This window comes from Vigna angularis, chromosome 7, assembly GCF_016808095.1.
Source record: "Vigna angularis cultivar LongXiaoDou No.4 chromosome 7, ASM1680809v1, whole genome shotgun sequence".
NCBI lineage: Eukaryota > Viridiplantae > Streptophyta > Magnoliopsida > Fabales > Fabaceae > Vigna > Vigna angularis.
The window spans coordinates 19024704-19096792 of NC_068976.1; the positions used below are offsets into that span (position 1 = coordinate 19024704).

General features: G+C 32.4%; 6 protein-coding genes across 8 annotated transcripts; 3 read left to right on the forward strand and 3 right to left on the reverse strand.

Moving 5' to 3' along the window:
• Positions 1-15697: 15697 nt before the first annotated feature.
• On the forward strand, positions 15698-16945 carry LOC108337692 (uncharacterized protein At1g08160). Its single transcript, XM_017574266.2, has one exon. The coding sequence runs from the start codon at positions 15795-15797 to the stop codon at positions 16488-16490; it is 696 nt and encodes a 231-aa protein (XP_017429755.1). The 5' UTR covers positions 15698-15794; the 3' UTR covers positions 16491-16945.
• Positions 16946-17359: 414 nt separating this feature from the next.
• LOC108336384 (fructose-bisphosphate aldolase, cytoplasmic isozyme 1) lies at positions 17360-19231 on the reverse strand. Its single transcript, XM_017572818.2, has 3 exons — positions 19074-19231; positions 18149-18831; positions 17360-17939 (listed from the first exon to the last, which is right to left on the reverse strand). The coding sequence occupies exons 1-3, from the start codon at positions 19099-19101 to the stop codon at positions 17577-17579; spliced, it is 1074 nt and encodes a 357-aa protein (XP_017428307.1). The 5' UTR covers positions 19102-19231; the 3' UTR covers positions 17360-17576.
• Positions 19232-20777: 1546 nt separating this feature from the next.
• LOC108336278 (uridine kinase-like protein 4) lies at positions 20778-28700 on the reverse strand. Its single transcript, XM_017572668.2, has 15 exons — positions 28511-28700; positions 27641-27795; positions 26693-26784; positions 24940-25009; positions 24241-24359; positions 23810-23906; positions 23335-23414; positions 22832-23026; positions 22638-22721; positions 22483-22543; positions 21938-21998; positions 21709-21802; positions 21562-21634; positions 21300-21382; positions 20778-21203 (listed from the first exon to the last, which is right to left on the reverse strand). The coding sequence occupies exons 1-15, from the start codon at positions 28672-28674 to the stop codon at positions 21030-21032; spliced, it is 1602 nt and encodes a 533-aa protein (XP_017428157.2). The 5' UTR covers positions 28675-28700; the 3' UTR covers positions 20778-21029.
• A 7507-nt stretch (positions 28701-36207) lies between these two features.
• Positions 36208-45090, forward strand: LOC108336210 (kinesin-like protein KIN-14F). Of its 2 annotated transcripts, none has more exons than XM_017572561.2 (17): positions 36208-36427; positions 36620-36832; positions 38941-39257; positions 39923-40252; positions 40392-40460; positions 40566-40790; positions 40875-40956; positions 41067-41162; positions 41241-41420; positions 41725-41831; positions 42273-42451; positions 42627-42791; positions 42875-43128; positions 43395-43558; positions 43632-43826; positions 43940-44652; positions 44759-45090. In XM_017572561.2, the coding sequence occupies exons 2-17, from the start codon at positions 36664-36666 to the stop codon at positions 44910-44912; spliced, it is 3399 nt and encodes a 1132-aa protein (XP_017428050.1). In that variant the 5' UTR covers positions 36208-36427; positions 36620-36663; the 3' UTR covers positions 44913-45090. The 2 variants fall into 2 exon arrangements, with proteins under 2 accessions (XP_017428050.1, XP_017428051.1); XM_017572562.2 differs by having other exon boundaries at positions 36660-36832.
• A 2766-nt stretch (positions 45091-47856) lies between these two features.
• LOC108336438 (uncharacterized) lies at positions 47857-52191 on the forward strand. 2 transcript variants are annotated; one of them, XM_017572890.2, is made up of 6 exons: positions 47857-47969; positions 48066-48334; positions 48561-48696; positions 49330-49422; positions 50316-50403; positions 51282-52191. In XM_017572890.2, exons 1-6 carry the CDS (start codon positions 47896-47898, stop codon positions 51567-51569), a joined length of 948 nt encoding a protein of 315 aa, XP_017428379.1. In that variant the 5' UTR covers positions 47857-47895; the 3' UTR covers positions 51570-52191. The 2 variants fall into 2 exon arrangements, with proteins under 2 accessions (XP_017428379.1, XP_052736942.1); XM_052880982.1 differs by having other exon boundaries at positions 50533-51298.
• Positions 52192-54294: 2103 nt separating this feature from the next.
• LOC108336374 (LRR receptor-like serine/threonine-protein kinase RGI3) lies at positions 54295-57988 on the reverse strand. The gene is made up of 2 exons (XM_017572803.2): positions 55055-57988; positions 54295-54955 (listed from the first exon to the last, which is right to left on the reverse strand). Exons 1-2 carry the CDS (start codon positions 57852-57854, stop codon positions 54495-54497), a joined length of 3261 nt encoding a protein of 1086 aa, XP_017428292.1. The 5' UTR covers positions 57855-57988; the 3' UTR covers positions 54295-54494.
• Between the last annotated feature and the right edge of the window lie 14101 nt (positions 57989-72089).

Consider the following 72089-nt stretch of genomic DNA (forward strand, 5'->3'; position numbering starts at 1 on the left):
TCCACCACCACACTCACTCCATTATCATAAATCTTCAACCTCCACACCTAATTGCTGCTGCCTCCATTGCTCATCATTCCTAACCACTCTCGGGCCATCTCAATCCAAGCACTCTCCAAATTCAAAAGTCTCAAAATCTAGCTAATCATCTTCTCTGCATATCAAGTAGGTTGTTCACTCTTTACTATGGCCATAATTTTCACAATGCCTGATCTTGGTTGTTTAGCATTTAGAAGCTTTGATTTTGACCTAGGGTAGTTTAATTTCAGTTCAATTAGAGTGTTATATGTGATAGCTGCTGGTTAGGACTCAACTTCTTGCTTTCATAGACAGATTCGAACACACACACACAATCACAGTGGCTGGAATGCAGAATCTGGGTTTGCCCCAATTCTGCATGTCGCGCCAGGCGCCTGCTGGCTGATGCGACGCCGGGCGCGACTCCCTCTGCCCAAGTTTGGAACTTTGTTGTGGTGTGTTCTGCAGCTTTTGTATGTTGTTTAAATGTTGTTTTTGATGAATTTTTGACTGAGCTGTGATTATATCTGAGTTTGACCTATATTAAAGTAGCAAAAGTGTGTTGATTCATGGAGTTTTGCTTGTGCCTTGGCTATTGATGATTTGTTTTCACTAAGTTATGCATCATTACATCATCTAAACTTAATCTCATACACTCAAACTGAGCCAGCAGCTGAGAGGCCAAAAAGCTAGAATCTGCATAAAATGCTGTCACGCCCGGCGCCTACTGACTTGTGCGGCGCCCGGCGTGACCACCCCTGACAGCAACCAGAATTTTTGTTGTTTTGCTGCTTTGGCTTCATTTCTTCACTGATCAGGGCTTTTCTTTGATATGTTTTGACTGTGTGGTTTGTGTGCATACCATTGAAAGCATTTGGTACATCATGATGTAAGCTAATGATGAATTTACTCATGAATCTAAACACATTTATCCTCTTGAACTCTACCTTATTTTGCAGCTATGGCTTCTTCATCTGGGTTTAAGCGAACCAAGACTACTGCTGGTCTTAGGGAAAACAAGAGGAAGGAGAAGATATATTCTGCTATCTTCTTAACCCCAGAACATAAGAAGCACTTCTCCAATGTTCAGAGCAGAAAACTCTTAATGGAGAGAAAAATAACCCTCCTCCCTCAAGATGTGCCAGAATTCTCCAATGAGATTTTGGAGAGGCAATGGAGCTCCTTATGCACGTACCCAGAGCCCGCCAATATTGCAGTTGTCCAGGAGTTTTATGCCAATGCTAAATCCTTCTCTCCGGACTCAGAACCTTTCTGGAGCTATGTGCATGGTCAGCGGATATCATTTAGTGCTGACGCTATTAATGAGTTCCTAAACACAGAGTGGGAAGATGATGATGAGCTATGCGGGTACGCCGAGCTGATGGCGACTGAGTTAGATCATGAAGAGATTGAACAGACCCTATGTATTGCAGGAGGATCATTTCAACGAAATAGGCAGCAGCAACCTCTTCATATCAAGAGAGTACACCTGCATTCTCTCAGCCGCCTATGGATGCCTCTGGTGCATTCCAACATTTCACCGTGCACGCATGTCTCTGACGTCACAGTTAACAGAGCGGTCCTCCTTTATGCCATTCTCACTGGACGCTCTGTGAACTTGGGGAAGCTAATCGCAAATGAGATACGCAACTGTGCGAATTCCACAAAAGCTCCCCTTGGACATCCCTCTCTTATCACCCATCTCTGCAAACAAGAAGGAGTGGACATCACTATTCCACCATTCGAGCATCCTAGGAGACCTATTGATATGGGGTATTATACCCAATTTTTTCTGGATGCAGATGATGGAGCTGCCAGTCCACCACCGAGATCGCCGAGGAGACATGCCAGACAGCGACCTATTCCCCGACGTCCTCCGCCACCACCATCACCTCCAGCTGATCCTTCACAGATGACAGACTTGAGCCTTGCATTGATTAATGCAAAGTTGGAGGCGGTAAATCGGATTGGCCAGGCGCATGCAGAGATGATGAGGCATGTTTATGCAGCATCCCATCCAGGTTTCATGACATCGGATCAATACAACGCCTTCGTTGCTTGGCCTGGGGACCAGTCCTTTCCTGCTGGGGAGGTAGACCTCAGGCTGGCACTGCTGCTATGGATGAGGATGACGATGACGACGAGGAGGAGGATGATGACGATGACGAGGTAGACGAGGACGAGGACTCAGACTGACTGATGGCCATCACAGCAAGAGTCGATTTTTCTTTATTTTTTCTTTTGTTTTCAGTCGTTATTTTACTTTTAGGTACTTTAAATTATTGAACATAAACATCTTTTATGCATTTGGTTTGATAGTATGAGTTGATGTGTGAAAATCTGGTTGTTATGCTTTCTGTATGTGATTGAACGCGTGGAAATAGCTTATTTGATTGAGCATTGATTGTTGATGTGTTCACTGAGTTATGCTAATGCTTGGGGAGTCGATTGCAGTCAAAATTCATGACATTGTGTTTAACAGAGTATGGAATCTTAATTAACAGGGTGAGATTTAGTGCCTCATAATTTTTTGTTGTGTGATTGCTATCATGCTAGATCACAATTGACTTTGCCTGAGTTTCTAAGATTTGAACTATCTACTTGCTTGTTGAATTTGATCAAGGCATTCTTTTCTCACCTTACATATACATTAGCCATTCAACCACAAATGTAAAAAGATCTTTCCTCTTTGTACCTTAAGCTTATTGAAAATTCCCTGAAATTTTCTACCTTGAGCTGAATAGAACATGCATCTGCATTACAGGAGAATAGTCCAAGTTTGGGGGGAAAATATGGTGTATTGAGAAAAAGACAAAGATGGAAAAGTAAGAAAAAGAGAATAAGAAAAGAGCTTAATGAAAAACAGTTGGGTATAAGTTTGAAATTGGTAATAGTACATGAGGAGCAAAAAGAGAAGTTTATATGCATGAAGTGAATTACTTAATCTCTCAGCTCAAGATCCTTTGAATTCCAGAAAAACCATGATTCTTTCTTAGCCCAATCACAATACAAGCCAAACAAAGTCCTTGTGTTATCAACTTGCTTGTGATGTGTTTGATTTGATTGAAACGAAAGGCAAAGTTAAATTGTGTGATATTATGACTGCAGAGTGAGCTTTTTACACCCTTATACACCAGTGCATTAGAGTGAAACACTTTCCAGGTGAGGATTGATTCCATACATCAAGTGAAACACTCTGTCATGTTTGTTGATCTCTTTTGCACCCTTTGCATTGTGACCATAATTGTTGATAGGTGAACACCTCTGTTGTGCTTGATTGATGACAGCTGTATATATCCATTATGTTCTTTCTATTAGATGCTAACGCAGGATTTTCACTTCTTGAACTTAAAGGATATCTCAAATTTGAAACCAATGCATTTGAATGATTGTATTCTAGAATAGTTTACCATTTGCTTGAGGACAAGCAAGGTTCTAAGTTTGGGGAAGTTGATAATGGCCAATTTTACTTCAATATCCAGCATCAAATTGATGGAAATTGTCAACTCTTCCTTTACTTTTAGTCTTGTTTAACTCAATTTCTGTTGTTTGTAAGTGATTACATTGTAAGTTGTAAATAGCCCATTTGATGGCTAATCTCCATTCAAAGAAGCTGGAGAAGCTACTCACAAAAAGAACAATGCCAAAACCCAAGAAAAGAGAGAAGAGGAGCTGAAAAGATGAAGATCCAAGGCTGCTGCAGAGAGTCACGCCGGGCGCCTGGTGACCGAGGCGGCGCCGGGCGTGACGAGCCTGACCGAGAGCGCGCCTGGCGCCTGTCTGTCGGGCCGCCGGGCGCCACTTTTGCTGATGTGGCAGAAACAGCTTATTTAGTTCTGGAACGCGAAGGGGTTTGCATCTTTGGCAGCCCAGACGCGATTTCTACACCTTGGAGCAGCTGGAGGCGATCTTGGAGCTGTGGAAACACTTCTCCTTCCACCTTGGGTCTTCTCCCTTCTTCCATTTCATCAATTTGTAAGATCAAGTTCTCCATGACAATGGAGAGCTAGTTTCATTATTGTTGGGGATTGATGTAATCACGGATCTTTTGTGCTAATTACAGTTGAATTGATTGATTATATGTCTATTCCATTGATTTCTAGTGTTTAATTCCTTCTCTTAAAGCTTGTGATGTTGTGTTCCACCATTGCATGATTCTAGGGTTTGCTTGATATTGGGAAATGTTGTGTAAATCTGAAATTGGATTAAATACCTAAGGGAAATTGTATCTAGGGATAGAACTTGGACCTTTGGTTGTCTTAAATCTCAACTCTTAAAGCGGATGAACTTGTTAAAGTTTCTAAGGAATTAGAGTTTAAGAAGTAAGTCTAGGCTCTTTCTACCAAGGGATTGGGTTGGAGTAATTTAGTTTATTGACATTGGATAATTAATGGAAAGAAAGTGAATTGTATGCGCAAAAGTGAAGTAGATGAGATCATACCCCCAATAATACCATTTCATACCATTTCTAATCACTCGTATTTCTAGCGTTTAAGTTATCAAAGATCAACTTTTATCATTCTTGCATTATCTTTACTTTAATCGTATTAAAACCACAAAAATATGGAATCATTCTTTAGTCTAAATTAGTTAGAGATTATACGATTGTTTAGGACACGAGTCTCTTGGGAAACGATACCCGGTCTTACCGGTTTTATTACTTGAACGATTCGGTACGCTTGCCGAACCAACAACAAAGGGGTAAGCAGATCAAGTTCACTTTGAACTTGCGTCCTGCAATTTGGATCGGGCATCCGACATAGACTGAACTGGTCGTAACTGGTCCCGATGCTGGTGTAGAAACTACTAATTCACACCCTAGATCAAGCATCGGTAATCCGAGTCTTTCTAAACATGCTAGGGATATAAAGGAGTGTGTGGCTTCAGAGTCAAACAAAACATATACGCATTCTCCTAACAACATACAGGAGTGTAAGATTAATGTACCTGGCTTAGTAGCCTCTTCTGCAGACATTGCGAATACTCTTCCTGTTGCCCGGGGCTTTACTTCAGCAGAATCTTGTTGTTGTGGTTCTCCCACCTTCTTTTTCTTTGGACAAACATTAGCAAAGTGTCCCGGATCATTGCAGATGAAACATCTCTTCCCTTCAACTTTTTCCCCAATAAGTTTAGGGCAGTCACGTCTGAAATGTGCCCCTCCACACTCAAAACACTTCACCGTTCCCCGATATGATAATTGTGGTTTTTCATAAGGTTTTTTGTTGAACTTCATTGAAGATTCTCCCTTTGCAAGTCTGGAAACTCTACTTGGATCAAACTCCAACAATTCTATCATTCTGGCTTTCTCTACCAATGCTGGAAACTCTTGTATTTCCAATGGCATAAGTACCTTCTTCAGTTCATGCCTTAGTCCTCCCTCGAATTTTCGACATCTCCATTCCTCTGTGATATTCTGAGTATAAAACCTCGAGAGATAATTAAATTTTACTACGTACTCTTGTACTGATAACCTCCTTTGTTGTAAGGTCAGAAACTCCGCCTCCCTTGCAAATTTTGCACTGTTTGGAAAATATTTTTCCAAGAACCTTATCTTAAAGTTCTCCCAATTCACAGCCTCACCACGAACTGTCATCAACTGTTGCATACTTTCCCACCAATATTCAGCTTCACCCACCAAAAGAAATGATGCATAAGTTAATTTTTGTTCTTCTGAGCAAGTTATTACCCGAAAAATCTTCTCATTCTGCCTTAGCCAAGAGTCAGCCTCATCAGGAGTAGCCTCCCCATTAAATTTAGTTGGATCATGCCTTAAGAAGTCATTCAAGCTAGAATGATTTTGAGGTACTTGATCAACTTGTTGTTGCTGCATCTTTGTCGAGTTTAAATGATTTCTTCAAAAAGATAACAATACAATTTAGCATATGATAATCAATTTCCTCCAATAGTCATTTTCATCATAACAATTAATAGTTTTACTAAGAATAATAATTTCACTCCCCATAGTCCCAAAATACTTTCGAAAACCATTGCTCTGATACCATAATGTAACACCCAAATATTTTAAAGGGTATTACTGATAGTAGAGACTAAATTAATTTGATATCTCATATAAACAATCAAACTTTATTTCAATTACTCCAAAGTACAATACCAAACTTACAAACTTTAAACAATATAGTCTTCATCATTGAAATTTCAACTTATAAGTTTTACACAACATAATCTTCCCAATACAAATTTATTCTTTTTACAAAAATCCCTGAAAGTTTTTCCCAGCATCTCTCTCATCTCTAAGCTTTTTCAACCGCATCTGCAACATTATCTAATCACATATAACATGAGTTATATGATCATAGAACAAACAAATAAGGGTAAGCCAACCATATCATATCAATCATTAAAATTGTAATAAGAATAGTTCAAACATGTATTTCTTCAATTACTAAAATATCATTACACCGATGTCATTAATTCATCATTATCAAAATCAACTTCCTCAATTTCATAAACCTTACAATTTTACCATGCTTACTCACGAAGCCTTATGGTCAGACCGCTCTCTGCCTGCTTCCTTAAGCCTCACCTGTATACTATGTATTACTCTCTGAAGCCTTATGGTCAGACCTCTCTCTGCCTGCTTCTATAAAACTTATGAACCACATATTTATGTCAAAGCCTTATGGTCAGACCACTTGCTGCCTGCTTTCATAAACCTCAGGTGTTACTTTGCTCATATCAAGCTCCCATGGTATAAACCGAACATACTACTTCCCGTAGGAAACATCATTTCATAAACAATGATTTCTTATATCTACTCCAACATTTCATCAAATCAACATTTCATACCCTCTTATCCACTCCAACATTTCATCAAATCAACAATTCATAACATCTTCTCCGCATAACTCAATCATGTTCATTCTCTAATCATAATTTGACAATAACCTATTTTGGTGTCAATAAATTAAACATATTGTCAGATATCATACTTCATATTATAAACTCATTTTGACCATACCGAGTATAACTCAACATATTTTCACCAAACAAAGATCATGAATCAACCAAAATATATCAACATATCTTAGGAACTACATATTAAAGTCTGGGCTCAATGTAATGATAAATAAAATATATATGAAATTTTTACCATGATAATATTATGCATCTACAATCAACTTGTTTTATTTTATTTTCATCCTAGTAGAGATTTTTCTTTACCCCAATTGGTCACCGGAGAGGACCCAGATGTTTGAACGCATCAAACTCACCTTCGACGCCAGCACATATGACTAGTCACAACTGACTGGACCAGGCCAGGGCTGCTCTATGATCAGGGATGTGCCAACTCAGGTTTTTAAGGTTCCTCTATCCTACCAACAAAGGGAGGCCTTCAATAATTAACAATTTATTTATTTAATTTATCTGCCTTGTTTTCTTATGCTCTAAATCTTAAAATGCCTAATTTTACTTCCTCTCACAACAACCTCAAACACTGTATATATATTTAATACCCATATACAAGCTATTACAGAATCCTTATTCCAAACCTTCCAATAAGATTAATTTCAGCCAACAAACTCATTCAATAAATTCATCACAATAAACATCCATAATAGAATTCATACAAGATAATTATAAACAATTAACAATAATAAAACATTACTATAAATGGTCATAGAAGAATACAATATTTGACAATCATAAAAATAATCTTAATATAAAAATTCATGGGGAAACAAGAAGTTGAATCTGGCAAAGCCGGTTAGACAACTTCTAATCCATCCATCAATACAATATAATTAAATAACAAGAACAATACATGTCTGGGGAAATAAGAAGTTGAATCTGGCAGAGCCGGTTAGACAACTTCTAATCCTTCCAAAAATGCAATAAAATAAATAAGCAAAGAAATAAATAGTTTGGGGAAACAAGAAGTTGAATCTGGCAGAGCCGGTTAGACAACTTCTAATCCTTCCAAAAATGTAATAAAATAAATACGGAAGGAAATAAAAAGTTTGGGTAATCAAGAAATTGAATCTGGCAGAGCCGGTTAGACAATTTCTAATCCTTCCAAAAAACAATAAAAATAAATAAGGAAAACAATAAAATGTTTGGGGAAACAAGAAATTGAATCTGGCAGAGCCGGTTAGACAATTTCTAATCCTTCCAAAATACAAAAATAAACCACTAATAACATACAATTGGCATAACATAATCAACATCATATTTTACAACTATCACACTTGGATATTAACACAAAACATACTCTTATTTAAAATTCAAAATCATACAGAAACAAAATACTCCATATTCAAGATTTAAAATCAGACAAAAGAAAAATTATAGCATATTCAAGACTCAAGATAATACAAAAGGAAATACTCAAAGTTAGCTTCCCTTACCTCTATTTCAGACTTAGTTTCCCATTCTCAAACCGTTCTCCGGAAACTTTCAGAATTTCCCCTCTTTAACTATAATTTCCTCCAACTCTCTTCTCTCACAATTTCTCTAGAATTTTGGTGCAAATTTTCAGCCTCCCCCCCTTGGCTATTTATAGCCAAAAAAATTTACTATTCATTTTTTACTATTCATTTTTACTATTCACTTTTACTATTCATTTTAACTATTCAAAAATTATTTTTTATTCATCATTCTTATCTCTGAATGATTAATTCTACGTGGAGTGTTCTCTTCCACAATTTATTTTAATATTTTTTTTAACTATTCACTATTTACTATTTACTATTTACTATTCACTTTTCTTAAAAAAATTCCTAAATAAGTTATCAAAAATTTACTATAACTTTATATCCAAAAATTTACATTTTTCTATCCATTAAAATTATTATTACTAATAAAATATTAAAATTTACAATTATAAATATATTTTTTTTTATCTTACATTTTAACTTACAAATATTTTCAAGGATCTTACAGTGCTCTTCTTCCTCTTTTTCACGTTTCACTTCTTCCTCTCATTCTTTAATTGTGGTCTCAGAGTGTGATGGACTTTCATTAGCTGGTGTGTTTAGTGAGAGATTGCAAGTGGTGGTAGAAGCAATTGATCAATCGTGCCAAGATCGGTGTGTGGTGGTGGTGTGGTGGTGCTTGAAAGATCCGTCGTGAAGTTGCGTAATAAATCTGTTTTTCCTTAAACGGATGTTGATATCCGTTCGCTTAAAGTTACATGTTTATTTTTCAGTTTATTTTTATTAGTTTATTTTTTATATTAATTTTGGAGATATTTTAATAATGTAATTTATATGTTTTGATGTATTATTTTTGAATATGTTTTTTATGTATTTTAATAATGTATTTTTGAAGATCTTTATTGTTATTAGTTTATATTTATATTTTTTTTGTATTTTACGGTTATATATAATTAGTTTTTTTTTAATGTTTTTGTATAATATATATTTTTTATATTTGGCTTTTGTATTCTTTAACAATTTTATAATTATATAAAAAGTTATTTATTAGTTTAATTATATGAAATATATAATTTTATTATATTAATATTTTTGTAATTAAAACAAATGGATGTGGTGGAGTTTAGAGGGTGAGAATCTGAAAAGAGAGAGAAGGAAAGTTGGGAGGTGGGCTGAGTGGAAAGTAAAAATGGGTAGAAAAATAAGGTTTGAGTTTAAAGTAAATAAATAAGGTTAAAAGTAAAAAATATTATTTTTGTAATTAAATTTTTTTTGTAGATGATTGGGGTGGTGGAAGGAGAAGTGGTGGTGGTGGTGGAAGTAACAACACCCATTATATTATTATAATGTAGTGTAAAGTGAAAAAGTGAGTAATTTTAAGAGAAAAAATGTGAGTGTCAAATAGTATTTTTCTAAATATATATTGATACAATCAGAGTTGTTTTTCATTTTAAAGATAATGTGTTTATTTATGATATAATATATATATATATATATATATATATATATATATTGGAACTGTTAATTAAATTACAAACACGTCAATTAATTAATTCACGCACGATCGATAATAAAATTGTCTATGTATAAAACCTTAAAAAATTAATTCTAGATGTGCATTTTAAAATAATTTTATTACCATAATTTTTAAATTCTTTTACCTGTGAATTTGTACATATACATTTGAATTATTTAAAATTTAAATCTTAAGAAATTTTACTAATTATTTATCCATGACTTAATCTCTTGGGGATTTTTGTAAAGTGAAAATCTAATCTCGTATGACTTGTTACAAGTAGAAAAATAAGAGACACGAGTAGAACTTTCCATAACGTGGTTTGAAAAATACACGAAAAATTGAGTTTGTTAAATTAGTTTTATGATAATTCCATTTACGTAGGTTTCAAACAATTTGTTCCGTTCATATCAGTAATGGGAAGTCATCCCACGACACCTTACTCTAACCCTCACTTTTGAAAGTCTTTCAAAGAATTTGATACGACTAAAATAAGTTTCTGCAACGAAAACGTTTATATTTTTTTTATTGAAAGCTCTCACGTCGACTAGAACAAGAAACAAGACTAATTTATAATTTATAATATATATAAATGAGGTATAAATCTTATTTTACAAACAGACCAATTTTATAAAATTAAATTAAATTTAAAATTCACTTCTAATATTAATTATAGAAGAAAAGATCGACGAGTTATCAATCACAACAATATCTAATAAAATAAATTCGTTTTTTTTTAATTCTATTAGCTATTGACACAAAACATGGACAGTGATAGGTTATTTTAAAAATTATATAATATCTTACGAAAATCAGTTGTCATACAAAGAAAATCCACACTTCATGATTTTTATTTTTTTTAAGGAATTAACATTGTTACGTAACAAAAAAAATTAATTCATGATTATATGTACACAATTTAAAAGTGCAAGCTTAAATTCATAAAATAAAGTCAGCTTATAAAAGCTTGTTTAATTGAATTTTCTGTTAACAAAATTAACATAATTTACGTTTGATGTGAAAAATGCCTGAAACTTTTCGATGAATTTAACCTTTGCCAAAATAAAGTCCATACATTTAATTTAATTAAGGTGGCTATTAAGATGCTTCAGTGCCATTTTTTTTAAATGAATTTTTGAATTTGTTTTTAAATGAGTTTTTTTATATTATCTATGCCATTATTAAATGGATTTTCTTTTTTGTTGCATATTTTTAATTTTATGCTTTAAGGATTTAATTAACTTATAAGTTATTCGAAGTTTATTTTTAATTCAATTTTTATTAATTTTCTTTTATATATTAAGTACTAAAAATTTTACATTCTTTAATTAAGTTTGTAATCTTTTTATTAATTGGGTGACATGAGTGTTATTTTATTATCATCTCCAAATATTAAAAATGTTAAGATTTTATAGTTAATATAAAATAATATTAAAAATTAAATATATTTTTAGTCTCCATTTTAATTAACAAAGTAATAATAATTTATTAAATAACCTAATATATATATATATATATATATATATATATATATATATATATATATATATATATATATATATAATTTTCATCTTTTCTTTATGTTTTGGTTTGTTCTATATTTACAAAATCTATACATAACTCAAATATATTTTTTCTCTTATCACAATTTGATTATATTTTTTTGAATGGTTATGTTTAAATTATGTATTATCAATTTCAATGAATAAAATAAATTTTAGTTTTCACATTTGATTATTTTTACTCCTTTTTATTCTTTTTGATCCTTATATATTTGTGTTTATTTGAAAAAAAATGTTTTGTTAAAACAACTTTGTATTTCTCAAATGTTCAATCATTTTGATATATATGAAAAGTTTTTTCGTATTTCTAAGGTATTTTTTATTTTATCATGTTCTTAACTATACATTTTTTTTCTTTATGTATTCAATAGTTTATGAAATTGTTTAATTATTTTTATTTTTTAATATTTTTCTATTTTGTTTATTTTTATTATTTAAAATATTTTTTTGATAAATCTTTATATAATCACTTATATTTTCTAATTCATTCTCATAAGTATAATTCTAACACATCTTTCATATACTATAGTATAATAATTCCATGCAAATGTTATTAATCTTGTTTACACCATTGAAATTTAAAAAATGAAAAAAATTATATCTAAATTTGAATTATTATTAAGTTTAATATTTTGTCTTTATGTAATTTGTTTAATATAATCTTTATCCGTGTATTGAAAAGAGATTATTAAAAAGACATTTAAAATATATTTAAACTTAAATATTTGTTTCTTTTTATTATTTTTTAAAAGTACTTTTTAATTTTATAAACTTTATTTTATTAATGTTTTGCAAAATGTATTGATGTTTTGGTTGTGATGAAATTTTACTTATATATAATTTTTTTTATCTAATTATTATTTGATATTCTGATATAAATTTATACTATTATGATTTTTTTTCTAAATATTTAATACTTAAAATAAAAGAACATGATTTTTAAACATTGAATATTTAATATGAATATGTTTTTTTCATATAATTTTACTTATAAAAAAATATTTTAACTTCGTTTTTGGGCTTAATTTCTCATTACCTTCATTACCTTCATTCTGAAATGATTCAGATTGAGGAAAGAAAACCTATTCTAACTTCGTTTTTGGGCTTAATTTCTGGTGTTGAGTCTTGCTATTTTATATAAGTTTTACTCTTTGTGTTTATTAGTTGACTTATGGTAAACGGAAATTATGTGAGACCAAGACAAAGTATGCATGAACAATATAAGAAGGACTATTTCTATGTGTACAAGTCTTAATTGAGGATTAATCAATGTTTTTGTAATTAGTTTTTGGTCAATTCGTGCCTTTTTTTCTTAGAGAGTGTGGTCCATGATGTAATGTTATAACATGGATAATATACTCAGAATACCATCCTTAATGGATTGTATCTTATTAAGGACATTTTTATTTTTGTTCTTGTTTTCATTGTTTTCAACCAATAGAATATTTTGTCCTTCTTTTCTGCTTTTCTGGTCTTGATTTATGTTGCTAATTCTTTGTCATACGAGCGCAAGGGCTGCGTGAATGGCTAATTTCTTTATTTTTTTTAAAGAACATATATTCCTTTAAAGTTAAGAAAACACTTAAAACATCTATATAACAATGGGTCGGATACATAGAGTTTGTCCATTATTCCACCTGTAAAAAAATAAAAATTCATCATTTATCTGTTAATTATCAGTCAAATATTGATCTAAAAATTATTTACAGATGTTTTAAAATTTATAAATATTCGTAGATATTTATAAATATTTTTAAAAAATATTTTATACATTTTTAAAATAAAATATAAATTAAATTAAATACAAATTAAAATTAAAATTTAGTTTTAATTAAATTTAAGTTAATAAAATATATATTAAATTTTATTTTCTGCGATTAATGAATATCCATTGAATATCAATTATTCGCCATCAATTTTATCGGTTAATATCCGGAAACATTTTTACTATTCTTAGATACTAAGACATGGATATTTAACACTTTAGTTTTAACCCATATAAAGTTTATAACATTTTGATTCCAACCAACTAAAATAAAATTAGGATTTTCTTCGTTCATCCCATCAAATTTCTTCCTAGACCTTAGCCTAGACTTTTGGGAATTTTTGATCCCTGTCCTCAGAATATTTTTCCAAAATTAAGCTTACAATGTGGGGTTTTACTTCCACTATCCCCATGATTTCTAACTGCACCTCTAATTTTTAAAATGGCATTTACTTTGGTAAAAGTAACTTCCAGAGATTGCCCGTTCCATAAATCTCGAGGAACAAGTTTTCTGGAATATCTAGATCAAGAATTTTGAAACAAAATTTCGGAAAACCCTTTTTGAACAAAAATTTCAGAATAAATTTTCCCAATATATAGTATCTTGTAGAACGAGTATTCGAAAATGAATTTTTTGAAACAAACTTTCTAAATGCATGAAATGCGTAGTAGAATACACTTTTAACTCTAGGCATGGTTCCTGAAATTAATTTGGAGAGAGTAATTGAATGAATTTGAGTGGATTTGGAAGTAAGTGAATATGAATTTGGAAGTAAATTTTTTTAATTTATCACGTCAATTAAATTCTAAACTAATTTTTACAAACTTTATTTCCAAATACACTCTCACTTAGTTTTAAATTCAATCAAATAAAAAATAATAAAATTTACCTTCAAATTCTCTCAAATTCATTCAATTACTCTTTCCTAAATTCATTTTAGTGAATAAAATGAAAAATATAGGTGTAACTATGATGACACAATGGTGGCAATAATGGCTAGAGCAATAGCAATGGTGGCGTGGTACAGTAATGAGGAATATTTTAGTTTTTTTATTTTTAATTTGGGATATAGTTAATAATAATGCAGGTGCAAAAAGAAAAAGCCTAATATTTCTTTTCAAGTTTCTTTTCACAGCCTAATAATTTGATTGTACCGTTTGTTAACTTGTTATTCCAAATTCCCATTATTTAAGGTTAAACCATTTTCAGAAGTTTCATTCTAAAATTTAAATCAATTAATAAATTATTTTCAAAAGTTTGATTTATAATATATCCAATTCTCTTCTGAAAAAAAAATTGTAAAATATATTCTATCAATAATACATAAATAATTTTCAAAATGGGTAATGATATTCTCACACTCCACTAAATTTATATAGCCAAACATATATTATTTTTCTTTCTTTTTTACAACTAAAAAATATGATCTTTTCTAACATTCTTATAACCCTTCAAAACATGTCATGGGTTCTTTGGGTTTCAAAATATAATTTTCTTTGGGAAGTAAAAATCTAGAGAAATTCTTATGTAAATTATTAAATGAGCATACCATTATACACTTAACATAATTACTCGCAGCTTCTTTTATCCATTTTCTCTCAAAATAAAAGAAAAAAAATGTGTTTTTTTTGTACACATGAACAAAACCAAATCAGTTCCACCCTGCAGAAAAAGAAAAAATGAGCAGTTGTTGCAGGTAACTCAAACCATTTGTGATTGAGACTATGCAGAAAACTCAGCAATGCTGGAACACTATCCAACATGATTGATTGAGATTGAATGATTGGATTCAATGAAACATGAACCGTTTTTGGCTGCCTTTACTTTCCACCAGCCTTGCTTTCTTAGTGCCTAAATATCCAACGCAGCATAAGTACTAAGTCTGATATCAAGGGACAAAACCATACTATAACTGCTGTACACGCATAATGCAAGCCTTAATCGTATCAAAATCATAGTTTATAACTTATCTAACGAGAGTTCTATATTGTATCATTGGTTATCAAAAGGTTGGTTGTTTTTTGAGTTTATCGTATTAGGAACTATCGAATTATTATTAAATTATCTATTAATGTCAGATAAATATATGAAAGATAAATATATAAATGTATACAAATTTTATCTTCAAAGCTGGTTTCGTAGGTTTAAAATTGATTTCTTAATATTTAATCAAACTTACACAATGTTTGACCAAGTCTAAGCCATGCAAAGGTTGAAGCCTTAGAGAATAAGCAATCTACAAAGTTTGGTCTCTGTTGAAGTCACTCTTTAGGACCTTCTCAAACTTTGCAGCATACCAAAAAGCATGAAAACTAAAGATTAAAACACCAATGTGGTCCAACTTTAGTTCAACTATGTCACCTTTTTCCAATACCAAAAAAACACAGTGACCCCACTGCACCATAGCTCAACTTCAAAAGCTTCTTTTCCTCTTCACTTCCATTGATCCATCACCCCATTTACAATAAATAAACATATCACTTCCATCTCTCCCTCATTCACTTCCATTGGCCTATTTTAGCACTCCACCAATTCAAACATGCTACCGTCTGTTGATGAACTTGGCACACCAAAACAACCAAGGAATCAACAATCTCTGCGATCAGAATCATCAAATTCCCTTGCCAGCACAAGAGCAATTCTTGGACAACCTCGACTTCAAAGGACAAAACCTATCATATGGTGTGCTGCAATACTGTGCTTAATATTCAGCCTCGTACTCATCTTCTTTGGAATTGCAATACTGATCCTCTACCTAGCCATGAAGCCAAGAAATCCCACTTTTGACATTCCCAATGCAAGCCTCAATGTAGTGTACTTTGACTCACCACAGTACCTCAACGGTGAGTTCACTCTCCTTGCAAACTTCTCCAATCCTAACAGAAGAATCGGGGTGAGGTTTGAGTCCTTGAACATCGAGCTTTTCTACTCGGACAGGTTGGTATCATCACAGAGAGTAAAGCCTTTCACTCAGAGGCCAAGGGAAAACAGTTTGCAATCAGTGAACTTGATATCCAGCTTAGTGTTTTTGCCTCAAGATGTTGGTGTAAAGCTTCAAAGGCAAGTGGAAAATAACAGGATCAATTACAATGCAAGAGGAACTTTTAAAGTGAGGTTCAATATTGGCCTTATCCATTTATCTTACTGGCTGCATACCATATGCCAGATAGAGATGACTAGTCCTCCAACTGGTATTCTTCTGGCCAGACAGTGCATAACAAACAGATCAAGATGAGGCAACATGGTAGAATTCTTTTGTTCTTGTTCATGTTCATTACTTTCTGGTTTCTACTTTATTAGGAGGTATAGCTAATGGTAAATATACCAGTGTGAAAAACAGTGATATGATTTTTGTGAGCCATGAAGAAAGAGAAGATCAGATGATAGCATTTGATTTTATAATTGATATTTTATTGTTTTCATTTGTAGATAGAGACTTGGGTGGAGGGTGTTGAATCCCTTCCACACCAGAAATATTTAGAGCATGAATTTAAAATTTATCTTCATCTACTGATATCACTTTAGTAGTTTTCTTTTCCAGAAAGGACTATTGAGTTAAACTCGAACGCTTGAATTAGCTTTTTGGTTTTGTTTTCTTTTGCTTCCTTAATTGTGTCGTGTCAGCTGCACTAATTGGAATGCCTTTTGATTGTGTAAGATACTTAAAGCACACATGTTAAAAGCAGAAAAGAACTTGTCAGAGGTTGATCATTGACGTGGTATCAACTAAGATTTCAAAATAATTTATTGTGGTGCGCTTTATATACCAAAATCATGTCTTAATGCAGAATATTCGTAGCAGACATTTACCATAGTTTAAGCACATCCCAAAATAATGTCTTTAAGGCCTTTACAGCACATACCAGAAAATCCTTTTATGCAGGATATTAGACACAAAACGGAATATCCTTGAATTATCAGTGACTACACAAAAAGATTACTATTATTTCTGGTTAATACCACTGCAGATTTTGAGCTATCAAAAACTAAATTAAGTAATCATTAATATTGATTTAAAATAGGTGCTGCAGACAGTAACTTGGAGATACCATGGTAACTGATAAATTTAGTTCCTATAAAGTAAACTTAGATTTGTAAAATATGTAACCCAAAAAATAAACGTGTTAATCAGAAGCAAATGCTTAGACTGTATCACATATACCAGAATGCCCCCACCCCAGATCAGTTCCCAAGTTCATTTACAGTGTGTTTGTTTCTCCATTCTCACGTTTTCCTATGTACCTCAACGTGACAGAATCAAAAACCATGGATTGACATTTAAACAGACTTCAAACAGAGAAACAGACACACTCTTAGAAGCCTAATACTTGTAGTTCTTCTCATACAAACTCTCAGAAGCCAACCCAGCTTGGCTTCCACCAGCAAACTTCCCCAGAGTTGCCTCAGAATTGGCCTTGCATCTTGCAAGGAATGCTCCTTGAGCTTTGGCAACATTCTCTTCCTTTCCACCCCATGTCTTGAGTGTGCTTTGCTGCAGTGCTCTCCCAAATGAGAATGAGAGAGTCCATGGCTTCAACACCTCCAACTTGTTCATTGCATTGAGGTTGAGGGTGGCTTCTTCTTCACTCTGTCCACCAGACAGGAACACAATCCCTGGCACCGCAGCTGGGACAGTCCTCCGGAGTGCTTGAACTGTGTACTCAGCAATCACCTCAGCTGCTACCTGCATGCACACAGATGAAATTCTTTTCCAAGTAACTAATTTCTTTTGGAGCAAAAGAGTGATAGGAAAAGAACACGCTCCAATACAATCAGATAGCTTAGTGAAATATTACTATACAATAGCAGTTTTACTTGGTTACATTACAACTACCGAACTAGTCTTCAGCAAGCAAGTTATGTCAGGAGATTCAAATTGAAGATGTTAATTACCTTTGGGCTATCAGAGCCTGGAGTGACCATGTTGGGCTTGAGAAGAGTTCCTTCAAGAAGGACATGGTGATCATTGAGAGCCTTGTAAACAGATGCAAGCACGGTCTCAGTGACAGCAGCACATTTGGCTATGTCATGAGGTCCATCAGTGAGAATCTCAGGCTCAACAATGGGCACAAGGCCATTCTCCTGGCAGATGATGGCATAGCGTGCCAAGCCCTGTGCATTTTGCTGGATGGAAAGCTCAGAGGGCTCAGTGGGGCCAATTTTGAGAACTGCACGCCACTTTGCAAAGCGTGCACCGGCCTTGTAGTACTTCTGGCACCGAGCTCCGAGAGAGTCAAAGCCCTGTGTGGTGGTTTCACCGTTTGTGCCAGCCAACTCAACAACACCCGTGTCCACTTTGATGCCTGGGATGACATTGTTCTCTTCAAGAACCTCTACAAAAGGCTTCCCATCACTGGTTTTCTGGTAAAGCGTTTCCTCAAAGAGGATGACACCAGAGAGGTATTGGAGGGCATTCGGTGAGGTGAAGAGAAGCTGTCTAAGAGCTTGGCGGTTAGCCTCAATGTTCTCAACGTTAATGCTGGCTAAACGCTTTCCAATGGTGCCGGTGCTCTCATCTGCAGCCAAGATACCCTTCCCAGGTGTGGCTATGTACTTGGCATTCTTTATAAGCTCATCTAGAATTTATATATAGAGACACCCCCATGTGAAAACAATGTCCAAGATTTAATTTTTAAGATAGAAAATATTGCATGAAGTTGGTGAAACTCCTTAGACATGAAATCTTCATAATTTGTAACATGTTAATTAATCCATGCAGTTCTTTAGTTGTTAGAAACATGCTTTTGGTTAAGTGTGTGTAGTGTGGATAAGATGTAGAGAGATAGAGGAGAGAAGATATGAAGATTTATACATATACCTGCATACTTTCCAACAAAGGCAGACATGGTTAATTAAGCTTTGAAAATGGCGGGAAAGAGATAACAGATGACAGGGAAGAAGAAAGCTATATAGATAAAAGCGTGGAGGGAATATACCGAGTGGTATCTAGAGAAGGCATGCAAGAGAACCACGTGTCCCATGATTAGCCTAACGAAGGTTATCACTCTTGGATAAAGAAACGAGTGATCCTTCATTTGCACAAGTGGCAATGGATATTTTCAGGAAAACTCTCTCATCCCTAATCCTCTTCCACTTCCCTCTCTCATATCACATCATATCAATCCATACGTACATATATATTACATACAAACAGGGTTGCATGTATTGGTGGGGGGGTGGCTTTCGCCTATCCCCAAACAAATTCTATATATATATATATATATATATATATATATATATATATATATATATATATATATATATATATATATATATATATATACTGAAGGAAAATATATATTATAACTTTTGATAATGATTTTCTATTTTTTATTATCATTTTTATTTCTTTTCTTATCACATGATCATTGCATCTATTTTTTTTATTTTTCGTACTATTATTTCTTTCCACTCAAATAGTTGCATTTTAAAAAAAGTATATGACTGACATCTTTCTTAATTTTTAAGGTATTTCCTATTTTTTTTCCTGATTTTTTAGTGAAAAAAATAGAAGAATATCATTTTATCATCCGATGGTGTAAATTGTTATGTGTGCTAAAGCTGTTGGTTTTCATCATAATTAATTTAAAGTCGCGTCTAGGATATCATTTTTAATTGGATAATTATAAAATATTACAATAATAGTTTATACATAATCAGTGTTGTTATTCTCGACATCAAAAACTAAATTGTTGTTTAGGGAAATATGAGGATTAAATTAGAATTTGAAATAAAGTGATAAAAATAATAAGAATTTCCTATCACTAGATTTCTTGTTCAATTTTTAAAAAATTATTCTCTTTTTATTTCGCTTTAGTTATAGTGTTATACTATTTATTTTTATTTAATTTATGTAGATGTAATTTTTATGATGTATGATTAATTCTTTTATGTACATAATGTTAACATTTTTTAATTTTTTATAATTAAGCCCTAAAATCTAACAATCAAATAACTTTTACACCCTGTTTGTTTTTAAAGGCGGAAAAGCTCGGATAAAAGACGGTAAAATAATTGCGAAGAGAGTTTGAAAAGAATTTACAAAAGCCTTATAAAGTTTCTCTACCAACAAAAATTATATTTCCAACTTGTATATGACACGATGGAAGAAATGTCCAGAATTAAGGTCAAATCCCGACACCTGCTATATTTTATTTCAATATCATCTCACATTTCTCCTTGGAATTACAAGGTTTTCAGTTCAACTCCCACTACTAACACTAAAATTTATAAGACTGATTTGAATGTATTAAAAAAAAATCAAAACCTAAAAACGATATTAATATCTGAAAAAAATATTATTTCTTCACCACTTTAATATATTTAAGTTCTTTTAATAGGTAGATTTCTTTGCAGAACAATGTTTCGGCCACATTCTAGATTTTTAATTTGTTTTATCACTGTCCTCAAGCTACATCTTCACATGCAAGTTACACTCTCCATATACTCCAACTAGGGAATTCAAGATACTTTATAACTGGACCAGAATTAAACTAAGAGCTTATATATTCATTTATGCATATAAAGTACAAATATCTGAATTCCATAAAAATGAATTTTGGCAAGCCACTATCCGACAAAGAATAAATTCAAAGAAAATTCAGGAAAAACAGAAAATGGTAAAAAAATGCATGTGAATATTCTAAGTGTCTGATTTTAAAAACTAAAGGATTGCGATCAAAATTGATTTAGAACTACAACTCAGCAAAATCTTGGTTCAGAAAATTTTAGCTCTTTAATATTATACCGAAACCAACAGAGTGGCGGAGTATAACTACTGTGAAGGGAGCAGCACCTGGTGGTCATCATCTGTTCCAAAATACCGATCCCCAAACTCTCCCATGCCAGGTATGACACGGAAATCTTCATTCAAACCAATTTCAATATCCGATGTCACGATCTTTATTTTTGGGAAGCTTTTGCAGACCACATGAATACCTTGAGGTGCCTGACAATAAAAGAGAGCATATATGTAAATCATTATCTACAAAATTATGGCAAGATATAGTGATATATCGAGGAACCACAAACATTAATAACTTACTGATATCAGATTGAGAAATATAATGTTGGACTCTGGTACACCCTTCTTTAAAAGTAGAGAAATTGCTTGAACAGCCGAATTACCTAAAGATGAAATGTTATTCAAAATGAAAAATGAATAACATCCTTATTATGCTAACAGTTGTTACGTGACTTAATAAGTCGCAGCTGACCGCTGACTGTTCATATGCTTATTTACACAATGTAAAATATTCAAACTAGGACTAAAAACCACCAGAAAAAAAAACGATGAGTATGCAAACCTGTGCCTAAGATAGGATCCAACAGCAATACATGTCTATCTGAGATATCCTTTGGCAACTTCTCATATATTAGCTGCTCAATAATCAAAGGATAAGTTAGTGACCCTGGAATGAAAAGACGCATAACCAAGCACACAGATGACGAACCTGTTGACCATTGTCACCCTCTCTGTGAATAAGAATTTTCCCAATTTTGATGCCTTTGCAGCATGCTCGTAAAGCATTTTCCATACTCTCGCCACTGAGATTGGATTGTATATTAAATTTAAGGACAGTTTCTTTTCTAAGCAATTATTTCTTATTTATCTAAAATTACATAATCATCGTAGGAACACATCAAACCAAGGAATAGGAAAGAACATATTTTTGTCAATACCTCCGGATGATGGAGACACCACACAACCTCTTACAGAAATCCACGCCACTGTAAACCGATCCTGCATTAAAAGACAGTATTAATTGTAACCATAAAAAAATAAGACATGAAACAAACTAGTTCTACTTTTTGAATGTTCTAAGGAGAATGTCAACTAAGAAGCAGCCACGAAAGTTTATCATTTTTAGTATGGAAATTAACATCATGAGCAGAACATGTCTCTCAACCGTACAATAACACGATACCCCCTTCGGTTCCCATTCTATGAAGCATCTATTAGACTCGGAATTCAGACTGTAGAAATGATATATAGCACTTCCAAGAGGTCCAACATAAGTTAGACATTTCTAAAACAAGGCTAGAAACATGTAGTCTATGTTCCTCCTCACTTTTGTGACAATGATACGGCAAGATTTTAGAAACCAGATATACAAAACAAGCACATCACCAACCGCACTTCCAAGTACAATGAGACGAGAATAATGCATCGTCAGAGGTCCATATAATACAAGCCAAGAAAATTATGATTGAAAAGAACAGCTTACCAGTTGGAGTGATTACTTGCTTTTCCGTAAATGGAAGATGCCCTAGGCCATGTTCTACAACCTTTTCAAGTGGGCAAAATTTCACCATTAATGCATAAAGAAAATGTCATGTCACCACTAAAATTAAGAGCAGCAAGTGAACCCCATTTACATACCAAACGAATCAAACGGTCAGAATAAAATACAAAGTCATGTTTCGTTGTTTGAGAATCACGAATCAGGGTATGCATACCCCGTATCTGCATCGAAGCAATTATCCTGATAATTCAGCCTCCAGTAGCAAAATCAAAATTTGGATCTCCAGCCAAATAGGGATGATTGAAAAAATTCAACAAAAGAAAAGGGATACCTGAAAAGTAGACTGAATAACATATAAGCTAGGGTATATTTTACACAAGTCATGCTGCCCAAGCTTCATGCGGATATGCTGTACAATCAAATCAATAGCTACATGATTATCTCCTCCACGGGGTATAATGATATCGGCATACTTCTTGGTGGGAAGAATAAAGTCATCAAAAGCCGGCTTCACAAATTTAGAATACTGTATCAAGTATACAAGAATCAGTAACTAACAATATATATTAAATTAAAAAGGGAATATAATAGCCTGCTTTATTAACAAAACCAAAAAAAAAGATCATTAAAGATTGAATTTCACAAAAACTGAGTAATTACAAGTTTTCTAATCAATGAAATTGCGTAACAGTCTCTCAGCACCATGAACTAAAATAGCATATCCAGGTCTTGAAATGCAGTGAATGTAAGAAATACTAAGGCAAAGCTTAAAAAAAAGAAGATAATCAAAGTATGAAAATGGAAGTGCAAATGGTGTGGCTGGAGAGTAAGTACCTGATCGAGCACAGCTCCAATATCACGAGCATTGTCAGCAGTATCCCGTTTAATTCTTCTCGCCAAGCGAATATCAGCATCTGCACTGAACATTTCATAATGTTAAATGACAGAATAACTTCGTAGTGCAACAAAGACATAAAATATAAAAGTATGCATGTTTGTAAAATAGCGCCAGAAGGAAGACAAAGGAAATCGTTGATAAAAATAGAAACCAGTATAAAAAGGGTGTGGGAGGCGAAGATAGTGTCGATTAGCACGTGAGAAGAACATGAACAATTTTAGATAATGTGCAGAATATTCACTCTCCTATATCACAAAGTGAATTAGGAAGGGTGAAATTTAAGCCCACCGAACCAAAAGGAATGAATATGATAACAGAATCTACATGAAGTATGAAATATCAAAGCCACGGGAAACAAAATAATAGAATAGAGTACGCTATAAACATAATGGAAATAAAATAATAAAGGACCTGTGTCGACAAATATCTTCATATTCATCAATGCCCGCACTCGTGGATCATGGAAAACAAGGATACCTTCCAAAATAATAACATCCGCCAGGTTTACCTGCAAAACAATTAAACCAACATAAAATGGAAGTGTGAAAAAAAATGTCTTCGATATAAATTTCAGTCTGCTGAAAATAATAAAACTGCAGAAGAAGCATATATACTGCATGATTTGGCAATCATTAGTAACCAAACTATTCAAATTCAAATAAGAACATCGCTGTCATTTCATCCTAATATATTTTTGCTTGATCTATGCAAATAAAATAACTATTCTTTAGCATGATACAAAAACTAAAAGTAGTGAACTATATCAGTCTTAGCCTGTTTTGTTAAGCATTTCAAGATCGTGGACTAAAAGTTATAAATAAAAAGAGGAAAATATGATATACCCGTCTCGCTGGAAAAACACCAGTTTTGTAACCCTTAAAATCATACTTCGGAATATCTACTGCCTGGCCACGCTTCAACTTGTCCATGACACGTAGCAAATGCTCAGTATCAAAAGCTTCTGATGATACCAACAACATGAATTAGAAATAAAGTAGCTATATCAAGTCCAAGGACCATCGTTCACATATATAAAAAATATAAACGTTTTTAAATTCGCTATCTTATCAGTTATTAGATGTATTATATTTACCATTACGAACTGGACTCAGCTACTAATTATGCTTTCTGGGTTCTCAAGTCTTGTATTATATGAACTTTTGTTCAACCTTTACAAAGCTCATGATGCATATAACACATTTAGTAACACTGCGACATGAATTTGCAGTGGCTTCACCAAGCATGCTCTTCTATAGGCTAAATTCGAGAATATTCTAGCTCTGAAACTTCGTGAAAACTTTATGTTCAAATCACTTAATTTTGAGGTAAATTATGATGTAAATCTTTCAAATGTTAATTTCCTGAAGCATTTTGAGAGTAAGAAAGCTGCAGTTGGTACTCACGAATGTAATGGATTTGTTCTGGTAGAAATTTAACTATCTATAGGGAACTATAAGACCAGACCCTTTATTATAATGTCTTAATGTAAAGAGCAAGTCACTAATTAATAAGGAGAGAGTAACCTTTTAAATTGAACTTACCAGGATGGTCAAAGTTGTAATCTTGTACTCTTATAAGTTGCTCCTCAGTCAAATTATGGTAAAATGAATCCTGTTGTAAAATGTAATTCATTTATTCCACTCAGCGTATTACAATAAGTGCAATAAAACGCATCAATCCTAATTCTTAAACATGAAACCTCAAAAACGTTAAAGACCAAAATACAAAAGGAAAAGTAAAATATGTGAATAAATAAATAACTTAAAAGGTGAAGATCATCATTCAAGCAACTCACTTGAGTTGCCATAATAAATATTTTATACTTCATTTAAATTCAAATATCAGAAAAAGTTGACATAGGAAACTTAAATACAAACAAATCTAAATATATATTCCTATTTAATATTCGTAAAACATCATTCTTTATATGGCTATTCTATTTTCATTGAATTGCTTTTATTTATTATATCAAATTCCAATGGTTTATTTATATATATATATATATATATATATATATATATATATATATATATATATATATATATATATATATATATATTTTGAATTGAGAGTAATAAATTAAATGATATTAACTGACTTTCTTAATTAGTATGAAATTAATTGTGTTTATTCATTTTTCTCACTGTAAGCAATTTTTTTCCAATCCGCCAAGTCGACAAATTTTCCTAAAATGACCCCAAAATTTGACCGTTCTTTTATATTATATTATTGATATTCACTTTAATTTATAATAATTTTATGTCATTAGTTAGAATAAAAAATAAATATATAATTTTTTACTTACACAAATTTTTATTTCAAAATTTAAAATGGAAGAGGAAAGACCGAAAAAAATTATATATATATATATATATTAGTTTCTATTAATTACTTTTTATAATCATGAAAAAAATAATGTGAACTATAATAATTCTAACAATAAAATGAATTTTAAATTAATCACAACTTTAAAAAAACGTGAAGTATATTATGAAAATATAAATTATTTTAAATGATTAATAAACATAAATTAATTTTAAATAAAAATAAATTACCTTTTATTATAAATATATACTAATACTTAATATTATGAAATTAATTAGACCCCATTAAAAAGTAGAAAGCACTATTGCTTTATATACCAAATAAGCTTTGTTTCTAACCCATGAAAATTGCCTTGCAAATTAGACATTAATAATGACAGAAGAACACCTACATTGGAGATGCCGTGATTGTAAAAAATGTTAGAAAACATATCCGAAGAACTTTTCAATGTAAGACTTCTGTTAGTAACAAAATCATTGATATTGTTAAGGAAATTGAGGGAGAAAAGCATACATGTTCATGATAAAAGAGGTGATGAGAACAACACAATATTGGTGCCCAACAGAATGTCAACATTGAATTGAAAATAGTACAGAACAAAGATGATAAAAACAATCAGTTCAAAATATTTTGGGATATCACTGGGACAATATGACCGAACAAAATACTGAGGAATTCAAATATAGGAGGATACAGGGTGCTAACAAGTTATAAGGCTTGAAGCATAAACTGAAAACCACTGGCTGTTTTCCGTAAATATGTTTGAGTCACATACTTAAATACTTATAAATTATCAATCTAATCATCACTAAGTATGTATAAAAAAATTCACTCCATTTTTTCCCTATCTTTTATTGTGTCTTTTCTATCTCTATCATTTATCACATCCATTTCTATTTTCTTCTTATTTATTCCTTCTGTTCGAATTCAAAATGCAATGGACTCTTCGTATTTATAGAATATAAATACCTGATTAACAAGTACAACTCGTTGGTCATGAAGCTGCTGAATAATCAAATCACAAACTGATGTCTTACCGGATGCTGCTCCACCAGCAACACCTGTCACATGCACAATCGAAAAAGTAAATAGAAAAGGAATTAGAATCATAGATGCCTAATAAAAATTGCTAAGATGTGAAAACGAGACATCCATAGCTGTCGAGATCTTATTTTCAAAGCTCCTGCTTCTGACATTGAAACAAAGAAAATTTCAATATTAACTAAGCGAATTTGCCGGAAGCTCTAATTTATATGGTTAGGGGTTACGTGTGTGAGGTAGACCCAGTTTCAAAACTGTAGACTTACAAAGTAACAGGAATAATCAGGAGATGGTGTAAGAACCTAGAGTATGTTCATTTTGGATAAATTTTTCCCCAAATAATTACTAGAGAGGAAAAATAAATAAGACTAAAATTAGTTTATGCATAAATCAAAAGTAAAATTTTTAGAAATTGACATAAAGTGTCAAGTATGATGACTCTGATTTCTTTTTCTCACAACCAATATGAATTGAGTTGGTGGTAGTTTATCTTTCACAATCAGATAAACTTCTGTTTCAAGAAAGGCCGTTGCTCTAACCTAAAACAAAATTGTAATGAAGTATGATGTCTTCAAAGGTAATATTGTTCTTCTTCTTAAAGCTAAAGGCTTTGGAATCATTTGCTAATGCAGGAGGAAAAGAAAGACTGGTGATATTCCTCTGTCTTAACAGAACACCACAATTCACATCTGGGGTCTAGAGCCTCAGTTTATAGTAACCAAAATCCTTAGTATAACTACACTATTGTACATTAGATGAGGTCCAGAAAAAAAGACAAAGTTTAATGTAAGAAGTACCCACGTTGATTTCCATGACACAAATAGACAAATATATGATGTTATGACTGCATAGGTAGCTTGTCATGGAAAAACATACCTATCACAAAAGGTTGTTTGTTCATGTCAGTTGCAGAAGTAGTCGGTTGCTCTGTGTTTCTTTGCTCTATGCCATCCATGTAAACTCCAGAAAAGTGAACCTCAGATGAAGACTCCATTAAATCCACAACTGACTTAGTTCCCATAGGCAAAGACCTGGAAAAATAAAATGTAAAACAAACACTCAATAAAAGACAGAAAAATATGAGTAGTAATAATCATAATATCAATAATAGTTTTTACAGCTTTCAAACGTATGTGGCTGATTGAATCAATCAAGGCAACCATTTCACCATAACAGCAATGCTTAAGATAGATTCACCCTTGGGGATGAAGTTCATTCAAACCTTCTAAAGGATGATTTCAGTACACCATACAAGACCTTAACAATTGCCACTTCCTAAAGCGTTATACGTATAAATAATCAGAAAAGCGTTATTATATTTTCCTGAACTGAACTAAAGGACAAAAGAAGTATTTAGAAATTTCGTTCTGTCCATGGCATGATCTATCAAATAAATAATAACGATTCAGGCCATCATCAACATCAGACACTTCCATCCGATCCGATGGACAAAAAAAACATGATTCCATCACCATGCGGTGCACGTAACAACCAGTCCAACCAAAGAGAGAGACAGAGAGGTTTCAAGGCTTATACATTTGCGTGCAACAAAACAAAAAAGAAAACAGATAAATTAAACGCGGTTCAGTTAGAAGGAAGGTAATCGCTGCCATTGTAGTACGAAGACAGAGAACGCAGCCATGAATGAACGAATGCAGTTTTTTTCTGAGTTAAGAAATCCAGATCCAGACAAAAGGAGAAACAAAATGCGGAGAGGATCGAAATAGTGAAACAGTGAAAACGTACCTTTGAAGTGAAAGAATTGTAGGAAGACGAAAGAGGAACGGAGCGAAAGAAAGAAAAACGAAAGAAAGGGGAAATAAATATATAGCAGCATACGGTGGAGCTGCCTTTTCACCTTTTTTTATCGTGCTGTTGGTATTATATATAGTGACGTCGATTGAAGCCATAAACAGAAAGAGATAAAGAAATCTTGATTTCCGGCTCCACTTCAAATTAAATTGAAAATAACATCAAAATATATGTAATTAATTCCAAAAAGAAAAAATATTTATTCCATTAAATGTTTTCATAATTGCTATTGAAAATATATTAAATATTAAAATTGATTGCATTTTTGTCTTCCCTTGGTAATGGTGTAAATTTGTTTTGTCAAATTTTAAGGCATTCTCTAATTAATAAATTCTTAATATCCTATTAATGTGTGTTTAGGTTTTGATGATTGTGATGATGTAAGGTAGTGATAACATATTAATTATTAGATTAATATATTTTTGAAAAATGTGTTACGCAGAAGAATTGAGATGAGACAGAAGAGTGTGGTTGGTTAGTGGGTCTGTGTTATGTAGAGTTAAAAGTGGAGAAAAGTCTCTAATATGAGGACCCCACAACACAAGTATTAGGTGTTGTGCTGTCACCGAAATTTTTAGCATCCAATTTCATTTGGCACTGAATCTCATGGGTCTACCAACCTTCCTTCTTTCTACAACTTTCATTCACTGTTTTTATTTTACAATTATTTTCTAATATCAAATTTGGTTTTTATTAATATAAGTATATTTTCTTAGAAAATAATACTTTAAAAAGAAACCGATGAATCAAGATCAGATATTTTTTTAGAATGTACACGTTTATTTTCAGGTTAAATATATGTTTCGTTTTTAAAATGTTATAATAGATTTGTTTTGTTTTTTATATGATAAACGAAAATTTACATCACTATGTCATATGCTAAAAATTATATTTTACATATGGTAGGATTAAAAACTAGTCTGAAATTAATAAATGTTTTTATAAAATAACTTTTAATTATTTTTGTTGAAAATCTCACATCGATTATAAATAAGATCAATTTATAATATATAAATGGATGCAAATCTTACCTTACAAGCATGTATGATTGAATTAAAGTTCATTTCTTAACATGGTATCATAGCCAAGTTAGAGTCTATCTTAGTAAGATTTGTATGGACATATTATTTCACTCATATCGGACCATTAAGGCCAATAGAAGGACAAGATTATAAATAAAAAAGATTCAGTTCAGTTTTATTTTATAAAAATCACCACTTTTAAAAAAAATCTCAAGTCTTATTCGACTTTTTTTCTAGAATTTTAATTCCTCTCTTTATCTTTTAGGCTTTGTTCACTTAAATGGAGTTGGGGGAGAGTGATTGAGGGAATTTGAAGGTAAATTTTTTTGTTGTTTATTTGAGTGAATTTGGAGGTAAATGAGAGTGGATTTGAAAGTAATTTTTTTAATTTGTCATGGCAATCAAATCCTACACTAATTCTCATAAACTTTACTTCCAAATTCACTCTCACTTACCTCCAAATTCACTCAAATAAACAACAACAAAAATTTACCTTCAAATCCCCTCAATCACTCTTCTCCAAATTTATTCAAGTGAACAAAGTCTTAGAGTATAATATCATAAAAATGATATTGATAGAGAATTCTACTCATTTATCTTATCAAAGTTAATAAGAGAATAAGTTCGCTTTTGTCTATTTTTGAGGTTTTGAGTTACATGTGATCTTTAGTTTAATATATATATATATATATATATATATAACTCAAAATAAATCTTATTTTTTTTATGATCATAATAATATATTTATATTTATAATTGAAGTTTTGTTTGTATAGTTAGATTATATTGTGGGAAATAAAACGTTAAGGAGTAATTTTGAGCCAAAGAGTGATTTTTTTAAATATAAGAGAAGCTTATTATTTTTATTTTGTTCAAGTCCAAATTTGTGTATGTGAACTGAATAAATTTTTAATTGGCTTGTGATATAAGATGCAATAAGTTAATGGGTGTTTCTCTCTCCACCACCCGAAGTGCTCATGCACCTTTTCACTATTTTCTTTTATTCTAAAAATGCTCTACATCTTCCCACTATTTTCTTTTATTCCAAAAATACCCTACACTTCCCCACTATATTCAAGATCTTTCTCTTTCTCTCTCCATATTAATGGAGCATTCACATGGCTCAGATTTAAACTTGTGATATATTGCAAAATTTTATTTACACTTTCCCTTAAATAAGTTTGATTCAATCTTATTTTCACTGTTCAATATATATATTTTTTTCAAATTACTTAATAAATGGTAAAATTTTGTTCTAAATTTTTAGAAAAATGTTTATATATATGTGTTTTTTTTTACATTTAATATCTATAATTTTTAACATTATATTATGTTTTAACTTACCGACATGTTTGACTCAAATAACTTGAATAAAGTATTTAATTTATTAGATAAATAATATAAAAATATTATTAAATACTAATATAAAAGAAAAGTTATTTATTAAAGATTTGGAATTTATTTAGTTTTTTCGTCATTATAAAGTTAGTATATAATAATAATAATAATAATATATTATTTACTATTAATATTATTATGTTTATTAGTTTGTATTTGCATCTAACTTTTAAGTTTATAAAATGAGAGTGGTAGAAGCACTAATATTGAAGTTTCCTCTGAATATTATATTTTGGAATATATCATAAGTTTAAATCACAACATTAATATAGAGAGAGAAAGAAAAATATTGTTGAGAATACTAGAAAGGTATAGGGTATTTTTGGAATAAAAAAATAGTGAAAAGGTGTAAAATATTTTTAAAATAAAAAAAAGTAGTGGAAAGGTGCAGGAAGTGGTGGAGGGAGCAATACCCTGACTTAATTGATTAATAACTTATGTCCGTGTTTTGAATTTTGATGAAACGTTGGGCGCTGGCTTATTGGCACAGGAAGCCAATAAGCTGACATTAAGAGGTGGTTCTTGAACCCGAGTGTTAGACACGGGTATTTGGAGAATATTTTTTTTTTTCAAAAGTAATAATTTAAAAAAAATGTAAGCATATATTACATTTATTGCTATTTTCGTTATTATTATTATATTTGATTTTTCTACGAAAAATAAAATCCTAGCAACCAATTATTCTTATAAAAAACACATCAACATATAATAAACCACATTTACATCTCAGGCTAATTCTTCTACTTTGTACATTAATAATTAAATAAGTTTTATTCCAATTATAAAAGTGCATTATCATTTTTAAATGTATTAATTGTTATTTTTTATTGTCTTCATTTATTGTGGAGTTTATTAGTGGGATTTTTACTTTTTCTACAAATCTTAATGTATTTAATTTTTTTTATCAAAATATAAATAATTGTGTTGATTAGAAAAAATGTCTTTATGACTAAGAATAATGTCGTTAAACATAAAAGGAAAAAAAATGAAGAATGAATGTGTTCTTCTATGAAACTGAGTTGTTCTACAAGATCTTATATGTCCCTACTTCACTATTTGGTATGTTCTTATTTCATTGTCCGAGATGAATATATTTCATCCTTGAGTGAATCAGAAGGGATGGGATGCCTGCAAACACTCTAACACTCAAGTCAGTTAATATGATATAGGTAACTCGGTTATTAGAATACGATTGGAGATGAATCTTAACCTAGAGGTAAGTCACCTTTATATGTCTTATTATTTGGGTTTTTACCTCATTGGGCTAGTTGTATCTATATTAGGAATGTAACCTATTTTAGGGAGGTTTAGATTCAACAATAATGTCATATGGTAATGTTAGATTGAAGTATTACACCTTAGAGAAACTGAGATGAGATATTGACGGTCCAAGTTTGACATGATCTCAATTCGCATATGACTATTATAATTGTGAATTGGATGATCTCGGTCCTACGCAGTACCCTAGTGTTTACACGGTTTCAGATGAAAGGAAGAATACCCATTGATACATATCAACAACAAAAAACGTGGATATAGTGGATATATAATTACTAACAAATATTTATTGATAGATGTATAGTATGACGTCCAGTCAATCTAAGAATCAGGCGATCATCTAGCCCACAGTCCCATGTGAGTTGGTCGGGAAATCGAATAGTCGAACTAAAAAGCAGACTTAATGTTAAGGATAGTTGTATTAATCCTTAGCTAGACCATTGTAATTAGGTCGATAATAATCAGAAGCTCCTCCCAAAATCTATAAATACAAATTTGTGATATTTATGTAGTGAGTTACATTGATTACACATTGATTGTTAGCATTATCGGATGTTCACTGACTTTAACATTATAGTATCTTTTGCTGGTTCGATCGAACGACAACTAGTATGAAGTGAAAGAATAACTTTATATCGAGCTTAGAGTTTGAAGACTGTTTGAATTAGTAGATTTGATCTCGACCCTTTAAACAGAAATAATAGATTTTTTTTGTCGATAAAATAAAAAATTATTAGTAGATTTTTAACTATGGGTCATTACTGACTGATTTTCTAATCTATCACTAAAATTTATAGACAAATATTTTATTAATTTTAATGATTGATAAACCATTTGTAATTATGATTCACTATGAAATTTAAAACATTATAGCTAAATTTATTTATTTTAAAAATCTCTTCATATAAAAATATCATAACAAAATACGTTTGATTTATCAACCTAAGTTTTATTTTAATATTAGCAAACAAATATTTTATAAAAGAGACGTTCCTAAAACTTATAAAAGATGAGAATATCAATATAATATCACATTATTCTTATATTCAACTATTTATATATTCTGCCGTAAAAGATAATTCATAGTAGATCTTTTCTATGAAATTGTTTCTCTATTTTATTTTATTTAATATTATTTTATTTTTAGTCATAAATGATAAGTACAAAATATTTACAAAAATTATAAATAATTTATTAAGAACAAGACAATAAAAATGAGAAGAAAAAAACTACAAAAAACTGTAAGTGGTTCAGTATTCAAATGTTTATGTATTGTATGTCTACTTATACAATACATAGCCATTAGACATTTGTACATTTATAGGTTAACTAGCGGTTAGAATAACTCGATTTATCACTTCCAATTTTAATGTAACACACCACAAAAGAGTCGTCGGTGTACGGATGATGGAGTGATATACTATTGACAAGGAAATGGTTGCAAAACACACATATTCCAGCTTTATGTCTGCATGAGTTTGAGAGACATGGAGGTAGATGTCTCTGAACCAACTATTTTTAGACTTTCACCGGAAATGCTCTAACTTCATCCACGGTCATGGAGGAAGCTTCCCAGCTTTAGACACTGATTTTGCAGAAGTTTTAAACATGAAATTTGCAGAAGTTTCAGCCATGACAACTTCGATAGTTTGAGATAAAGACATTGCAGTAGTAAAACTTTTCAAAAAAAATATTTTATAGAAGAGACGTTACTAAAACTTATAAAAAGATAAGAATATTGATATAATGACTTAAATGCTTACTTCGTCCCTATGTTAAGATGTGAATTTTTGTTCCTATGTTAAGATGTGAATTTTTGTTTAGTATCCGATTTTAAAAATAAAGATATTGGATCCTCACATTATAAAAAATATATCAATAAAGTCCTATTTGTTAAGTTATGAAATTCACCTCTCTTGACGAAGAATATAATTATAATTATGACACTATTCTTACGTAAAGGTATAAAGTTAATTTAAGAAGGTAATTTAAAGAAACATGAAGTAGATTAAATTATTATTTTTTATTTTATAAAATAAGATGGACTTCAAGTTGAGATAAAAGACAAAGAGGTAGAATATTTAAATTGAGCAGTCAACGTTCCGAAAGAGGTTTGAATTTTGGAAGATTTTGGCTCTGATGTTAGTATTTCAAAATCTAACGCATGGCTTGATAGTTTTATCATATGCCTTTATTCCACTGTCAAACATGGGTCCCACCTACCATCTCACTTTTACTACTTTTAGACACTAATTTTGGTGACATTTATATATAAAAATTTTATTCATTTTTTCTTTAATTGGAATCTAGAGAATCTATTTTTATAATGGTTTATATGTTGTATTTCTTCAAACATTTTAAAAATGAGTAATATTCTTTTAAAAATAATATTACGATAAAAAAATTACTCATTTTTAATGTTTGAAAAAAATATATTGATTGATTTTAATTATATTAATATGAAATTACTAAAAATATATTGATACATAAAAATTTAAAATATATCGATTGATTTTAATGATATTATTTGAAAGTTAAAGAGAACTTGAAAGAAGAAAAAGAATTTAAGATATTCTTACCTTATAAACTTTATCATTCATTATGTTATCCATTTTATAACAATAATACAACGATATTAAATATTATTTTAATATATTTTTATTATAATATTCTAATTATTCTGTAACTTTAACTACATAATTTTAAATATTGATTAAAATCAAATTTTATGAACAATTTTAAAATTTAATTATATATTCATAAAAAAAACTTTCTTAAATATTCATATTGTTTATAATGTTTAATATTATATATTATAGTATACATAGCTCACTTTTATATATAAGAGGATAATGATATTTTAACAATATTTTTTTGACAATATTTTAATTAATATCATTCATGTGTCATTTTATTATTAGTTTAAAATTACTGCACAATCAATAATAATAATAATCATAAATATCAAAATGGACCAATCACAAAATGACATGTAAATGATATTAAAATGTTGTCAAAAAAATGTTGTCAAAGTATCACTATCCTGTATAAAATCCTTATTTTCAACAATTAGTATTTGCAAAATATATCTTAAAAACATACGTAAAACTACTTTTTATAAGTTTACCAAAAGTAATTTTTAGTAATAAACGTCGATTGTTTTTAAATGTTTATAGTGATACTATCTATTAAAAAAATGTTTTAAATAAATTTATAAAATATCGTTTTTTGGAATCCCAGAATTTTGTAAAAGTTAAATAAATACACTAAAAACCGTTAAAACTGTTTCTTTTAATGATCAATGTTTGGTTTCTGTATAGTTATCAAATTATAAATCAACGTTTACAATGCTTGTATTATTTTTATAATAATAACGGTAAATTCATATGAGAATGGTTATTAATCTTCAAAAGATTCACATCACCATAAGTGTAATTCTTTATGCAAAGTTAGAGTAATTAATGTACACATGCAAACCTTAAATAATCTGTATACTCTTATGTATAACAAACTTATTATTCTTTGTAAAACTAAATCATATTAATAATATTTTTTTTATTGATTTTACAGTCAATGAAATTTAAATAGGGTTCATAAACAAAATAGGTTAATCGCATAATTTGAGATTCTCAAAATATAATTATTTATTATTTAATCTACCATAACAATGTCAATATATGTCCACATATTATAAACACGTTAATAAAAACATAAAACACCTAAAATTCATAAAAATATATTTAAAATTGTATTAATTTAAAACGAAAGTTTTTATAGGCAGAAACAATGTTGGTACGACGTCATTCAGGGCGAAACGTACCGTTCAGTGGGTCCCATTGAGACCACAGTTGCCACGTCAGATAGGACTCGAGGCGCCGTTAAGACGCCGTGAACCCCGAAGGACACGGGAGTGACGGATACACCAACGTTCAAAATTCAAGGTGGTTTGGATTTTGATTTTAAAGTTCTCTCAACTCACTTCAAACTCTCCCTCACATTGAAGCCAAACATTTAATACAAACCCTCTTTCGATTTTTGAACGCTCATTTTTCATTCATAAAAAATCCACGAGAACTCTGCTTCTTCTTGAACGCGCTTTTTCTGAGTCAGATCCGATATCATTTCATATTCAGAACAAAGCTTCAGTTCTCAGGTGGTTAGCTATTTTTTGTATGTATGATATAGCTTTTTTCGATTCCAACATTTGATTTTCTTTTTCATAGAAATGACGAATCGCAAAAACTAATTGTAACACGAGATTGTTTTTCATTTTTGACGAATGTGGGACTTGAATTTTAATTTTTAACCGATGATACCTTTTGGTGGTTGGATACTACTATATTAGGAACTGCATTGAAGCATTTCTGGAATTGTTGGTGTTGCAGAAACATGCCACAGGAAAGTTTACTGAGCTCGATTTTCGCATCTCCTCATAAGAGAGGATTGAATTTGAAAGGTTCGGCTTCAGTTTGTAACAACAATGAGGCTTCATACCCTGTGATGGCGGAGGAGAGCATCAACGATCATGAATTGGCTCAGAGGAAAGCAGGGGAAGCAGGTATCAACTTTTAACTTGTATTACTATGGTTATGACATTGCACCTTTGCACTGTTCTCTTGTTACACTCGCTCTGAGGTTTTAATTCTCACCAAAAATGTTTCATCAGATAATTAACGTGAATAAATACAGGTGAAAAGCATTTTCGAGAACTTAAGAAAATGTTGTTTTAAAGGTTGTTGTTAACCAAATCTGGGAAATGGGAACTCTGGTTTAAAGCTGATTGAAACTAGAAACAGTGCAGTGATACTATCTCTCTGTTTTGAAGTTCTTAACCGTACTTCTGAAAAAAAAAATTCATAGAACGATGGATAACTGAAACTACTCATTATTTAGAAAATACTATTCTTTTCTCTGGAGTTATGATTTCCCTCACCATAATAAATATGGCATAATTTCCTGTCAAAATTGAATAATGACACATGCTTGTTGCTTGAGTTCAGGCACATTTATTGGAAAAGTTTCATTATTTGAACTTAAATAATTATCTCTCATCCTTACTTTTCTTTTACTATGATTCATATGCATGCATTTAAAAAAAATGTACACCCGAAAATGAAAAAAAAAAACAAAAACAAAGTTTTGTTGTCTCAGAATAATGTTTCTTTCCAGTCACAGAAAAAGTTTTGCTTTTCTTAACCCCATTTCCTTGGGTTTTCCTAACATGTTTGATTTTATTTCTTACATTTTCGTTTCCATTCTATCGATTCTTAACACCCTGTGTAAGAAACCAAAAAATAATAATTAGAATTAGATTAGAGAAATTAAACAAAGTGAGGCTGGAAAAGAGAAAAAAAGGGACAGAGGACACATGAAAAGATGGTGGAGCACAAAATTATGAATCGCATTATGAATTGCCTGGGGATGGTGTTGCCATGAAATGGGATCATTCCCCCAACTCACTAGCATTCGCTGGTGGCGTGGGCCTTTAACATTGTTATTCAAATTTTTCTGATCTCAACCATGTTCTTCTAAAGATGTCTCAACTAGTATAGTACTATAATTCAAGGAACATAGCACTACTTATTAAGTAAATTTATGTTTTTCAAATAAGTAGTCTTAAGTTAAAGTTGACACTTTACAGTCTATTGTTCTTTGACTAAAACCAGTAATAAGGTTTCATTTCAAACGGAAACACCATGATTTTGTTGCCATTTAATGCAATAAATCAGTAATAATCATGGCTACACTGCTTTAACTTTAACCTCCAGTGCTTGTAATTGAAGTAAACATAACTCAGTCAAAAGCATAACAGTAAACAGAGTATGAAACTGAATCAGAAGAATAAACAGTTTAACCTTTTCTCTTTGTTCTTTTACCATACCTTTCTTCCTCTTTTCTTAACCAAATCAATAGGTTGCAGTAATAATGTAGTGGATGGAAGAGAAAAGAAAAAGTATAGAAGCATTTTTTTTATACCACGTTGAGAAACACAAAAATGAATTGAAAATAAAATAAAATAAAACCAAGGGAAACTTTTTCTGTGAATATATAGAAGCATTATTCCGAGCTTATAGAATGTCCGCTCTTAATTAATAAGAAATAAGCTATTTTAACATATGTTTACTCTCGCTAAGAATAACAAAATACCCTTTTTAGAATTTAATAAAATAAATTACATAAAATTAAATTTGTTATTATTTGTTTAAATAAATAGATTACAAAAATATTTTCTTTTGGCAACAAATCATCGTTATTTGTAAAAACAAATTTGAAATAAGCTTCTGTAAAACCATGTTAAGTATCAGTTAAAAAATTAATTTTGGAAAAGTTATCGTCTCAAAATTTTTATAAATCAGCTTAGAAAAAATTATATTATTTTCTTTTTCTTTTTTATTATAAATATTTGAAAGTTTATCTAATTTTAGTTATAAACTTATTTCCGAAGATAGATAAATAATTCTTTTTTATAAATTTAAATAAATAAATTTTAAATTGTGAAAAATAATAATTTTATTTTTTTCGGGTAAATCATGATTGTAAAATAAAATAAAAAAGTAAATTATGCATGACATGAACCGTAAAACGATGTCGCATAAAGATTTCCCGCCATCTCTTTGTCTTGTTTAAATATTGGTTGTTTGTGTTGTAACGTGGTGGTGGGAACAGCTTCAAGGAGATACGAAGCAGCAGAATGGCTTCGCCAAATGGACAATGGCGCATCTTCATCTCTTTCCAAAGAACCCTCCGAAGAGGAATTCTGCCTCGCACTCCGCAACGGTCTCATTCTCTGCAACGTCCTCAACAGAGTCAATCCCGGCGCTGTCGTCAAGGTTGTCGACAATGCGGTTGTCGACAACCTCGCCCTTCAGTCTTCTGAGGGGCCCGCCCAGTCCGCAATTCAGTATTTCGAGAACATGCGAAACTTTCTGGAGGCCGTCAACGACATGAAGCTTTTGACATTCGAAGCTTCTGATTTGGAAAAGGTGACCATGACCCTCACCCCTTTTACGTTTAAAGATTCAATCTTTGCTCTATTGTTTTTATGGGGTTGAGTCACACAACACCATTATCTTAATTTGCGTCAGTTCTTTCAAGAGTTGAAATTAACTTTTCCAAAAGCTCTTCAGTTCTCCTAAATCTGTTTTATGATTCATGCATAACCTTATTTCATTTTATAGAAAAGCTGATTTTATTTTTCTTTCTTGTTTTTCTTTCTCTCCAAGAAGAGCTTATGGAGAAATTTCCTCCAACCAGGCCAATATAGAAACATGTATACAATATAGAAACATAATTCTTTGATGATTTCAAGAGCATGGTGCAGTGATAAATCTGTATCTCAGCTGATTAAAGGTCTTGAATTCGGTCTTTACATATGTCAGCATTACGCTGTGTACAATGACCCTCAACTGTAGCTTTGCACGGCGAGGTGCCTTCTGGCACTAGTACATTAGTTTTTATGCATGGTTTCAAGAAGCGAATGAAATTGATCTTACTTTTTTATAATATGAATTGTTTTATCTTTACAATGATTTTTAACTTTAATTTTAATTTTAGTAAGGCCCATTTGGATTTGTAGAGTTACAAATTGGTTATTTATTGTGTTTTATAAAAGCATGTGCATCTTTAAAGGTTAAATGTGTTTTTGTAGGGGGGTTCGTCGAGCAAAGTTGTGGACTGCATTCTCTGTTTGAAAGGGTATTATGAATGGAAGCTGTCGGGTGGAGTCGGTGTATGGAGATATGGTGGAACTGTCAGGATTACTTCCTTCCCCAAATGGTCTCCTTCCAACATACTCGGCACTGAAAGTGTTTACGAGTCCGAGTCATCACAGTTTCTTCATCTGTCTGGAGAGGTGTCGATTGAAGAAACCAAAGCTGCCAATGCTTTGACTTCCCTTTTTGATCAGTTTGGACTCAAGCTTCTCCTGGCTTACCTCAAAGAGACTGACGGGGTTGATGATCTACCGTTGAATGCAATGGTAGGTAAGATCCTTCCCTAAGACTGGAAAATTATATTGTTGTTTGGAATATGTTGTGAAAAATTAATTTTATGCAAGAAGATTCATTTGATTCTTGCGATAAGAAATCTTATTTGTGACTGGGTGAAATTTTGTGCAGGTAATAGATTCTTTACTCAAGAAGGTTATCAGTGATTTTTCTGCATTACTTGATTCTCAAGGCACTCAGGTACTTCTGAATCTAATGCTTCTCCTTTGTTTTGTTGTGACGTTTGTAATGTAAGAACACCTTCTGTTGTTTGGAAGGTTACCTAAAATATAAAACTTTCTGCAGCTTGGACATTTCCTCAAGAAAATATTGAAAGGCGGTACCGGTTGCCTCTCTAAGAGAGAATTCGTGGAGGCTATCACATTATATCTTAATCAAGGACGTAGTTTCGGGTCAAATGAAATCTCTAAACTATGCACTTGCGGTGGAAAACGCGATAATAATCAGCACAGTGTCCAATATTGTGCCAAGCATGCTGAAATAATTGATGCCCAGCAAAAAGAGCTTGAGGTATAAAAGTAGAAAATCTAACGTACTGCTTATTATGGGATCTTAGACTATCATTCTCTGTAATGATTGTTTTTACTGCTTCAGGGACTGAGGTACTTCTATGAAGGGATAAAATCGGAGCTCAAACAAATTCAATCAAAGTGGGACCAAGAATTGAACAGGCTTGGTAATGATCTAAAGACTTTTATTTTCATAAGAAATATCCTTTCATGTATTTAAAATCTTCTAATGTAATTTTCTTTCTTAATTCTGAGTTGAATTCTATGTGCTTCTTAGAGAATCATATAAAGAGCCTTGAAGAGGCTTCCTCTTCGTATCACAAAGTTCTGGAGGAGAATCGTTTTCTTTACAATCAAGTACAAGACCTCAAAGGTACATAAGAATCCAATACACTTTTTCAAGGATCTACTTATATGATTTGTATACTTTAACAGATTTGCTGACTTACAGGAGCCATTAGGGTCTACTGTAGAGTGAGGCCCTTCTTGCCAGGACAACCAAATGGACAATCTACTGTAGATTATATAGGAGAAAATGGAAACATAATGATTACGAATCCCCTTAAGCAAGGAAAAGATGCTAGAAGGGTATTTTCATTCAATAAGGTGTTTGCAACAAGTGCCACCCAAGGTATTTTAATTTTTGACGTATTAATAGAAAATGTATTGGGCCAGCAAATACTTTTGTTCTACATGATAATTCCTAAACGACTCTGTAAAATGTAGTATAAAGATTTGAAAAATAATAATGGACTTATTTTAGATAATGAAGACTTGGTTATGTAACGAAGAGTGATAGAAAACAAGTATTGTAATGTGATAATATAACCATGATATCATATTGTAATGAACTTGTTACAAATAAATAAATAATTGTTTTTGAAATACATATCTTCTCAAGAAGCTTTTATGATTGTTTTCTTTGCAATGTGCAGAAGAAATATACGTTGACACCCAACCATTGGTTAGGTCCGCCTTAGATGGATATAATGTATGCATCTTTGCATATGGACAGACTGGGTCAGGAAAAACCTACACAATGGTAAAATAGCATTATACATAGAAAATGAGCAGTCTATCACAATTTTATGCATTCACTCAAATTGGAGTGCTGTCCTCATTCTAAATTCTTTGTTTTTATTCGATGCCTCATAAGAAATAACAGGATTATTATGGTTTTGTACTGAAAATGGTGACTTTCTTTTCATGTCTAGTAGTAAGTAGTAGTAAAACAGAACAGATTTTTCTCCACTGTTTGTGTTGCATGTTATGTTATGAATACTTAAAATGAAGAGTAGATCATACGTCTTGTCATGGTACAAAATTCTATCAGTTAATATGTTGGCTTTGAGATGTTTTTTAAAACGATCTGTATGTTAATAAAAACACAAAGAAAACTGATTGCACGATACTGCAATGTCAAAATAATTTTCATGTTGTCTTATCGTGTTTCTTATACGTGTGTGTTGTACTGCTTGAATAGAGTGGTCCTGATCTGATGACTGAAGAGACATGGGGTGTAAACTACAGGGCTTTGCGTGACTTATTTCATATTTCAAAGGAAAGAGCAGATGCCATAAAATATGAAGTTGGCGTCCAAATGATTGAAATATACAATGAGCAAGTGAGAGATTTATTAGTCAGCGATGGCTCCAACAGAAGATATCCTTCAAGCTATACTTGCTGTACTTAAGTTAAATTGTAATATTTTTTCACTGTTGCATATCAAAATTTCTTACGAACTCCAAAAAAAGAAAAATTAATACTGTATTTCTTTTTGCATTATTTTTGGCAATATGATTTATTTTCTCTCGTTCATTTCCTTGACAAGACATACATTGGATATACGAAACAACTCTCAGTTAAATGGGCTTAATGTGCCCGATGCATCTTTAGTTCCGGTTAATTGCACACAAGATGTTATTGATTTAATGAAAGTTGGTCAGAGAAATCGAGCTGTTGGTGCTACCGCTCTAAATGAGCGAAGCAGCCGTTCTCATAGGTAATATTTCTTAATGAAAAGATGGCTGTTCTAAGCATCAAATATATTTTACTTAGACATATTTCTTTTCCATCCAATTGCAGTGTGTTGACAGTTCATGTCAGAGGGAAGGACTTACTGTCTAACTCCATTCTTAAGGGTTGTCTCCATCTTGTGGATTTGGCTGGAAGTGAAAGAGTGGACAAATCGGAGGCTGTTGGGGAGAGGCTGAAGGAGGCTCAGCATATAAATAAATCTCTTTCTGCACTTGGGGATGTTATCTCTGCTTTGGCACAGAAGAGTCAACATATTCCTTATAGAAATAGCAAGCTCACACAAGTTCTACAAGATTCATTAGGTAACAATCAGACTTCAATGGAGACGAGATTTACCTTTTTACTTTGTACAAATTCCTCATTATAATTAGTTGGAACAACATTAAGAGTTGTTTTTTTTTTTTCGTTTTGCGCTTCAACCACCATATTTTTTCTAGTACAGTTTTCAGGTTAAATATTGATATTATTAATATTGATGTATTTGATAAGGCCATAGTGGTTTTCTCTTTTCAATTGCCGTATATAACAACTTAACCTATGCTTTGATTTTTTTTCTCCATATCCATAGGTGGTCATGCAAAAACTTTGATGTTTGTTCATATAAATTCTGAGCTTAATGCTCTTGGAGAGACAATAAGCACACTTAAGTTTGCGGAGAGGGTTGCGACCATTGAACTTGGGGCTGCTCAATCTAATAAAGAAACTGGAGAAATTCGGGAGCTAAAGGAAGAGGTTTGGTTTTGTCATAACTTGAGCGGTTTTCAATTTTACTTGGCCAATGTTTTTATAGTTTGAACATTTATAGATATCAAATATCAAATCAGCATTGGAGAGGAAGGAAACTGAACTACAGCAATGGAAAGCTGGGAATGCACGGAATCCTACGGAATCTCAGAAAGCACCAAGAGCTGTTTCACCTTTCCGTTTGCCCAAAAGTGGTACCAGTGACAGCATGAAGCCTGAAAACTATCAAAGACACATGGACGAGAGAAGCTCTGAGGTTATTCCATGCCGAAATAAAATTTAATGATAAATTTGTGTGAACATACATTAGGAAATTGTATCACACTAAAGTGTAATTTGTAGTCTCTAAATCTGAAATTATAATTTCAGGCTAAAACTTGTTCTTCGGGCAAGCAAAGAAGGTCAAGATTTCCCTCAATACATACAGAAAAGGAGACAATGCCAAAAATGTCTATTCTGGCTGAAGAAAAAATAGTGAGCTCAAGGAAAAGTAGATCACCATCACCTCCAGTCCGGAGGAGATCAATATCCACCGATAGAGGGTCAGTCATTAAAAGCAAGGTCCGAAGTGACACAGCAGAAAACCAACCAACACCAAAGCATCTACTTCCAGCTAGAGTACTAGTAAATAAATCTCTTGTCACAATGCCGATGCCCTCATCTATAGACAATAACTCAAGGGTGAATCTGCACTCACAGGAGTCAGTGAAGCAAGATCGCATTAATGAAACTCTCTTCAACCTCCAGAAGATAAACTCCCGGAAAGTTAATCAAGAACATGAAGAGGAACAACTCAAGCAAGCTGCTCTTGGTGTGGCAAGACAAGGTGGAACTAGGAAAAACAAGGCTGACAGTAAGACCAAGGTTAAGCCTCATCAACAGTTTCCCTTTAGGATTCAAAAGCCTGATATGACGATACCTATTACTGACATGGAAATTGGCCGTGACACGGAGGGACCTCGAAAGAGGAATTATTGTGAGCCAGAGAATGATATAAACCTAATGGAGTCTGCAGTCCATGGTGTTAATCTTAAAAAGATAAATCACAATATCTCTAGGAATTTTCAGAACATTGGATCAAGGTATGGATCATTAAAAAACTATGCTCGTTTTCTTGTTCGTATTGAGAATGACATTATTCATACAACCATAGTCTGATTGATAGATGACTCATTTTGTCATTTGCAGAGGAATAGTCCAAGCAGCTGAACCATTATTGTCCAGCAAAGTTGAAAATAAAATATTACCAGGACGCAATCTTAAGGAAGGCACCAACACTACATTGCCTGAATTTAGAAGGAGTCGATCTACGCCACGTGGAAAGTTTTTTGTTTTATCTTGAGGATTTCAATTTTTTATATTATTTATTTTGTACAGTGACAACTATTGATGTGCATGTCGGAGTGCCGGTTCACATAATTTTGTTGACTGAGGTCTTGAGGTCAGGTCACTTCCTCTGTCTTCATGTTGTGTAGCTCTTTTGTAATTTAATTTTTTTGTATGTCAATATACTTCTGAAATCTTAAGGGGTCATGCTGCTAGATGTATAAGGTATCTTCACTACATTTTATGCATTCAGCTAAAATTCAACAAAAGTAATGGAGGAACTAAAGAAATTATTGAAAACCTCGTACACTTATTACAATTGTACTTGGTTGTATATGTTTCTTATTGTAATTTTAATTTGTCTTTCGTTGAACATTATCAGTCAAATTATAATCATACTCTCCCTTGGAGTTAAGTTATGATCTCTATAGAACGCTACATGTATATACTTAATGGTGATAAAAATGGAGAATTAACAAAGTGACCTTTTGTATAAAGTTCTAAAATGAGAGGCTAAATAATAAAAGCAGATATTTTGAGGAGCTGTACTCTCTCTAAACGTGTTGAATGCCAAAACAAAGGAGAAATGTCCACAAGATGATTTCCAATATGATGATTGATAATGAGTTGTTTCTTATTTTTATGCTAAATTTAAGTTCATTCTCATACGAATGTCGTACTTTTATTTGTAACTTTTGATATATATATATATATATATATATATATATATATATATATATATATATATATATATATATATATATATATATATATATATATATATATATATATATATATATATATATATATATATATGATTTTGAAATGTTTTAGCTCAACTACGTAGCAATGGAAGGATTTTCACAAAGCACCACCCTATATTTAAATTAGTATTGAGCAGCGCCTTCTTTTGCTGGTTTCTTTTTCCAAATGTGACATTTACTAAAATTAATTAGGTTGAAAATCTTTCAAAAAGCGGCTCTAGTAGGTTTAAAGTTAGAAGTACAAATTGTTTCTATTTTTCAATTTGTGAGAAGTTAGTCTATTAATAGATAAAAACAATAAAAAGGATCTTCTGTTCTTGATGTACCTCATTGACAACCTTAGCCTAGATTTTGTTCCTCAAACCATGTCTTAATTTTCACGTGTTTCTGATCGTTACAACTATTGCACATAATTTCCTAAAATTGCATGCATTTAGCATTCAACCTCTGATTAATAATTCTACAAAATAGAAAACCCCTCTGATTAAGAAACTGTTCGGGTTTTGAATACACAAGGGGTGAAATTAAGATGATGCATTGTTGTTGCATTGTTAGAAGCATCTATGATGGGTTTACCAATCATAATTCTCTCTGACCATTGGAGAAAATCACATAAATTTGCAGTCTCAATCCAGAATTGTCCAAATTATATGGTCAATGGCTCATTCTCTTGTAAAACCTGTGGTGTTAACCTTGCAAGAACCATCATCCAGGTTGAAAACATCCACGGATGCTAAAACGATAGAAGAAGATACCCCTCAGAATTCTGTCACCTTTGTTTATCAAACCAAAGTAGCAGAATCATTGCGAAGCGTGACAGTTTCATGGTGCAAGGACAGCACGGAGCATTTCCTTTCCGTGAACGTGGATAACACATTAGAAGAAAACAAGTTCTCCTGCAAGATTGATTTGGAATCCGGACAGTCTTGGGGGAAAAAGGGCCTCAGATCCTTTGAAATGGCAGGTGCAAGAGTAGACATTTACTGGGATCTTCGACACGCCAAATTCTCCACAGGTCCACAGCCTAACTCAGGTTATTACGTTGCATTGGTTTACATGAAAGAGGTGCTTCTGTTGTTGGGAGATTTACAGAATGATGCTTTTGAAAGAACCAAATCAAAACCATCCCCAGAAGAAGCTATCCTGGTATGCAAGAGAGACAATGTGTACGGGAAGAAGGTGTTTTGTACCAGAGCCATTCTGGAAAATGGTAAGACAGAACATGACGTCGTGATTGAGACTTCCCTTTCTGGTCCTGATGATCCAGAAATGTGGATTACCATAGATGGTACGCTCACAAGCAGAGTAATGAACTTGCATTGGAGATTCAGAGGGAATGATATAGTGATGGTGAACAATTTTCCAGTGCAAATCTTTTGGGATGTGCATGATTGGCTTTTTACAAATGACATTGGTCCAAGCCCTGCCTTCTTCGTTTTCAAGCCAGGATTTTTGGAAGCTACCAACGACCCCAAAACCAGAGAATCCCCAGAAAGATATGGAGATAGCTGCACACTTGAACTACTAGAGGATAATTCATGCACCACAGGATTTTGCCATTTTCTATATGCTTGGAGAACTGCTTGAAATTCATTCTGCTTTCCAAAACCTATTTCCTCTCCTTTCTTGTACCAAACTAAGTCTTGCCTTGATAGACTTTCTTTATTAGCATTTCACATAGACTTGTTCACAACTTGATCTCTTTCCCCTTTCTTGTTTTTCTTTCCTTTACCTACTTTATAAACATATATATATGTATATGTATATATATGTATATGTATATGTATATATATGTATATGTATATGACTTGAAAAAAATAATAGTAACTAAACCATTAGTTACATTATTGTGGATATGGCTTCTAATAAGTTAAATTATAAAATACCACTTCTTATTTACTTTAGAATAATCTTTCTAAAAAACTTACATTTCAAAAATTATATTTAATTGAAAAAAAACTGAAAATTGTCTAGAACAAGTAATCAAGAATTCACTGTACAAAAGATAAAATGATATTTGAAAATAATGGGGGTGTTCTAAGAAATTACAGGAGTGCAAGAAGAAAAATGCTAAACAGATTGGGTGTGAGAGAAGAATGGGCTTGGAGGTAATCCGGGCCGACCCAAATATGAGCCCAAAAACTAAAAAATTTCGAGTGTAAGAAAATAACTGGAGAAAGTATGCAGTTATGAAAACCCTTGAACTTGGTAGGCACGAACTTCGGTTGATTGAACATGGCAGGTTTCGCGGGAAACATGGTGTTCAAAGTCTCGTGCCAGCTTCCTTTTCGCTTTTTTTCAATTTCCCGGTAAGTTCTTTCTCCCGTTTTCAGCTTTGGCTGTTCGTTCTGAAATATTTCTGGCCATTGTTCTAATCTTTTTTGTTTTGGTATTAAAAAAAATAGGAGCATTTGGAAGTCGCCGATTGCGTGCCTGAAGTGCAGAGATTTCAGTTCTTCTCTTTCGGTTAGGTACATTGCTAGTACGTTCCACGGGGTGAAACTATCTGAAACTGCTCTGCCAGTGAAAAGTCGGGGATATTGTAGTTTTCCCGATGTTAATGTGCTCAAGATAAATGGTGGAAAAGATGTGCATGCAACGATTGCCCATTGTGAAATTTCTCAAGATGCGAATGAAATTTGCTCTGACTTCTTCTTTGATGACAGTGAACAAGGTAAACTTCTATCTAATATGATATGGTTTTAGTTCACTGTTTGGGAGTTAGTTGGGCTTCACCATGCAGGATGCAGGGGAATTACACCACTACCTATAGCCAAACACAAAAGATTTTTTATTTTAAGCCTTCAAATTAAATTTTATGCCTGGCATGGGATTGGTGGCTTGGGATCAAAAATTTGTTATAAGGGAGGATTCTGAGCGTTGTAATTTGGGGATTTTAGGTTCTTTCGATCAAATTGAAGAGGTTGCAGAGCTGACGATCCATCAAGGAGGAGACTCTGGTGACCAGGATTTGATACAAGTTGACAAAATTATTAGTGATGTTGAGGAATCTGCTGTTAAATTACTCGCTGCCAGGTTTGTTGTTTCCACTTCAATTTTCTTAAAGATTTAGTTTTTTTATGCTTGACTAGCTATAAACTATATAGTCAATCAAATTGAAGAGTTTCTGAACTAAATATGGGCGAGCATGATGCTTGTTGATTTTTAAGTGCAAGAAAAATCAAATTTCGTCATGCTAGTATGATTTTGCAGTTAATCGTTGCTGTTTTCCCTTATTGAAAGGATTGCTTGCAATTGTGTGTTGAGTACCCACATACGAATATTCTTATTTATAATGAAGAAGAGATAGAATAATAAAAAAAAAAATTAATAATTAACAATGAGAACCATTTGTTACGACACTTCCCTATTTGATGTAATCAAATCATATCATATTTCCTATTTAATGTAATTCAATCAAATTTTTAACATCGGTGTTGACAAAACTTCCTTCTAACTTTTGCTCAGTGTGACAAGCCTTTGGAAATACTTTAGGAAATTGTCATCAACCATGAATTCCTTGGGTTGTATTTGCCTACAAGTTGTTAACAAGGAGAATAAATTTTTCAATAATTAGCTAACTAATATATTTTCTCTTTTGGAAAGTGGAGCGTGAAAATATAAAATGCAGTATTTTCTTTTAAGCATACTGGTCTCTCTGTTCCATAGGGCACTCACAGCACTTGAGTTGAGAAAGAAATTGCTTGGAAAGAGATTTTCTCCTAATTCAGTGGATGCAGTGATAAACAAGTTCCAGCGAAGGTACGTAACTTACAACATAAGAAACGTGGAGCTGTTGTTTCTTAACCAATTTTAAACGCCTCTTATTTGAAGCTTTACTTGCTTTCAGACAACTACTTTCTAAATTGGTTTTCATCAAGTTTTTGTCCAGTTATCTCAAAGAGATTAATATATTTTATGTGATTTCTGTTCTAAAATATAGATGTATGCAAATTTGGATTTAAACTGCTATCACAAAGCTGACTTTGAATGCACCTGTGGCCAAGTATTAATTCAGTCATGTGAGGGAAATGGTTAGATAAATTGATGCTAAGGAAGACTGTGTTTTGAGAATTTGGGTGTCCCATCTTACATAGTTGGCAGTGTGGTAGTTTACCACTTTAACTATGAAAATTGAACTAACTTATTCTTTATCCAAAACAGCTTACAATCAAAAGGAAATGAAGACTGAATATGACCATTAAGATATGGTTTGTAGTTGTTTTACAGGGTGTAACGCTTCAAATAAATATGCATTTGAAGGTGGCTGATAAACAACAGATCCACAGTTTTTAAATGAAGTTACCAAGTCAGAGTTTTATTTTTCTGTTTAATTTTTCTTGCTCTTGGAAGGATACAAACTCTGATTTTTTTATTTTATTTTTTTAAAAACTATATATTCTATAATGAGTTTTGGATTATTACTTTATATATGCAGATAAAGTAATTCTGTTCTCTTCAGAATAACCTGAGTGGTACATTTATCTTAATTTTTTCAAAAGCTTGCATTGCATATACACATTTATGGCATAGTAATACAATATTGTGCAGTAATTTTCAGAATATGATTTTTAAGTCATTTATAAACTTAGTTTGCAGACATCATACTTTTGTTTATTTGGGGTGCTTAGTTTAATTAACCTTTTTTGTATCAGAGGGTTGATCAATGATAGGTTGTATGCTGAATCATTTTCTCAGTCAAGATGGTCTTCATCAAGTTGGGGACCAAGGCGGATCAAACAAGTAAGTTATTCTATTTTATATTTTTATTTGTCTTACTACTTTTTGCTTTCTTATACAGCCGTTCGGTTTTGTATTTCTTCTTGATCAATACTTTCCCATGTTTTTGTTTTGATTTTCATTTTGTTTCAGTGCTTAAGAGGAAATAATTGTGTTAGTGATATGCTTACACTTTGCATGGTAAAATTAGGAGGGAAATATGTAGTGTATTATGACAGTGTCTTGCTAATTCAGCAGAGCTGTGTGCACTTACCCATACAAATGTGATAGTAATAAGAATTGTGTAATTTTCTAGTATATGTAATTATCTGTATCTGAAAATTTAGTTTGTGTATGTAATCTGTATTTTTATTTTTTCCCTACAAGTTTTGTAGTTTAATTATGTCTTTAGCCTTGTTTACTTGTGTCATGCTTTAGATTATTTTTCATAACGAATTGTTCAACAAATACGTGACCCAACACTTCTCTCTTGTAATTTATCTCTGATGGAATAACTTCGTCTATTACTTAACTACTTGTCAAGGGCTCAATGTATTTCATTTTAAATTATCTGGTTTTTTTCTTTTTCGTAATATACAAAAATTTCCTTGATTGAATTGAGCCTAATCCCTCCCCCTACTCTAAAACAGTTAAAAACAATTGGTTGAAGGCTTCAATCTTCTCTTCTCACAGTTTTCCTTTAGTTTAGATTATCCAAACACACTTGTACGAAGCACCAGACCAGTGGTTGCTTAAAGGTTCTTCACTTGTGGGCCAAGGCAAGGCCAAAGCACACAAACCTTTCACCACGCAAACCTACAATACACACTTGCCATATACCTGCTCTGCTATTATTATCCGAGGGAAATACTTTTGTGTGATGGCTGCTATTGTTGTGGCAGGCACTGTTCAAGAAGGGTGTTAGTCAAGCTGATGCTGAGAAGGCAGTGGAAGTGGTATTTAAGGGCAATGATTGCGCCGAAGATCACAAGTCAGTTATTGGCTTGTCAAAACATTCCTTGGATCATCTTTATACTCAAGTCTCAAAGCAGTGGTTCAGAGGTCCGAATGTTCCCAAGGAGACAAGAAAATCAAGAATCGTTCGGTGGCTTCAGTATCGTGGTTTTGACTGGAATGTCATTAACTTGATGCTAAAGAAATTAGACAGACAGGACCAGAATTCTCCGTAGTGCACAACTACGACATCCAAAATTCATAGTAATCAGAAAATTGATTGGTGGGCTCCATAAATGTATCTTGAAGTGTATATTGTGTAATATGGTGGTAGGGTTGAAGCCTCCTTTGGCTCTTAATGCTGATAACACTTGAAGTTCATTTCTTCAATTTGCTCTCAAGGCATGTGGCATCTGAACATTGAAGATACTTTTCTTCTTGTTGAGGCTGAGATAAAGCAGGAGACACCACTAAGAAGGTGGTACTTGTAGTCCACACTACCAATTCTTGTAGATATGGTGCTGATTTGATATGATCCAGAAAAGTTGATGATGCGTGCTTCTTTTAAATGTGTGCTTATGCAAGAAAGATTATCCACATGTCTATCCAATAACACTCATCCATCAACTTGTATCATGGATTATCTAGAGCAGAATGAGTGCCATTAATTATATATAATGGCATCTGTTGAATTATTTCATAAAGCGATGGAGAGTGGAGACTTAAAGGGCTAGTTGGATGCAAACGTGCTGTTCCAGACTTCTTCACTAGCAGCACTGAAACAAGTTTTATATGATTGTGTTTGGATTAACTTGTTTAAAAGAATAATCTCTTATTTTTTTTACATATAATGAGAAAGTTTATGAAAAATAAGCAATTATTCCATCTTAAGTAACGTCTCTCAAATATGCATAAAATTGTCCTTAAACCATAAAATTTGTGACTATTATTAGTCTGGAACCAAAAAATTCTTTACTTTTGACTTGGCAAACATGTGTGCCTTCACTTTGTTGCTATAGTCCTTATTCAGATTATGCTAATCAAATAATCCATCAACATGAACCATAAAAAAGAAAAAAAAAAACTGGAGTTCAACTTATAAATGAAAGTATAGAAATTAAAATATCTAGAAATTACAATAAGGTCTTCTGAACTGAGTTAATTAGTGGTTCAATGGGACACTTGATAACCAAAGAAAACCATAATATACTAAGGGTTTGGTTTATCTGGCTTAGTGTGTAAATTGTTGTAAATCATGTATTTGAATTGAGATTTTTTTTTATATATAATTAAAAGAAAATAAAACCATAATACGAATAACTAAATAGCTAAAAGGAAAAAAAATGGAAATTTTGTGTCTGAGTTAACATTTTCGTAACAATAGTATTAGAAAGAGGGACGTTTGTTAAGAAATTGTGTGTCTTTGTACAAAACGGATTAACCTTTTCGTGACAGAAAGTTTTTCTAAATACCGAATATCATAAAAACTTGTGATCTAATTAAAATCAAATATTTTTTATTTTTATTTTTCTAATCCATTTATTGTGTCACTTAAATAGACTTGGGCCGATTTTACCCGTAATCTTATGGGTCAATCCATTTTATAAAAATAATAATTACATTTAAAAGTTAAAAATAATTTTCTTCTTTTAAAGCATGTATTATAATTTATATTTCTGTATATGTTAAATTATTATATTTAAAATTAAAATTAATTTTAAAGTTAAATATATTTTTATTCTTTAAATTATTTTTAAAATTTTTGATTTCTTTAAATTATATATATAAGGCAATATCTGACTAGTTAAGAGAAAAAAACAGGAAAATAATATTTTGATGACAATACATAATGCTTTATGACAAATCCATTCCCTGATTTTCTTTCACCTCCCTGCAATGGTCGAAGCACGAATTATAAAATAATGATTGTAAACATTCTTAGCAATTTCATTTTAATGCACTTTTTTTAATGTACTTAGAATGTTATTCTCCTACTCTTTTCACTGATTTCTTGTTTTATTTTATGACCTAATAATACCACAAACTCTTGCTCCTCAATTATTTTCTGTCCTAGAAATGCCAAAAAGTCGTTCAAAGAAAGAATCTTATAAAATACAACCAAATAAGCTTTTGTAAATCATAAAAAAAAGTTCCTTGTTCGTATTTGCAATCTGCATATGCGGCAGAACTACTGATCTATCTGTTATACATGTTATCTTTCACTTTTTCAGAGTATTAATGTAATGGTCCTGCAGATACAGATACATGTGCGTCTCATTAAGATACACATACGTTCATTCCCAACTTCATATGTCCTTCCCAAATCACTTTTCAATCTTTGCAAAGTCTCTTTCAGACAGCACATGCCACATGTGACCTATTCAACATGGGACCATGTGGTCACCCTTTGAACGGAAAGACCTACTTCACCATGCCTTCCTTCTGTGAATGAGAGATACTTCAGGTTCGATAAGACAAATTTACACCATATAAATGAACGTGAATATCATCTTAAAATCAGTTTTTTAAGATTGAGTTAAATTTAAAATCTATATAAGACAAGATTGGAAATGTATCAAAAGATAAGTATTTTCTTTTCAATATTTAAAAGAAAAAATTAATCATTCTAATTAATATCACCTCTTGTAATAGGAATCTAAACGTGAGTTCAAGTTTCACATTAAACAGAAACGAATAAGTAAAATATTATATAAAGGTGAAAAAATCCTTAATACATTACTTTAAAGTTTTGGGTAGAGAATGATGTTAATTCCTTAAGTGGTTGAGTTCAAATATTATCAGTGTTTATCTTTTCAATAAAGCTTCTTCTCTGGATGATTAACTTTCCAAGTAGTAAAAAATTATCTAATAGAATCCAACACATGTAGTGGGATGGATTTTGACCAATTTCTAAAGGATAATATAAACAGTAAAAGACAAACCAAGTAGCCTGAAATTGAATTTTCTGGGTGAAATGCTCTCTATATTCTAGAATGCTTTTTATTTGTATCCAATACATGGTTTCTTGAAATATGCAGCACATATCTTAGATTACATTTGAGCTCTCTAGCAATCGCGACCAGCTATAACTGACATTCCATTTGACTATGCACAAACGATGTAAATCATATTCATACTTTCTTCATGACTAGAATGCTAGCTCAACAGATTGAGTCCTCAGAAAAATCAAAGGAACATTTAGAAGTTCCATGTGAAACTACAGTTTTAAGAGGTGATGGAGAAGCATGCACTGTTGAAACTCCATTCGATGCATCAGAAGCTGCGGTTGGTGCCTCAACAAATCGGATTTCCCTAAGCATTGCAACAGTGTCCTTCATTGTTGGACGGTCCTCAGCTCTGGTGCTGACACATAGAAATGAGACAGCTAGAGTTTGTAACATTTCATGCTCTGTGGAATCAGTTCTCCCTCTGAGTGTTGGGTCAAGAATGTCAGATGGGTCTCCTTTGCTGGCTAAGTGGTTCCTAACCCACTGAACCAAGTGTGCACCACCCCCAGGAAGTGTTGGGTCAAGAGGGTGCCTTCCTGTCAGGACCTCAAGTAGGACCACCCCAAAACTGTACACATCACTCTTCTCAGTGATCTGCTGCATAGATGCATGTTCTGTACTCATACCAAAAAACAAAAGTTAGTTTAGTTTCAAAGGGTTGTGCAAGTACTGAAAAAAAACTGACTAATTCAAACTTGGTAAGAAAAAAGTACCTGGAGCCATGTACCCATAGGAGCCAGCAAGGTAGGGTCTTTGAAATGGCTTGGAATTTGTACAATCACCATTTTCACTTGCAATTCTAGCTAGGCCAAAGTCAGATAGGTAAGGCTGATAGCCAGGACCTAACAACACGTTCATGGCTTTGACATCTCCATGCAATATGGAAGGCTCACAATCATGGTGCAAATATGCAAGTGCATTAGCCACTCCTACCATAACATCATATCTGATTTCCCATTCTGCTTTTCCCTTTCCTGAACCATGAAGTAATGAGCTCAAGCTTCCGTTAGGGAGGTACTCATAAAACAGCAGCTTCATGTTCTTGCTGGACCCCCAACCCAGAAGCTTGATGATGTTTTTATGTCTAATTGAACTCAGTGTTTGAATTTCAGAAGTAAATGCTCCTGACTCTGCCGATGTCCACATCTTTTTAACTGCTAGTGTTTGGCCATTTGGTACTTTAACCTTGTACACAACTCCAGAGCTTCCAGTGCCAATCACATTGGATGAAGTCAAATTCCGGACAATATCATCAACTGAGAATTCAAACTTCTGATACAGAGTTAACACCCAATTGTTGTTTCCCGTGAATGCTTTGTTAGAAACATGAGCACGAATCAAGACATGGATTGTGAGCAGTATTAGTACTGCACTGGTGCTTAAGAGAATGGATAATATAATTTTCATAAACAACCTGGCATGAACCTTGGCTTCCTTTCTGTCTACAGAACCAACAATGTAGAGGCCATCATTTCCTGTGAGATCACTGAGAGGGAGCTTCCTGAAGAATGGGGTGTTAGGCAATTCTCCGGTGAAGTCATTGAAGGAAACATTTAAAGAAACAAGGTTTTGAAGGTCAGAGAGAGTATCCAACTTCCCTGAGAGCTTGTTGTGGGAGAGGTCAAGCACTCCAAGTTTTCTAAGACCGGAGAACTGGGGTGGAATTTCACCAGAAAACTGGTTACAGCTAAGATTGAGAAAGATTTCTAGTGAAGGAATTTGAGCAATTTCCTTGGGAATTTCTCCAGAGAAACTATTGCTTCCCAAGTCCAGAAGTTGTAACTGGGAGCAAGATAGGATCTCAGCAGGGATACTTCCGCTGAGTTGATTCTTTCCCAAGTTGAGTTTGGCTAACTCGGTTAATGAACCAATGGAATGGCTCAGTTCACCTGTTAGTCTGTTGTCTGAGAGGTCGATTAGCTGCAGGTTTTTGGGCAGATTGTTTGGAACTGAGCCAATAAGACTATTTGAGTGAAGGTCCAGAAACTCAAGGTTTTGGCATCTGGATAGTGTAGGAGGAATTTCCCCTACAAGATGATTGCTGCTCACGTCCAAAAAGTTCAAATTCTTCAAGTTGGTGATCTCAGATGGAACTGTACCTGACAGTCTATTGTGATTTAACCTCAACCTGTAGAGGCTTGTGCAATTACCTATCTCAGGTGGTATAAAGCCAGACAAATCGTTGGAAAGAAGCAGTAGTTTAGTGAGGTTCCTCAGTCCAAAAAGTTGTTTGGGTATTGGACCAGTTAAATTGTTGTAAGAGAGATCAAGTGCCTGAAGATCTTGGCACTGTGAAAGACTATCTGGGATTTTTCCTGTCAGCTTGTTCTGCCATGCAAAGAAGAGAGTCAAGCTTCTCAAGTTTCCGATAACAGGAGGAATCTCTCCAGAGATAGCATTATTGTCAACTTCCAGTTGAGTCAGGGAAGTGCAATTTGTGATTTCAGGAGGTATAATGCCTGAAATCTTGTTAACACTCAGTTGAAGCCCTTGCAGATTTGATAGCTTACCAAAACTGGTTGGTATGCTCCCTGTGAGAAGATTTTCTGACATGTCTATGACTTCCAGTTGAGTGCAGCTTCCAAGCTCTTCTGGGATTGTACCAACTATATTGTTTTGCCACAAGAGAAGATTCTTAAGCTTGCTGAGCTCTCCAATTTGACTTGGGATTGAACCAGAGATTGAGTTCTGATACAAGTACAGGTTCTGTAACTCACTGCACTTCCCTATCTCTTCTGGTATAGAGCCTGATAGCAGAGTTGTGTAAATGGCTATGGTCTGAACTCTTTTCAGCATCCCTATTGAAGAAGGAAGATTCCCAGAAATGCTGGTTTCTGCAAGGCCTAACACCACCAAGTTGGTGCAGTTTCCAATATCCCATGGCACCTCACCCTTAAGGTTTGTGTTCCCTCCTACTCTCAACACTTGGAGCTCAGTTAATGAGCTAATACTCTTTGGAATTTCACCACTCAGTTTGTTGTCATAGAGTGTCAAGTTCACCAGACTCGATAAATTTCCTATGCTGGATGGAATGTTGCCTTCAAGAAAGTTGGTATGCAGAGCTAAAGTCTGCAGTTTGCTCAGCCTGCAAATTTCTTCTGGGATTTCACCAAAGAGAGAATTGCCACTGAGATCAATGAAAGTGAGCTCTTTACAGTCTCCAATCTCCTTTGGAATCCTGCCTGTGATGTTGGCTGCTGAGAGGGCAAGAATCTTCAAATTCCTGAAAAGTTGAAAATTTGAAGGTAACGAGCCTTGCAAGTTCACTGAACTCAGGTTTATCTCAACCACCTCTCCTTCTAAGTTGCAGCGCACCCCAAACCAATTGCATGGGCTTGTGCTGGAAGGATTCCAAGATACTAATGCATCTGCAGAACTGTTTAAACTGTTTTTCCATGCTAAAAGAGCTTGGCCTTGCTCATTAAGCTGGGAGTAACAACAATGAAATAAAAGAAGCAAAGAGAGGGAGAAGATTTTGTATGAAGATGAGAGATTCCTCAAGCTTAAAGACATTGTTTAGAGTAGAGAAGTGATCTGTTTTGGGATTGTGGAGGGGGAAATCCTATGAACTGTTTATAGAGGAAGAGAAGAAGCTCTGAACACAAGAGCCAGCTTCCTCATTCTTTTATTGCTGCACTATGTTCCTGTTCAATGACAAGGACTTGTCCATACCCATGATGATGGTTGTTGGTTTTTATTGAGCCAAACATCTCTTTTTATTCATTTCTTTTTCGGAAACTCTATGTATTCATGAACAGAAGTAAAGACTAATGAATTGAAATAATGAAATTCATATAGTGATCTGACTTTCTCAACATATGTTATCCTATACACATATATTTGGAAATCAAATTTTGATCACATACTTAAGAGATATAATTATTTTTCAATCATGTCAAATTAAACTTCATTTTATATTGGTTCATCTTGATTAACCTGCCAAACCAGTGAGTTGAAATTCTGTCAAATTTGCAATCTGAACGTAATCCAATTTGTTAGTTTCTGTTAGATAGTGTTTCAGTAATAGTGAACTGTGAGACATGAAACTGGTGGAGGGGGTGAAAATCACGTAAAGAAGACTTTTGGGTTTTTGCTCCCCACGTGGACACATATAATATCTTGTTTCTTGCTTTTATTTGGCAATAGTAATTATTTTTCATGTTCATGTATTCGTTTAGTTGCGGAGATTAGCAGAAAACAAGGCATGGCCAAGTAAGCACACCAGGGCTAGCAAAATGACTTTAGCACTTTTGAAATTGGCTATTAAGATAATTATCTTACCTCATAGATGGTGATGGTTGATTAATCAAATAGAATAGACATTTTGATTGTTGAGTGAAATAGCTCTGTATTCTGTTAATCCAGAAGATAATTTCTTCCTTTAATTAGCTAGGCCCGTTTTGTGGTCCATCGCTTTTGTGTGGCTGCAGTTTTTGATGAGCCATTGATGTGGTGGTTGCTACATGCCACCCTTAGAAGTTCTGAACTTTAAGCAATAAACTTGCATATTTGGATCAGATTTTCCAGAATGCAAGGAAAGGGTTTGTTTCCTTTGTCAAAATCTCATCTGGGTATCCATAATTGGTGTAAAATTTACTCATTCCACTGAGATATTCGGAGTGGAAAATTCTATATAAGCAAAAGGGACGTACTTTATTTCAAAAATAATACTAAGACCCATTTCGGTTTGTTTAAGTATAAATGGAGTGTATGAGGAATCTGTTGCAGAAGTGAAAGTGCACATGGAAGCTACTAATACATTAAGAAAGATATTATAATTTGTGCAGGATATGGTCATGAGTATAGGGACAAAATTACAGTATTTTCAAACTTTGAATTGGAATTTGTTCAGAAATCAAGAAGAGATAACTGGCAAAACAAAAAGAAAAAGACGGTTTAAATATGTAATCCACCTTCTTAATTTGCACAAAGTGGTCATCATGAGTTAAGTTTTAAAACTAGAAAATATTGAGATTAAAAGAATCTGTTCTTGCTTTTCTCTGATGACAGAATTACAGGTATGAGACTGAGAAGCCACCTATTTTGTGCTTTTCTGGTGAAGCATATGCATGTGTGTAGATAACTACTAACAAATAATTAAATAGTTAATTTGTACAGGAGCATAAAAGTTTAATTATAGAGCTAGATTGGATTGATGGGACATAGAAAAGAAACATGAATATGATTAGCATATAGAAAAGAAAGTAATTAAGGCTTGTACGTGTAATGCGACAAAGGAAGAGAAATTCTGTTGAAGTATATTCAGGAGTCTGCAGTCCACATAGAACTCAAATGATGCAATTCTATGGTTAATAATATGTCTCAAATTTCCAGAAGTTCTTAATAGGCTTTTTGAATCAAAAAACTAAAATTCAGTAATTAAATTTTGAAATTAAAAATCTCTCCATCTAAAATTCAGTGTGTTTCTACTCTGTAAACACATTTACAGCCATATGAACCTTTTGCAGACACACACAACTTTAGGTAGCACTTCCCCCACCTATCATACAAATGAAAATCTAAGATTACTACACAGGATTGGATTGAAGATCCTTTTGCCTGATATAATTTGAACTTTTGTGACTGTGTTCTGTGCATTACCAGTGTTCCATGATATCAAAATTAATCTTCGCCTACTGTCCCATCTACTGTTTGCTTCATTTTTGCTGATAGATGGGTAAGTTTCAGCTAAGCCCACTAATACATCTTGAAACGTCAAATCAAAAACTGTAGACTTAGGACAAGTTTTATTTATGATGCATTCGTGTAATGTGTAATTGACAGCTTTTCATTCATTCAATTCAATGAATGTGACTCCATGCATTACCTTTGTTTAACAGTTTGCAACCAAATAGCTGCATGCTATTGTACCATTTATTTAGTCCATGAATTTCACCTTACTTTCATTGAGTTTGAGATGAGTGTATTTGTATACAATTAAAAATCTCACGTGAAATAGAAATAAGATCAATTTAAAGTATTTAAGTAGATATAAATCTCACATTATAATATGGTTTTATGAGATTGAGTTAGTCTTAGAATTCACTTCTTAACATCATTTAAAATAAGCGTATATCACGGTGAATGATAACATGATGACAGAAGATTTAAAGAAATATATATATATATATATATATAATAGTAATATTTCATGGTAAAAGAGAATATGAATGAGCAAAAAGAGAGTGAATAAGGGCCCCAGTGACATTCAAAAGAAGAAACAAAAGGTAGCAGGTATTCATGGATGGAAATTCCTTGCATATATGAGGGATCCATCTCTAACCCCACCATTTTATTGTCGGATTTTGTTTGTAAAAAAGTAAATCATAAAGGTATCCAAACACACAAAAAAGAAGCAGGTCTCATAAAGGCTTCCCATTGGGGGCATGCTATGAACAATAAAGTTTGTAGTACTCATAAGTAATGATGTCATTTTTCACTCAGTAGCTACCTATATATGAAAAACAAGAAGGCCCTTTTGGATCATCACTTGCCTAGACGAATCCAGTAAATGATAGAAGAAGATTGCAGAAAGAAGAAAAAGAAAAAGCAAAATGTGGTGATGATTCCCTTCCAAAACATCAATGAAAATTTAGATTTAATTTTTAAATTTTTAAATCATAAATGTTCTAATATATGTATAAAAGGTAGTCTCTAACAAAGAAAGTTGTATGGCACGTGACACGAATCAAAAAAATTAATTGGTGAATTTGCTGTGACAATAATATTTAAAAACAGTGCCTACATGCTGCTGAGGCTGTCATAATGGTGCACCTTATATTTGGATTGAAGCAAAAACTGTTTATGAACATTGTATGGTATTCTTTTCCTTTAAGATTATATAATAAACCTCTCTCCAGCTCCCCTGGTTCTCCTATATATGTTTGTTTATTAAAAAGTGAGTGTAAGGCCTCAGCCTTTTAGTTTTCGGAAAACAGATTAATTGAATACATAAGGAAAAGAGACTTTATGTAGCTTTTCTTTAGATTCCCTCGGTGATAGATTGTTAACTAGCTAGGTAGGAGATCATGCTCACGAGAGGAGAATATGTATATTCTATTTGTATATAAACATCAGTGGAAAATTCAAATTTGACTAACAACAATAGAGTGGTCAATCACCACTCTATGTTCCTACTGTCGGTAGCTATTTTATCACTACCATTTAGATGGGTAATTCGTGAGCCAACACAGTTCACGAATTCAATCTGACGAATCAGATTCTTACTCCATTAGACTTAAAATTGGTCAGTATAAAAATTTCAATTCTTTTAAAATTCAATCCAACTTAAATATGTGATGGATTGAATTGATTCATGAATTTTAACTCATTTTGACAGTACCAGTTCTAATATTAGGTTAAAAAATAAAATTTTAAACTTAAGTTAGTCTCGTAAAAATCGATTTATAAAATAAAGTCTACGTATTCTTTCCTGTATATGAACTTCCAAGGTTACAAAGAATAATGTTAACTGTGAAATTAATGTCTTTTTCCTTTACTTTGGTGTTTAGTTATTTTGATTGGTTTGGTTTTGGAGTGAAGAGTAGGTAGGTCTTTAGCATGCAATAATGGAAGCAAACGAATAGAAAGAGAATGGCTCCCCCGTGCCACATATTCTGGAAATTTGAGAGAAAGATTGAGAGATTTTATGATTTGCATTGAGGTGGACCCTTTTGAGAGAGGTCTACTGGTAGTGTAGCATCATAGGAACTTTTGTCCTTAATGCATGGCACACGTGCAATAGAGTCAGCAAGTGGTGAATTCGATGCACATCAAGTGGACTTTTGAATCCCAATAATAGTGACACAGATTGATGGAACCAACCATGATTTGTTATTGACATGATCATGATCATCATGAAATCGCATCAAATTTATAATATTAGTAATTGATTAATAAGCCACAGGGTCCATGCATGCCATCCAAAATCATGTTAGAAGAACTGCCAAGTTACACTTCCCCAGTTCACACGTTTGGATGCTCCATCCTCATTATCATCAATATCACCAATCTTTGACTATGTTACCAACAATTGAAACCTTTGTTTCTTTCTAATTATTTGCCCAATTCCTTCAACTTTTCGTTGCTTCACCAAATTTATAGATAAGACCATCTATGTCCACATCCTAAGCAATTTCTCCACAATTGAGATTTATCACCTACCCCATCACATGATCAAATTCACTGTGAAGTTGTCTAGGGAGCAATTTCTCCATTAGTTTTGCTTCTTATCTATGATTTGTTATTATTATATCGTTGAGAATCTAAGTGTGAATCCAAATACGAATAGAAATGAGAAAGTAGAGTATTATATAAAGGTGAAAGTCTCAGATTAATTTGTTATCATTATATGGTTTGTTATCATTGTCTATAATTTCTTAGAATTCTAAATATGAGTCGATAAAAATGAGAAAGTTTAGCACCATAAAGTTGAAAATACATCGAGTAAACTTCTTTAGTTTCTGTATTGGGTAAATAATATTATATATCTAACCAACAATAAATCTCCATAAAATAAGTTTAAGATGATTTTGTTTTTATCTTGACTTAAATTTACACCTATTTGTTAGAATTAATCAGCAAATTCAATGTGAAGTAGTTTAGGGAACAATTTCTCCATTAGTTTTGCTTTTTATGTATAGTTTGTTATCATTATCTATAGTTTGTTAGAATTTTAAGTATAAGTTTAAGTTTTACCTTGAGATAAAAATAAGAAAATAGAGTATTATATAAATTTTAAGATTTATTAACTCATTATCTTGTACTTTTTTTTAGAGAATGATATTAATTCTTATGTAATTGGACTCAGATCTTATTAGTGTTGAATGTCTTTAGTAAACCTTCTTTTTTATAAATCCAACAAGTGATATTTGAACCCTAATGATTCCTCTTTTGAATAAATAACATAATATATCCAAAAAACAATAAATTTCCTTTTAAGATGATTTTGATTTTATTTATGTACCATAAATGTGTTTCATTTCTCATTAATGGATCTCCAACATTGCTTCTAACAGAAATAAAAGATACTATTTGCCGAACTGATAGAAAGAACCGTTTTATGAGTGTTAATCAGGAAATAAGAAAGATGCAGAAAATGACGAAGAATACACAGGAAAATTAATAAATAATGAACATCACATCATTTTATAGATTGCTGTGCGAATAGATCGATTTGGTACTAAAAATCATTTCTCATTTAAGAGAAAAAAAAAACATGGTCTGAGAGTGAGTTTCACATGATTGAAAAAACTTGAGTTTGATAAAAGGGAAAGATAGTGGTCCTGAAAGAAATCCCATTAAATCAAATGATACTCTGATCCTATCTATCATTCATTTATCCGTAAGTTCTGGTTTCTGTTCCAGATCACTTTCCAAATGCTATAAATTATTAGATGTCATGTGTGTTCAATATATAATACACTCATTCGAATCCAACAATAATTTTTCCTTTCAAGCACTATCTTTTATAAAAAAAGTATACAGAATTGCAAAGTTAAAGATTTAATTTTTATAATTCCTATTTATATTAGATTGTCTCATTCCTTTCTTATTTTGTTATAAAGACTTATGTTTAGGAAATCAATTGAAAAAAAAATTAAGAATCAATAAGAAAATCTAACCTAAATAAGAATTATGAGAATGATTAAATCTAATTTTAAATTAAAGTTAAATAATGTCCTTAGCTCTTAGTAAAAAAATATCAAATTGGTTTTTTTTATACCTCTCAATTCAGTATTTTAAATTTTTATGTAATTAAATTTTTTTCGTTAATATTATACTGATATCGTTGTGTTGTCGACCTGACATCATATAAAATAATACTGTGTATTAATATTACATGATATTATTTAGTTTTAATTTAGTTTTTGAATTTTTTTGTCTTAATTATGTTTTAGTTTTTTTTAAATTAAACAATTTAATTTCTTTAAGTTGAAATGAAATAATTTTTATATAAATGTTATACAAAATATTTTTATTAAAATTGATATGTATATTTTATATTGAATTTTATTTAAAACATTTAAAGTTGTTAATAGAAAGAAATGTTAATAAAAATTTAAAATTAATTTCAACTAATAAATATGTTAAATTTGTTTATCAATCACATTTCATAAAAATAAATAAATTTATCAACTTTTTCAATTCTTTTAAATAATTATATATTATTAAAATGAGAAAAATTCAATTATTTCTATACAAATATTTTAATTAATTTAAAAATAACAATTTTATAAATTTAAATGTAAAATTTAAAAAAATATATATATAAAAATTTTAAACAAATAAATTTGAAATTTGAAAACAATTATAAATAAAATTTAAGATAAAATATAAATAAACTTAATCTTATTAAAAATATTTAATAAAATATCAACTTTGATAAAAGTATTTATATAAAATTTATAGAAAAGTAAATTTTGTTTTAATTTAAATAAAAATGAAATTGTTTCAATTTTATAAAGTAAATTTTGTTTCAATTTAGAAAAAAAATGAAATTGTTTCGTTTTAGAAAAATTGGATTGAATTGAAAAAAAAAATAATAAAAATAGAGCGTGATTTAAGTTTACATTAAATTACACTTTGTGAGACTTATTTAAATATTCTCTTGTCTCTGAAACTAATGTGAGAATGTAAGAATAAGAATCTTATACATTTAATGCATGAAGATTGATTTGTTTTCAAAACGACAAATGCTTCCTGATCAATTTCTTCTTGCACCCGATTAATAAATTTTAACAGCAGCTTCATCATTTTTAAAATGATAATTTTGCTCTTCAAAAAAGTGACTTTGGGATTATTTGTTCCAAAAATATTCTGTAGTAAGTTTTTTTAAATTTTTGGAACATGGTTTTTAAAATAAGATTTCTGGAATATCATTTTTAGAATAAGTATTTTAAAATAATCTCATAAACAGTTTTTCTGATATATATATATATATATATATATATATATATATTTTTCAAAATAATTGTTTTGGAACAAGCGTTCCAAAACGTAAATGTGTTTTCTCACTCATTTTTCTTCCTCTCAGAAAATGCACTGGAGAATAATGGTTCAATAACAATGTACAACGGCTAGGCTCAATGGATGGTATTTTAATTTCTCTCTTTTAATATGGAAGTCAAGTTAGTAATTCTGAAAGTACATGAAGAAAAGTCTTATTTGGGTTGGTGATACATTTGGGCTTAGTTTATCCTGTCCATATCAAAATGAAAGGGGAAGCGCATTGGGCTTCAACAACTCAAAATTCACTTATCTTTCTTCCCGCACCTCCATATTTTCTTCCTGCACCCCCATGGCCTAACTACCATTGATTGAAAAAATATTGAAAACCTTAATATGAAAATGACCTAACTCTCATGTTTCTCAAAAAAGACGCCACACCTTTACGTAGCTTATATTCCATCATGCGTTGCAGCAAAGAGAATAAATTGGGTTTGAGTTTTCGTTTTTGGCATTCACTGCTGGTGGGTGTATCGTGGGAAAGAAATGTTTATTATGTGAAATTCTTTTGGATTAGGAATACGTTTTGGTTTCTGTCAGACCTCGGAAATGACGTGCGCTCGGTGGAGTCCACGTGACGAAAGCAGAACGAGCCACATCAGCAATGCACGTGGCGACAACAGCACCTGACAACCACTAACGGACGCCAGCTGTCGCACGTCGAGCTGAGTCAGAATCGGTAGTGGAATGCACGTGTCCGCCTGAGAGTGGACGTCCGGCATGGGCAGTCAGAACTGGTAGTGGAGAGCAGCGTGTTGGCCAGGGTGTGAACGTGCGTTCGGCGGTAGTGGAAAACACGTGGCGACCTCAGAATGGACGACCGTCCGGTATGGGCTGTCAGAAACGTAGTGGAGTGCGCTGGCAGAATGGGAACATGGCTGCCAGAGTGGACGTGCGCTCGGCGGGAGTGGAAACAAATCTGAGATTCTGAAATATTCCCACTCCCTTTGCACGCACCTCCCTGATCTATTTCTGAGAGTTCTTTCTCTCCTCATTCTCTCTACGTTCCCTGTGCCTTCCCTCTAAGAAAACACCCATTTCATCTCCTCCGACCAGAATTCCGGCAGCGTAGAAGGACGCACGACATCCAGGGCTTCCAGAGAAAACGTTCGGTTAGTGAAGCTGGTAAGTCCTTCCCTTCATGCTGTCGTTCGTTTTCAATGCATGCAAACCCCAGTTTTGGGATCGTACATTGATTTCCATTCTTGAGATGGGGGAGATCTGATAGTGTCGAGTGTTACTGGTTGTAGTTGAGTTAACGAGCGTTGACGAGCAGAAGCTGTAGTGAGGAAGTAGTATCTCTGCGTCTGTGGACGTTTGGTCAATTTTTGAGGTAAGGGAAGCTTATTTGATTTAACTGGTTTGATGTATGTTGTGTGAACGTTCGCATTTGACTGCATGAAAATGATGCATGATGATTTGGATGTGATTTAAATGCATGAACGTTTGTTGATTTGATGAAATGAAATATATGAATTTTGATGATATGGATCGTATGAAATGTGGAAGTTGATTTTGATATGAACGAATGGAATTATGAGATTTTTGATGAGGAATGAATTAGAATGTAAATGGAATGAAATAAGATAATTTTCTCATGATAGCATGCGTTCGTTGCTGAACGGTCATTGACCGTTCGGTTTTCTTGGCAAACATAATAGAAATGGGATTCTGTCATCTGGGTAGAATCCTGGTCGAGGACGAGCGTCCTCGTGCTAAAATACTTTGCTTGAGCGTTCGGCCAAGCACTGTTATATCTGGTATTTTTGATAAACTTCCTTCTTTTGTAATTGTATATGTGTATATATGTAACAGTATACTTTCCCGTTCGTAAACACTGCTTCGAAAATCCCTTAGTATATTTATCAAAGTTTGTTATTTTAAGGTTATTAACGTTCGGTCTCACACCTAATGTTCGTACTTATTGACGTTCGGTCTCACAGCTAACGTTCGTACTTATTGACGTTCGGTCTCACACCTAACGTTCGTACTTATTGACGTTCGGTCTCACACCTAACGTTCGTACTGGGAAGCGTTCAGTCTTATACCTAGCGCTCGCTCTAAATGGTGCTCGGTCTTATACTGAGCGCTCGCACTCATTAGTCTTATAAAAGAGCGTACGTCCAAATTCAGATTCCTACGCTCGGTCATTGACTAGCAGTGGGTTTCAGTATGAGATTTATTATAAAAACGTCCCCTTGAAGTCTTGAGATATTCACGTTTGATATATTCGGCCTAGGGCCTCCACACTTAAAATTATTCTGGAAGTATTGGTTTGAATTCCTGAGAGTCCGTTCATCCAACCGATTCTCATGGTAAACAACATTCGTCCAATGAAACAGGACATTATTTGGTTATTCCTGAACGTAGTCGTGGATCTGGTATTCGGATCTGAACGGGCGTCTTTTGGTCTCGTCCACAGCGTTCGTCCTCTGTCTTATTGGGGACAGAACGTTCGGTTTTTGATGGTCTTCAAAGTAATGGTGAAAATGAATATAAAATGATAAATGTTGAAGAATATATGAGATGGAAAGCAATTTGTGACTTTTGAACGAGCGTTCCGGGTAGGAACGACCCATAGATGAATAGTGAATGATGGAAAGTTTATGAGATAGAATGAAAGTTATGAATGTTGATCGAGCGTTCCGGGTAGGAATGACTCAGTAAAATGTTGAAATTTGTAACGTATGACTGTGGGAAGTTAATGCTGGCCGTTCGATCCTGATGTTCCGTGAGTGCTCGTCCTCAAGTAGAGGGGAGTACGTCATGCATGGGAACGGCAGGAGGTCCTCGTCCTTAGGGGTACTTTGGACGGATGGACTAACCTCGGGTGGCAGCTAATGAGGATGCCAGTTACCACACCACCCGGGTGCGTGAACGCTTGTAACTACGCAGAATTCATACAGTCCGGACGGTCAGTCGAGTATTGAGTTTATATAATGCGTGCGTTGATATGTATATGTGCGATGAACTGTTTACCCGAATTTGTGTGTTGATGCATGAGTTAAATTACATAAGTTTACCCTGCATTTTCCTTGTGTTGTCTCGTTTTGTACGTTCGTCCTGTCGTTGCAATGATCATCCGTGTGGATGTGAGCAGAGGGAAATGAGCGTTTGGAAGATGCGCTGGACGAAGAGAATCTGGTTGAAGTTGAAGTGAAGACCGAGCAGTGAGACGCTCGGCTAGTAGTATAGGTGTTTGTTAGAGTGGTCGTTCGACCTACTCATCCGTTTCTTTTATGAGTATTCGACCATTCGGTATTTTTCCTGTGTAAACCGTTCGATCAGTTTCTGCTTATGTTCGACTTTAATTTCTAACTCTTGTTGAAGACGTGCGGCTTCGCGCGTTCGTTCTTCATCGTTGTAAGACTGTACTCAAGGACGTTCGTCCTTGAGCGTTCGTTCGTTCGTTTTTTTTTATTATTTTTAGTTGGAAAACTGTACTGGATTATTATTAAAAGTGATTTTTTAATTATATGGTTTATGACTGTATTTTTGGGATGTCACAGTTTCCAAATCCATAATGTACATAAGTTTAGTTAATATATTAAATTATACATTTAGCAACGTGATTTTAGATTTATAATGTGTTTTTATATTCGAATTGTATAATTCGAACTACTTCTAGATTTGAAATCACATTACAAATGACATAATCTAGTATGTTAGATAACCTAAAAATGTTACGGATTTAGCAATCAGTAAGGTATTTCAAATCTAAGTATAATCAATAATGTAATATAGTTTATATTTGTTGTTTTTAAACATTAAATTAGTTCATATTTGATAAAACTAATTAAACAATTATATGATTTTACTGATAAATAAGTTTTGTAATTTTTAGATGGTAAAGAAAATAAAATGTTTAATTGAATGAGATGAGAGGCAGAGGCGTGTGACATATGGTCCTATAGGGGATTATAAAGAAGTTTGAGCTAATGTTAATGTGATCAAGACTAATGTGATCAGTGCAGGTATAAATCAAGTTTATGTACAATATGGATTCTAAGATAGATCCCATAATTGCTTCTTATTAATGGGCTTTGAAGGTCATGTTGCATTTAAACTATGGGAGGGTCAGATGAGTAACAAAACCACTATATTTAAGTTTTATATTTATATACTCAATTATAACATAAAGAAACATTTTCCTGAAGGATCAAAAAAAATTTAATATGAAGTTGTTGATTCTAGATTGTTTCAAATACATAACATTAGTTATGAAGTTGTGGATAAATGTTTGATTTCAACATTTATGGAGAAGTGGCAACGAAATACAAACACATTCCACCTTCCAATAGGTGAGATGATAATCACTTTAGACGATATGTTGTGTTGCTACATATTCCCATTGTGAGGTAGTTCTTTTCATATGGTGTGTTGATTTTTTTTAGTGCCTCAAGCTTATTGATGGAATTGTTTGGGGTAGATATTGGTGATGTGAATGCAAAGATTAAACATTGTCGTGTTTGAAGTTTTATATTGAGTTTGCTTTAAGAGGTATGCGAATAGAGTTGTGTCCACCTAATATGAGATTGCGTAACAAGGAATTATCTATTGCATCTAGTAGGATACATTGTATTTACATATAAAAGTGCTACATTAATTGATGTGTCGTACTTGCATGTTCTGCAATTTACAAATGTGTAATGACCAATCATAAGGAGTAACTACATTTACCTATATCTATGACTAGTTAAGGAATGTTTGTTATGCTAAGACGAAGCATTTATGTGGTTAGGCAACTTTATTACAAGTATAAATTATACATTATTTAAATAAGTTGTTATTTTATGTATTTATATATATAAATGAGAAAAAATAATTTGGAATAAGTGTGAATACATGAACACTTTTCACACATAGAAAGGAAGGATGTCAGTGTTACATATGATGAAGTTCAACTACAAGCAATAAAATGTGATCATACAACATATATCCACTTAGCGTTGTATGCATGCAATTAGACACGCTGAGGCTTGTTGGGTAATACAAACTTTTTATGATGCTCATTGTCAAAGTAGACCATTTGAGGTGATCTTTATGTTTTTGGGATTCATCTAATATGACACCAATTATGCTTTTATATGCTCATTTGGTTTCAATCCAACAACATAAGGATAATATATCAAACAATTGATGATTATGACTCATACATAATACTTTAAAACACAACCTTCTCCATTGCGATTTAGTTTACCACACAATATAAATGGGACAAACACACTTCCTTATCCTAATTACAGTTACATTCAGTCTCTGTTTGTATTTCTTATGCTTTCCTCTCATTTCACAACCTAGTAACACACAAGTCTTCATTTTTTGTTGTCTATTTATCATGTTATACCTTAAAAATAAAATTACAAAACCAAGACCAAAGGCAATTCAAGTAAATCATCTGGAGTCCAAAATACCTACACATATATATTACAACACTAATACATTTCCTCACATTACTTTTTCACACACGTTAAATTTAACAAACCTGATCGTTGTTTGTAAATAGAAAAAAAACAATCTCCTTAAACCAATTCATCTTTATTTTCTCAATATGTGATTATATCAAACTCTTCCATCTCAAATAATTGATCTACCTCAGTTATTTCAAAATAACATAATAAATTTTACTAAAATACTTAAAAGAACAAATATGTTAGATTCTATATTCCGCAAATGCATTTCAAATTACATTTTCATATTTTATTATGGATTATATAATCTAATATGTGAGATATATTACAGATTGTATAATCCGTGATCCAAATTCACCCTTCAAATTGGGTAATTCCATACGTATAAAATTAAAATTAATTACTTGTGAACTATGTAATTCGTAAGATTTACATATTATATAATAAAAAATTATAAAACATATATATTATACATCTAAATATTGAGATGAACACCACTTTCCACGTCTAATGACCACCACCACAGACTCCGACCGCCTATTGACCACCACCCAAATTCAAACACCACCATCACTTAACCAAACCAAAGTAACCAAAATTCCCTTTCCAAGAACCCTAATCCTTCCACAAACAGGCATATTATATAACTTTAGAATAGAAATATTTTTTAAATTTTAAAAGATTTGATAAATTCACTTCCATAATCTATCACAAACGAACTAAGATGTTTAATTAAATATAATACTACCTTAGTATTTGATTAACTTCAATAAACCATCTTTAAACATAAAATAATTCTTAAATACTCTCTCTTTCCTTTTCAGTGTATTTTTTAGAAAAAAAAATTAATTTGTCATTCTTTAAATTGGAATATAATATAATTTTTTTCCAATTACATCCTTAATTTAATAATGTGGAGAGAAAAGTTAATTAAGATAATAGGGAGAGAAACATGTAATATACAGTGAGGATTTACATTGAAATAAGAAAACAAATTGTCTATAATAGGTAGCTCAATTAAAATTGTATGTAATAAACAAATTAATATCACTATTTACTAAAACAATTTACTATTAACATTTGACCACACCAATTTTGTCTAATCATAACAAATTAATATCACTATTTACTAAAACAATTTACTCCAAAGTAATAAAAATAACACCAATCAACTCATAAACAAAATAATTTAAATTATTACTTATTTTGTATTCACATTATTAATAGGATACTAGGTGATCATATGTTTTCCTTAACTATTGTGGATTTAAATTGCGGAAGGAAAATATTACACATTTATTTTTAAAATATACATAGATAATCAGAGGGA

Excerpts from the sequence above, each read along its gene's own strand:
- LOC108337692 (XM_017574266.2), top strand. The coding sequence starts at position 15,795 with ATGCTACCGTCTGTTGATGAACTTGGCACACCAAAACAACCAAGGAAT.
- LOC108336384 (XM_017572818.2), bottom strand. The coding sequence starts at position 19,101 with ATGTCTGCCTTTGTTGGAAAGTATGCAG. Across the intron at positions 18,832-19,073 it reads CTTTGTTGGAAAGTATGCAG|ATGAGCTTATAAAGAATGCC; the intron begins GTATATGTATAA and ends TATAAATTCTAG. Across the intron at positions 17,940-18,148 it reads CAGGCTCTGATAGCCCAAAG|GTAGCAGCTGAGGTGATTGC; the intron begins GTAATTAACATC and ends GTGTGCATGCAG.
- LOC108336210 (XM_017572561.2), top strand. The coding sequence starts at position 36,664 with ATGCCACAGGAAAGTTTACTGAGCTCGATTTTCGCATCTCCTCATAAG. Across the intron at positions 39,258-39,922 it reads AAGCTTCTGATTTGGAAAAG|GGGGGTTCGTCGAGCAAAGT; the intron begins GTGACCATGACC and ends GTGTTTTTGTAG. Across the intron at positions 40,791-40,874 it reads CCCAGCAAAAAGAGCTTGAG|GGACTGAGGTACTTCTATGA; the intron begins GTATAAAAGTAG and ends TTACTGCTTCAG.
- LOC108336278 (XM_017572668.2), bottom strand. The coding sequence starts at position 28,674 with ATGGCTTCAATCGACGTCACTATATATAATACCAACAGCACGATAAAA. Across the intron at positions 24,360-24,939 it reads TTACAACTTTGACCATCCTG|AAGCTTTTGATACTGAGCAT; the intron begins GTAAGTTCAATT and ends TGGTATCATCAG. Across the intron at positions 23,907-24,240 it reads GTGTTTTTCCAGCGAGACGG|GTAAACCTGGCGGATGTTAT; the intron begins GTATATCATATT and ends ATTGTTTTGCAG.
- LOC108336374 (XM_017572803.2), bottom strand. The coding sequence starts at position 57,854 with ATGTCTTTAAGCTTGAGGAATCTCTCATCTTCATACAAAATCTTCTCC. Across the intron at positions 54,956-55,054 it reads CTATGGGTACATGGCTCCAG|AACATGCATCTATGCAGCAG; the intron begins GTACTTTTTTCT and ends GTATGAGTACAG.
- LOC108336438 (XM_017572890.2), top strand. The coding sequence starts at position 47,896 with ATGGCAGGTTTCGCGGGAAACATGGTGTTCAAAGTCTCGTGCCAGCTT. Across the intron at positions 47,970-48,065 it reads CGCTTTTTTTCAATTTCCCG|GAGCATTTGGAAGTCGCCGA; the intron begins GTAAGTTCTTTC and ends TAAAAAAAATAG. Across the intron at positions 50,404-51,281 it reads GACCAAGGCGGATCAAACAA|GCACTGTTCAAGAAGGGTGT; the intron begins GTAAGTTATTCT and ends TTGTTGTGGCAG.